The sequence below is a fragment of the Nicotiana tabacum genome, chromosome 8 (genome assembly GCF_000715075.1).
Source record: "Nicotiana tabacum cultivar K326 chromosome 8, ASM71507v2, whole genome shotgun sequence".
Lineage (NCBI taxonomy): Eukaryota > Viridiplantae > Streptophyta > Magnoliopsida > Solanales > Solanaceae > Nicotiana > Nicotiana tabacum.
The window spans coordinates 11,148,773-11,220,861 of NC_134087.1; the positions used below are offsets into that span (position 1 = coordinate 11,148,773).

The 72,089-nt window shown below is 39.1% G+C and overlaps 1 protein-coding gene across 1 annotated transcript; it reads left to right on the forward strand.

Moving 5' to 3' along the window:
- The first annotated feature begins 32,034 nt into the window (after positions 1 to 32,034).
- LOC107802527 (uncharacterized) lies at positions 32,035 to 34,104 on the forward strand. The gene is made up of 2 exons (XM_016626075.2): positions 32,035 to 32,192; positions 33,263 to 34,104. The coding sequence occupies exons 1-2, from the start codon at positions 32,102 to 32,104 to the stop codon at positions 33,811 to 33,813; spliced, it is 642 nt and encodes a 213-aa protein (XP_016481561.1). The 5' UTR covers positions 32,035 to 32,101; the 3' UTR covers positions 33,814 to 34,104.
- Positions 34,105 to 72,089: the final 37,985 nt, after the last annotated feature.

Sequence of the window (72,089 nt, forward strand, 5' to 3'; positions counted from 1 at the left end):
TTGACCACCACTGCTATCATTACCGCACCTAATTGGAGCTTGCCCTTTGAGCTCATGTGTGATGCAAGCAATGTTGTGGTTGGGGCGGTTTTGGGTCAAAGAGTGAACAAAATATTTCATCCGGTGTATTATGCGAGCAAGATAATGAATGATGCTCAAGTGAACTACACGGGGACCGAGAAAGAACTTTTGGCTATTGTGTTCGCAATGGAAAAATTCCGGCCGTATCTTATGGGTGCTAAGGTTATTATTCATACCGACCATACCGCACTCCGATACTTGATGACGAAGAAAGATTCCAAAGCTAGACTGATGCGATGGGTCTTGTTACTTCAAGAGTTTGATTTGGAGATTGTGGATCAGAAGGGTAGTGAGAACCAAGTGGCGGACCACTTGTCCCGCTTGGAGGAGGAGGGGAGGCCTCGTGACAGCCTAGAGATCAATGATTCATTTCTCGACAAACAACTCCTTTTGGTGTGGTTTGCCGATGTTGCTAATTTTCATGTGACTGGTATAATCCCGTGTGAGCTTTCTTCTAACCAAAGAAAGAAGCTCAAGCGGGATAGTTTGGATTTCTATTGGGATGAGCCATACTTGTTCAATATTTGCACAAATGGTGTGATCCGAAGGTGTGTCCCGGAGGAAGAGCAATTGAGTATCTTGGAGGCTTGTCATTCCTATCCCTATGGTGGCCATCATGGCGGGGCGAGGATGGCTTCCAGAGTTCTCAATTGTGGGTTTTATTAGCCAACTTTGTACAAATATGCAAGTGAACTTGTGAAAAGTTGTGATGAATGTCAAAGAGCGGGTGAAATTTTGAAGAAAGATGAGACGCCTCTCAATACCATTCTTGAGGTTGATATTTTTGATGTGTGGGGCATTAATTTTATTGGCCCGTTTGTTAGCTCATGTGGGAACACATACATTCTTGTGGTGGTGGACTATGTTTCAAAGTGGGTTGAAGCCGTGGCTTTACCCAATAATGAGGCCTGGAGTTTGTTGCATTTCTCAAGAAGAGCATCTTTACAAGGTTTGGTACTCCTCGTGCAATCATAAGTGATGGGGGGTCTTATTTTTGCAATAGAGCTTTTGACACTTTGCTTGGAAAGTATGGTGTCAATCACAAAGTTTCTATTTCCTATCATCCTCAAGCAAGTGGTCAAGTGGGAGTCTCCAACGGGAAAATCAAAAGTATATTGTCAAAGACAGTCAATGCTAATAGGACCGATTGGTCAAAGAAGTTGGACGACGCTCTATGGGCTTATAGGACTGCTTACAAGACTCCGATTGGTATGTCTCCGTATCGGTTGGTGTTTGGGAAAGCTTGCCATCTACCGGTCGAGTTAGAGCACAAGGCCATGTGGGCTTTGAGGAAGCTAAATCTTGAATGTGATGTTGCAGCAAATCTTCGTGTGGAGCAGCTTAATGAACTTAATGAATTCCGATTCCATTCCTAGTCTAGTTCATCCTTGTACAAGGACAAGATGAAGTACCTTCATGATAAATATGCTGGTAGCAAGGAGTTCAAAGTTGGTGATTTGGTTCTCTTATTCAACTCTCGGTTACGTCTGTTTTCGGGAAAGCTTAAATCAAATTGGAGTGGACCTTTTGAAGTGGTGTGTGTGACCCTGTTTGGTGCTCTTGATTTAAAGAACAAAAATGGGGAGGTTTTTAGAGTGAATGGGCATAGGGTCAAGCACTACTTGGAAAAAATTGATGACAGCTGCGTGGTGGCACTTCTTCATCTCAAATGATTTGATGGTAACCTGCGTCGTGCCGCGACGTTAAATCAGGCGCTTCTTGGGAGGCAACCCATGTGTTTTCTTCTTGTTTTTATTTGATTTTCATGGCAGTATAGGATTTATTTTTGGACTAACTGGTTGTGAGATGCTACAGGATTGTGTTGATGCAGTGTAGGACATAATGAAAAAAGTGTTTCGGTCTCTGAAGTTCTCAATGCGGAGGCACTACATTTAGTGCGTACCGCACTGATAAAGAATGAAGTGTCCAACTCTCTGAAGTTTGCCACCGTGGCCACATTACATTTTGTGCGGTCTGCGGTGGACCACTGCGGCCGCATGGTATTTTGTGCTGACCGCAGTGGGTTGCCTTCTCAAACTTGAAACATGTTGTGTGGTGTGGACCGCGGTCCATTTTATGCGGTCCGCTCTAGGTTGGTAAGCTGGGCCCCAGGTCCTTTTATATAAATAGGGCCTGAGGCCCTCCTGTTACACTTTTCGATCTCTTTACTCTTAGAACCCCTAAAAACACTATTCATCATCCCTTTTGCTCGTAACTAGCTGCTAGGAATCATTAATCATCACTAAATCTCACATCTGGTAACTTGTCTTCTTTTTTAATTGCTTTAATTTTGTTATTCTCCTTTACTTTTTGTTTTTTCTTGTCTATTATTTTGTTCTTCCCGTATTTTCTTCGATTGGTTAGGTTAGGGTAGTTGACTTCTTGATTAAAGTAAAATTAGGTAGATAAAATCAATGGGCAAACTCTTAGGGACCTTTATTAGGTGTAAAATTGGACTTAAAATCAAAATACATTGAACCCTAAGTTAGTGTTGCTTCTGGGCACGCAATGTGGACTGCGGTCGATTCTGTGTAGTTCGTGGTGCTTTAGTGCAGTCCGCAATGGCATTTTGTGCGGACCGTATTGATGAGTGTTTGTAATCTGATCTTCAGGGACTGCGGCCGCACTACATTTTGTGCAGTTCGCATTGGTCCCTGTGCGGTCGCATTACATTTTGTGTGGTCTGCATTGCATGGATATAGAGAGTGGGTAGTTAGAACCCCACCTCTGTGCGGACCGCATTGCTATTTTCTGCGGTCCGCATTGGCCTCTGTGCGATCGCACTCCATTTTGTGTAGTCCGCACTGTGTCACCTCTGCAACTGTCTGCAACTTTTTCTTTTCTGCAACTCTGATCTTAATTATTTTTACTGATACTAACAAGCATAATGGATAGTGTTTGCAGACAATGGTGAAACAGAGAGGTAAGTGTTCTAAACAAGCTAGTCGAGGTGAATCCTCCCGTGGAGGGAAACAGAAAATGATAAGACGGATTCCTCAAGCCCGACAAAACATTAAAAACATGAGGAAGATGATTAAAGCTACTGATAGGGTTATTGACATGTCTGGGAGTGAGTACGAGCCCTCCGGGAGATATCTTCAGACTCTGTGCCTGAATACATCCCTGACTGACCGGAGAGGAACAGGCTAAGAGACACTCCTCCACCTTCCCCTGCTGCCTAAACGTCAATAAATGTATCTTCTGGGTCGTCTGAGGGCTCAACTGAAGATAGTGGGGATGAATACCTCACCTCTCCCACAACTTCATTATCCGGAGAGGGTGCAGTAGGAGAAGAGGTAGTAGGGGAAGGGGGTAAGCCCCAGGTTGGCGGGGTAGAAGAACTAGAAACCCGAAGGTGTGGCAAGACCGGTTTGTGAGCGAGGTAGCTTATCACAAATTTAGGGAATGGTGGCCGGTGAGGAAGTTGATCTCGGAGAGGAGCTTTGTTGATAGAGACTTATTACCTCACAATCATAATATGAGGAGGCAGTTTAGGGAGAGAGTTGGCTGGGAGTATTTCTTAAACAACTATGAGGATACAAACGAGCACCTGATCAAAGAATTCTATACCAATGTTGCCCACATCAAAAAGGTCACAACAGTGATCAAGGTGCAAAATCTGAAGGTGCTTTTTGACGGGAAAACAATAAATGATTACCTCGGCTTTGATGAGGACGATATGGAACTATATATGGTAAATATGGAATTGGGTGAGGAGGTCCGTCCCTGGTTGGCACATTATCTGGCAATCCCAAGTACCACCCCCGATTGGCTAAATGCGGGAGTGAAAATTTTGAGAAGAAGTCTGAATTTCGAAGCCAAGGGGTGGGAAACATTTGTATGCAGCAGATTGGACCCCACTACTCATGACAACTCCCTCCCTCTTCATCGGGCAGTTTTGGTGGCATCGATCATGCCGGGGTACCCGATTAATGTCGAGAAGGTAATGTATCGGGTAATTACGTAGATGAAGGCAGGACCCGATACCAATGCTGAGGGTTGAGGTTGACAGGATGAAGGCAGATCATCTGCCTTTGGACTTATTGCTACAAGACCCAGTACCAACAGCTCATCCCTAGCCTGAGTAGTTCTAGAGGCCTCCCAAGAGGAAGAGGATGATTCCCCGAGCAGACGATGCAGTCATCCAGTTGGCAGACCCAACGGAGACCTTCTCTAGTCAGCCACAAGATGCACCTCAGGAGCCTATCCAGGTCCAGGTCCCAACAGCAGAGTAGCAGGCCATAGGGAACCAGTTTGAGGTTCCCGAGCATATTGAGGACCCAGGGACCACTCAGAAGCTCATGCAGACAGACAGGCCATAGAGAGTCTCTATATCCTTTTCCCCTTTTCTTTTTGGTGCTTATTTAGTTTAGTTGGCATTGGGGACAATGCCAACTTTCATTTGAGGGGGGAGGCCCTACTTTTATGGATTTGGATTCTTGTTTATATTTACAGTTTTTATGCTTTCTTTATTTTTCATCTTTGGTTTATATATAATTTTAGCATTTCATTACATTTCTCGTACTTTTATTTTACTTTGGGTCTGTATATAAAGTTATGTTACATTGTACATATTCATCCCATCTATTGTATATTCGATTAAATCCCCTCTTGTAAATATTCATTATTCATTTAACTTTCCACATTTTTCTTTTCCGTAGCTTCTTATTCATGTTCGTAGCTTCTTGTTTTGAATGTGTGCAATAAGGCTTTGGTTTTCTTAATGCCACGGTTCTTTCCAAAGGTGGAGTTTGTGTGAATCAAGTGGCTCTTCCCAATGATAGATGGCATGACAACCTTCTTAAGGGTTTGAGTTCGTTTCTTTTTGCTTTTTAATAGTTAGTGGTGAGGGTGACTCAAGGAAAGCTTCACTTGGGCCTAGCACATTTGCCTTTGATCTCATGGTCAAAAATAAATTGTTGTGTTTAGGATGGTGAAAGTCGTGACCTTGAGACTCTTGTGTTGACCGATAATCATCAAATGGTTTTTCGGGACCATTGTGTGCTCAAATCTTATCTAAGGTCGTTGTGGGCACCCAACTCTATGTCTTTAGCAATCTCATAGCTTGTGTGGTGAGAAATTGCATTGCAAGTCCTAATCCCGAGCCATTGGTCTAGAACTTACCCTGAATATTTATTGAGGCGAAATCCTAAGTGAATTTTGACTTGAGACATGATTATAGACTCTCCTTGGTCCAAATGATAGCTTGAACACTTCCATAACCTACCAATGATAAGATCCCTAGTCAACCCTTTTGAACCTTAGACCTTTTTCCTTCAAAGAACCATGATGCAAGCTTTTACCCGTTCTGACTGATACCCTCTCTTGGCACCCGATCTTTTCTTTAGCACTTGGCAAAATTATAAGTTTGGGGGGGGGGAGACAAGGATGGCAACAAAGTGGTAAAAAGGTACAAAATGAAGAAAAGGAAAGGCAATGAAAAAGAAAAAAAAAACAAAAAGACAAAAAGAATGTTCAAAGTAGAATTGAATAAAAAGGGATTCAAGAAAAGCAAAGAATGAAATGTGTGGAAAGTTGAGAAAGGAGAAAAGATTTGAAATGTATAAGAAAGAGTGACAGTGTATCTCTCTAACCCCTTAGAAAGAAGTGAAAAGACTCAAAAAGTCAAATAAATTTGAGCCAAAATGAAATAAAAGAAGTGCTTAAGGGAAGATGGAACCTACTTAGACCAAATATTACCTACCCTAAACCAAAAGCCTTCACTATGTCTCTACAAAAGCCTTATATGATCTTGAGTTGAATGAAACTTACATTAGTGGTGACTCACATAAGGGGCAAGCATATGGTACTTAGAGCCGGAATGACTTTTCCTTGAGAGAGATGAGTGATTTTCTATTAACCTCGTTCTGAGTGCTACTATTCTAAAGGTGAAGTTTGCTTAGGGAGAGCTGAGGATGTGTGAGTTTGGGTTCCACGATGACCAAAGTAATAGAAAGAGTTCTTTGATGTGTTTAGTCAACTCTTGATGCTCTTGTGTTGCACTTAATCCATGGTGTTTAAAGGAGTAAAAGTTGTTAATGATTCATTTGTTGCGAAGGCAATTGTTAGTCCCAATTGAGGTTAGATGAGGCCACTTTAGGACAGCTAAATTTTCTTGGATTTTCTCTTAAGGGATGGGTCTTATTTTGTTTACTTGAGGACAAGCAAAAACTTAGGTTTGGGGGAGTTGATAACTATGGATTTTATACATTTTATACTCCTTCTTGCTTAAGTTTTGATTAGAAATGTGTACAAAATAGTCTCAAAGGCTCACAAGTTGTGCTTGATTGCAGGTTTGATCAACAAGGTAACAAGATGTCAAAGATCAACTCAAAAAGGAATGAAACTTTCACAAGTACCAAGATAAGACAAAGCTCAAGCAAAACAAGGCCAATGCGGCCGCACACCATTCTGTGCGGTCCGTACAAGTGAGGTTCAGAGAGTATGCAATGCAGGCAAAATAGGTAATGTGGCCGCATGGGATTTACTGCGGCCTGCATTGGAGTCACTGCGGTCGCACTCGATTTAGTGCGGTCCGTAGAGCCAAGAATCAGAAAAGTGCCAGTTTGGAGTTTGAAGCCCAATGCGGTCCGCGCTCCATTTCATGCGGACCGCACTAGAAGCCACCGCAGTCGCACTCAATTTTGTGTGGTCCGCATTGCCCGGGTTCAGAGAGCTGAATTTTAAGTCAAGAGCCTTAGTGCGGCTGCACGTGATTTTGTGCGGTCAGCACTAGCCCCATAGGGGTATTTTTGTCCAGATTTTTTAGCTTAGTATAAATAGCTTCTTTTCCCATTTTTAGGTTATCAGATAGTTTTGGTACTGGGTTGCGCTTGTGACTTCGAATATTTTAGCTATTTTGAGTAATTTTAGCTTCATTTCAACATTGAATCTTCTAGTTTATCTTAGCAATTAATATGAGTTTTTCTTCATCTATTTCTTTATTTTCTTCTCTAATTATGAGTAGCTAGACCCAAAATCTAGGGTTGTGGCTCAACCCTAGTGCAGGTAATTGATGGGTCTTGTGTTTTAGGGCTAGATTGACTATGGGTGTTTGATATTTGGGCTAATTTCATGTTTAATTGCTGAATTGGTGGTTGCAAACACTAGTTTGTGTTTAGTTGACTTAGCTCTTCTTGAGAAAGAGAGCCTAAGTCTCTGAAATTGGTCCAACAAGGAATTGGGGCGTACTCAAGAGATTGATAGCCTCAATTAAATGGTTAAACCTAGAGATAGTAATACCCGACTTGAACCTTGATTGCTTGTGCAAATTTGCATACCCAATTGGTCTTGAGAAAGTCAATTCGGGCAAAATCACTCGAACCACCGAGAGGTGTAGAGTGGCTAAAATCATGCAACAGTTATATCATACTCCCCAAATATGTTAATCATGCCTTAGACTCAAGTATCCGTCAATTGACCACCTAGGCGAAAGTCACTACCCTAGTGCCTTTTAACTATTTGAACAACTCGCAATAGTTTACTCTTAGCTTATTCTAGTTTAATTTAGCATTGTAGTTTGATAAAATTAGAAGTAAAACAAAACCCAAAAATGTTTAGAAGTGCAATTTGGAACACATACACAACTCAACTTTAGATAGACAACCGACTCCAACTTCTAGCTCCTTGTGGAAATCGATCCCAACCTTAATCGGGTAAAAGCTACTTTGACCCTCTCTTGCTACTCAATAGTAGTGCAGGGTTGGCCTCGATCAGTTGGCTATATGCATGATGAAAGTGTAAATTGAATTTTGGTTGATGGAGGATCCTCAGTGAACATTTTGCCAATTTATACTGTGAAAGAACTTGGTATTCCTATGAATGAACTCTCAAAAAATCATGTGATAATCCAAGGATTCAACCAAGGGGGGGCAAGAGACATAGGCACAATCTGGCTGGGAATCACTATTAAATATATGCAATCAAGTGCATGGATGCATGTGATCGATGTGAAGACTTCATACAATTCCTTGCTTGGAAGGCCTTGGATACACGAGAATGAAGTAGTTCCATCTACCTACCATCAATATTTAAAATACTACGAGGGTAAAGTCGAGAAAAAGATAGTTACTGATGATGATCCATTCACCGAGGCAGAGTGACACTTCGCCGATGAAAAGTTCTACTTGAAGAACCGCATTGTGAAAGATCTAAAAGTTGATGACGACATAAAAAGCAAGAATGACGAGCCCATAACTAAAAGAACAGAGGTGACTATTGGTAAAGCCAAAGATGTTACTGAGGAGGTATAGGCCAACACGAATAAATCTCATAGAGGGAATATTGCATCTTATGACAAGAAAGTAAGTCCTAAGCTCCAATATGATCCTAAAAGGAAGAAAGACAAGGGCGAATCATCTAATCTCCAAACCAACAAGCTAAAGGAGTTAACTCTTTCGGTAAAATGAATTGAGGCAGTAAAGTTGTCCTCAAAGCCGCTTGTAGTGTTTGTAGCCCAAAATCGTTTGCAGAATGTGGCATTCCCTACAAAGCGAACAGATGAAGGTTTTGATCCTAACGCTTACAAGCTATTTGCAAAAGCTGGATACAATCCCAAATGCGCCGTTAACGTTAGGGAAGATCCCATCAGAAACTGCAACGAGGCAACCACGTGAAGGTTTGGGATACAAGCAACCGTCACCAGTGCGCATCTCAATCAAAAGGGCGAGTAGTAATTATATCACTGTAGAAGACGAATCCGCCGCTTCTAACAGACCTTCTGTCTTTAATCGACTTGGAAAATCAACTGTGAGAACTTTCGTATTTGAGAGATTGGGTCCATTAAAGAAGGGTAATAAGTTCCAGAGAAATTACCAAAATACGAGAACACCCGTTTCGCCCAAAATTCAGGGGATCTCTAAAGATTTCCAAAGTTTGGTTCCTTCCAGAGTGAAGCGACAAACAAAAGTCATGGTTTCGTATGATGAAGTACTGAAGGTGAATCCATACACTATGGTCTACACTAAAGAACGTGATGAAGATGAAGAAAGTATAGGTTCTTCATATCATGTTACTACACAAAGCGAGCGTGGTGTTTTATCTCTAATAGAGGATGATGAGAAATTGGACGATGTTTCACCGTGTTATCACATATATTTCAATAGTGGGGACCCTCAAGAAGATGAAGATGTGAAAGATGCTCCTCCGAAACTTGATGAAGGGGGTGAATACAACGGTTGATGCCTTAAAAGAAGTTAACCTTGGCACTAATGAAGAATCAAGACCCACCTACCTAAGCGCTTTACTAGAAGTTGATAAAGAAAGCACTTATATTGAGTTACTCAAAGAGTTTAGGGTTATATTTGCTTGGAGTTACAAAGAAATGCCTGCCTTGGACAGTAAAGTGGCAGTCTATCACACTGCGGTCAAGAATGGTGCTCATCTTGTTAAGCAAGCTCAAAGGCGCTTTAGGCCGGACTTGGTTCTCTTGATTGAAACCGAAGTTAACAAGCTCATTAAAGCTGGATTTATTCGGGAAGCTAAATACCCAACGTGGGTTTTAAGTATTGTCCCTGTAAGGAAGAAGAATGGCCAAATTCGAGTATGCGTTGACTTCGGAGATCTCAAAAATGCGTGTTCCAAAGATGAATTCCCGCTTCCTATTCTAGAGCTAATGATCGATGCTAATATTGGTTACGAGGCAATGTCTTTCATGGATGGTTTATCGGCTATAACAAAATTCGCATGGTACCAAAAGATGAAGAGCTTACTGTATTCCGCACCCCAAGGGTATTTATTGCTACAAGTAATGCCTTTTGGCTTGAAGAACGCTGGTACTACTTACCAAAGGGCTATGCAAAATATTTTCGACGATCTTCTCCACAAGAATGTCGAATGCTATGTTGACAACTTGGTGGTAAAATCGAGAGAGAAGGGCGACCACTTAAAAGACTTGAGAATGGTATTTGAGTTGCTTCGGTGGTACCAACTTAGGATGAATCCATTGAAATATGCCTTTGGAGTTACTTCTGGAAAGTTCCTTGGTTTCATTGTCCGACATCGAGGGATCGAGATTGATCAAGCCAAAGTGGATGCCATTTTGAAAATTCCTGAGCCTCGGGATATTCATGAATTGAAAAGTCTACAAGGAAGGCTAGCATACCTTAGAAGATTCATCTCGAACCTAGATGGAAGGTGCCAACCATTTAGTTGCCTCGTGAAGAAAGGCGTTCCTTTCAAGTGGGACCAAGCTTGTAGCAATGCCTTTGAAAGTATCAAAACCTACTGGATGAAGCCTTCAGTTTTAGAAGCTCCTATACCTGGAAAGCCATTGATACTATACATTGCGGCGCAAGAAAGGTCTGTTGGAGTATTGTTGGCCAAAGAAAATAGTGAGGGGAAAGAAAACTCTCTTTACTACTTTAGTAGGATGATGACACCAAACGAGCTGAATTATTCACCAATTGAAAAGTTGTGTTTGGCGCTAGTCTTCTCAATTCAAAAGTTGAAGCAATACTTTCAAGCTCATGTTGTTCGTCTTGTTTCCAAAGCAAATCCCATTAAGCTCGTGATGTCAAAACCTGTTCTTAGTGATTGACTAGCGAGATGGTACCTCCAATTTCAACAGTTCGAGATTTTGTACATCCATGAAAAGGTTGTAAAAGGACAAGCATTGGTAGACTTTGTGAGCACGTGATTTTTGCCTCACGAAAACTACTCCAAAATAAATCAAAAATAAAATAAATTTCTTTTAGTGTGCAATTTTTGAATTTGCGTGGTGTTTGTTAAATATTTGTGTTATATCCGTAAATGTTTACTTTGTCATAACAAAATGAATAAAAATAAAAATATATGTTTCATGCATATCTAGGATTTAATTATGCATTTAATAATTGATTCAAAATAAAATCACAAAATATGCATTTGTTCTATTTAAAATATTTCACTATGTGATTAATGTATGGTCTGTGTGTTAAATAATTGTTAAAAGGTAATTAATATCTTTGGAAGGGTAATTTTTGTTTTTATAATTTTAATTAAGATTTTAATGATTAATAATAAAATTAGAAAATAAATAATATAAGTTGTAAAAAGAAAAATCGGACCTGGACCTAAATCCAGGCCCAAACAAAATAAGCCCCATAAGCCCAGTCCAAACAAACCTGTCCGGTCCAATTTAAACGAGCCAAACGACAGCGTTTGGTCACGCTTCATCAAGGACCGTTGGATTGAATCAATCCAACGGCGGAGATCTCACCCCCTTACCCGTAACCCTTTACCCGACCCTTTGACCCGATCCAGCCTAACCCCAACTTTCAACCAAACGACAACGTTTGGTTAAGTGAATTGATCTCAACCGTGCATCTTAATTGATCCAACGGATGAGATCAATCCACCCCACTCGTATATAAATCCAATCCAATCCACACCCCAGCCCCCCAGACTAAACACCCTCTTCCTCTCCTGTTCATCATCGTCTTCAGATGATGCCCCTAACCCTAGCCGCCCTAATTCCCCATCGCCTGAAACCCGGCGGCAACAACGCCGCCGGTCACCACCTTAACACCCTAGAGCCCCCTGAACATCCTCTATCCAGATATGTTAGCCACTTGGCTCGAATCTTCATTTGAAGATTCGAGCCAAACTCAGATCTAAACCAAACAGCCCCTAGTTAACACCATAGAATCCCCTATCCATCCTCATCACGGATCTGTTAGTAGCATGGTTCGAATCTTCATGGAAATACTCGGATCTTCATTTGAAGATTCAAGTGAAACCTAACCCTACTCAGATTCCTTCCAAATTAACACCAAATGACCCCTAGGCTTCCCTCACTCTTGTGTCGTCTTTGGTTCCCTTCGAATCTGCCCGGAAATGTTCGGATTTAAAATCCAAGATCTGAAACCCTAAATTTTCCAATCTTGAATTTTTTTTCAATTCAAACGAAGGATTGAGGTTTAATCGACCTTAGTCAAAGTATTTTCAGTTGAAAATACTTCGACTAAGGTCTATTTGATTTCAAAAAGTCCGAATCCAAGTTGAGTTTGAGTCTGAATAAATTTGAAGATTCAGAGGTATTTTTCTATTTCTTTTGTGTATTCTACGTGTATTTTTGTTTGTTTTAATAACCTGTGTAATTTTTCATATTTTTGTTTGTTTGTTCTATGGATTCTGTCTCCTACCCGTCTACTTAATCCAAATATGAATTGTTTCTGTTGGTTGTGATTATTTACAATGTGTGTAATCGACTCGATTAAGTTCGTCGATTAGTTGTATTATAAATCTTGCTTCTGAAAATGTTGACTGAAACAACCTGTTTTGGATGGATTATTTTGCTATAATCAGTTAATTAGTTATTGTTAATCAGTTGTTTCTTGTTTAATAAATCAGTATATTCAAATGAATGTTGTGTGTATGTTGATTTCTGAACCAGTAAGTTTCCAGGCATTGTCAGTATATTGACAATGCTCCCGTGTTTGCCTGATTCTAGTTCAAAGTTGAAGTTCAGTATAATTTGTTATGTTGAAATTCAGTATAATGTTGTTGAGATGTTAGGTAAATTCAATTTCACAATTGTTGGGTAGATACAACTATGTTAGGAACTTAAGAGAATTGGTATTAGCTGTTTTAAATCAGGTTGATAATTAGGTTTGAACAGATTTTTAAATCTGTTTCATAATAGATCCTGATCTTGTATTAATGGGCAGTAAAAAACAGTAGGTTAGGGGCATTTCTGGGGATGAAACAGTAAAAACAGTGTGTTAGTGCTAGTGTATTATAATGGAATGTTAGTGGCTATAGTTTAAGATAATAATGGGGAACAAGGGATAATGGGGCTGCTGAAAATCAGGATAAGATCACTTAATAGGATTTAAAGTATTCAAAAGCAGATTTTTAATGGAACTTTCTGTTTTTTTTTTAAAAAAGAGAAAAGGGTCCAAGCAGCACTAAAAGAAAAGGGGCAGACCTGTATAAATACAGGATCTGATTCACAGATTAGAGGAGAAAAAAGATCAGTTTTTCAGAGAGAGTTTTTAAGAGAGGAAGAGAGATTTTAGGAGCAGATTTTAAGACAGATTTTAAGGACTGAGATTTGAAAGAAAAGAAGAGAACTCAGATTTTTTTTAAAAAAGGAAAGAGAGGAAGAAAATAGAAAAAGAAATAGAAAAGAGAACATTCACACACACACACACAATCTGAAACATATACAAAAGCAGAAACAGAAAAATCGGAAATAGGAATCCGAAACAGGAAAGAAACTGAAATCTGAAAAATGTTATTCTTCTAGAATCTGTTCGTTGTTTGTTTGTGGATATTGTTCAGTTTGAATCTGAAATTTTTCTCTCAAGTTTCTGTCATTGTTCATCTGGGTTATCGGGTCTTGTTCAGACCTGCTGTGTTGTTGGTATATTCTGCCGGTGTTTTGTTACTGCTGCGACTGCTGAAATTTACTCCTTCTATCTTCATTTCCAGGTACATATCTTTTAAATTCTATATTGGGGAGAGATTCAGCATGACAAATCAATGAAGCTTGAATTGCAATTCTATTTTTTTATTTTGTCTCAGTTCATTATTTTAAATTTCAGACTTGTTTCATGTTTGGTTAATATAGTAGTATGTTTGACATGGTAATTAGCAGTTGATCATTCTCTTTTGAAATTCATATAAGTGTTGTAATAGTATTATCTATTCCAGAATTTCTTTAAAGTATAGTTATGATTGAATTGTCAAGATAGGGAACATGGCATGAAGTTGGCTATTAATTAAGTCTTATGATATTGTTAGTCAGGTATAGAGTATTCTAGGAATATCAAGAAAATGCATGGTTAGCGTATTTCGATTGTTTGGTTGTGGATTAAGGCTAGATGATGTTGGTTGCATTTTGTCCATATATGGCGTAATAGTGATTATGATTATAATCAATAGTCGAAAGTTGCATTAGTATCTTCCGCTATGTTTGCAAATGTCAAAATATGGCGAATAATGTTGTATGCAATATCTTTTTTATTGAGTCAATTAGGTAGATTTGTTCTTTTTCTTAATAACAAATGGCCTAGGAATTTTACAATGCGAAAGTTAGTGTTTAGCAATGGTTCACATAAATTGAGAATCAAATCGGTTTGATTATATATATATATCTTACATTCAACCATAAGCAGAATTAACAAAATAATTAGGCTTATTAGATTAAAAGCAAGTATATGGAAATGAGATGAGATGTACAAGCACAAATTGCAACACTTTATATCAATGGTAATTAGAAATAGAATTTGCACTAAATAAAAATAATGAAAATTCTTCAAAAATATTTCTTCCCTTCATAAATCATTTTTTTTAGTTTCATATGCAATTCATCCTTTGGTATATATATATATATGTTGTATTTGCTAAAAATATTATTAATTATATTTTTATTCTTTGCTTTGAATTTGAATAGTCTGGATGAATATAATTTATACGCGGAAATTATAATCGACGGTCAACATTTAATAAATTGTGAATTCTTTTAAAAGAATTTAAAGGCATCCCTTAAATGTGAATTTCTCAGGATTTTCATATAAAATGTGTAGATATAATAACAATTCGTGGAAAACCCATAATACCATTAAGAATATTTGGCGTAATTAGGGATGCGTTCGCGTAACCTGATTATATTTCTAAAAGCAATTCGAATTATGCGTTCGCGCAACTTCGAGTGAACATTTTAATAAAAGGGATTTCTCCGAGGATGTCAAAATAATTTCATATAACCCGAGATGTGCAGTTCATTGTTTAAATACAAGGGTGACGATGTTCTTAATTTTATTTTAAATTTTGAACATATGAGTTTTATTAAAAAATATAATATGGTCAATTTTATTGTGTACACGTATGCGTGGCACGATCCCCTGTAATTATAAAAGGTATATAATACGAATATACGTACGCGTAATTCGTTTATATAATTGTAAACAATAAGTAAAAGCGGTAATAAAATCATGCAATAAAAACGTATTTAGTAAAATCAAGATAATTAAGCCAAGAATAAAAGCAGTTGAGCGACCGTGCTAGAACCACGGAATTCGGAAATGCCTAATACCTTCTTCCGGATTAACAGAATTCCTTACTCAGGATTTCTGGTTCGCATAATAACAAACAGAGTCATATTCTCCTCGATTCAGGAATTAAAACCGGTGACTTGGGACGCCTTAAAATACGCAGGTGACGACTCTGAAATAATTAAATAAATCCCGTTTCGACTGTCCTTCAATTGGAGAAACTCCCTACGCGCCCCGCAGGCGTGGAAAAAGGAGGTGTGACAGACTTCTTGGCAGATCATCCGATACCTGATGACTGGGAGCTAACTAACGAACTACCTGATGAAGACGGAATGGTTGTTGAATTTTAGCCTCCATGGAAGATGTACTTTGATGGTGCTGTGCACCGTGGGAAAGCTGGTGCGGGTGTAGTATTTGTCACTTCCCAAGGTAAAGTCTTTCCCTACTCCTTCACCTTGACACAACTCTGTTCCAACAATGTTGCTGAGTATCAATCATTAATACTTGGGCTTGAAATGGCGGTTGATATGAAGCAATTGCAATTGCAAGTCTTTGGTGACTCCCAATTAGTGGTCAATCAGCTTTTAGGCAGTTACGAGATCAAGAAGCCTGAACTACGCCCATATCATGATTACGCTAAAAAATTAATGGCGTGGCTCAGTGATGTGAGTATTCAGCATGTTCAAAGAAAAGAAAATAAGAAGGCTGATGCTTTAACTGCCCTAGTTTCAGCGTTAACCCTACCGGATCAAGCGCAAGTTACTGTCTACCAAAAATGGGTAGTACCGCCGCCAAATGAGGCTGAAGGTGAAGAAAATGAACTCAAGCATCTTGTCGCTATTTCTGAAGTTGAGAAAGAAGAATGGCGACAACCCATTATCGACTACTTATGCTATGGGATACTTCCAGAAAATCCGAGGAGAAGGACTGAAATCCGTCGTCATGCACCTCACTTCCTTTATTACAAAGATACTCTATATAGAAGGTCATTCGAGGGAGTACTCTTGCGATACTTAGGGGAAGAAGAAGCACTCCAAGCTTTACAAGAGGCAAATTCTGGGGTATGTGGGTCACACTAGTCTGGACCAAAGCTCCACTTCCATATAAAAAGGATGGGATATTATTGGCCAATGATGGTAAAAGATTGCTTGGACTACGCTCGAAGATACAAGGCTTATCAATTCCATGCGAATTTTATTCATCAACCTCCTGAAGTGTTGCACTCGAATGTTGCATCCTGGCCATTTGACGCTTAGGGATTGTATGTTGTTGGATCACTGCCAAAGTCCTCTAGTGGGCACCTATACATCTTGGCTACAACTGACTACTTCTCAAAATGAGCTGAAACTGTTGCTCTTAAGGAAGTAAAGAAAGAAAATATTGTAAGTTTCATCCTAGTAAACATTATCTATCGCTTTGGTATTCCTCACTACATAATAACAGATAATGGCAAGCCGTTCTACAATAGGTTGATGAACAAAATTTGTGAACTCTTTGGCTTCAAGCAGCGTAACTCTTTATGTACAATGCTGCCGTTAATGGTCTAGCCGAGGCATTCAACAAGACTATATGCAACTTTTTAAAGAAAGTAGTCTCCAAATCCAAACGGGATTGGCATGACCGTATGGAAGTAGCTCTATGGGTATATAGGACAACTCACTGCACGCCAACACAAGTGACCCTTTATGCACTCATTTATAGAGTTGAAGCCGTCTTGTCACTTGAGCGTCAAATACCTTCATTACGATTAGCTATTCAAGAAGGCATCAATAATAAAAAAATGCTCGACTTCGATTAACAGAGTTGAAGGCTCTTGATGAGAAAAGGTTGGAATTTCAACAGAGTCTTGAATGTTATCAAGCTCGATTGTCTCGCGCCTTCAATAAAAGAGTTCGCCCAAGGTCCTTTCAGGTAAGAGATCAAGTCCTTTCCATAAGAAGACCCATTATTACTTCCCATAAACCTGTAAGGAAGTTCACTTCAAAATGGGATGGGCCATATGTCATGTAAGAAGACTATTCAAGTGAGGCTTACAAGCTGGTCGATGTAGATGGCATGAGAATCGACCCTATCAATGCCAAGTTTTTGAAGAAGTATTATCCTTGAAGTTGCAACGCTCCTTGACGCATGAGCCTAAACTGCATGTTCCTATACTCCTAGCCCGCATAAGTCTAAACTGTGTACGACCCACAAAAAAACGTCCGCTAGGTTGAAAACCTCGAAAGAGGCGGCCTAGGCAAAAGTTAGGACATAAAAAAAGAATCTGCTAGGTTGGAAATCTCGAAAGAGGCGGCCTAGGCAAAAGTTAGGACATAAAAAAATTTAATAATTCTACCCATTCTGAACTACTGTATGACTTGATCCTCTTCACCGAGGTATGTAGGCATCTTAGAGTTTTATTCTGAGCTTAGTCGCATAAGTTCAAAAGATACATAATCCCCCAATCGTTGTCCGAATGAAATACGATGGAATGTAATTTATTTAATCAGCATTTGAAAATCAAGCTGAGATACCATTCTTCTGTTAAACTTTGGATCCCATTTGATTTAAAGTGGGTAAGCCGCTATGGTAAATTGGTGTTTACAATGAAATGATTAATATATTTTAGGGGAGGGGGCTTCCAAGCATTTGAATTAAAGTCCGGGGATCCGTTATGCCTTCACGTTCTCCAAACCTTCAAGTTTTTTTGGTCTGCCTTCACGACGTTTCAAATTCAGTGAGACTTGAACCCCTGATATTTGGCGAGAATGAATCTCTTGAATTTTAATTTCTGACAATTAAAAAAGTCTTACAATATCGAGGCTTCCACACTAAGATACAAAATTTTTGGTGAAGTCGTGCTAATTTAGAACTGTCGGCATATCAGAAACCGAAGTCGAATTCGAACTATCATCTAAAACTATCCTTAAGGAATTAGATTTTACATATTGGATATGTTTTAGATTTTGAAATTAGTTTCCAAGAAATCAAGTGGTTCGTGATTTCGATGTTCCCACTTCAACATACAAAACTTTTGGCGAAGTCGCGCAAATCTGAAATTGTCGGTATGTCAGAATTATTATTTACTTTGGAATATTATCTGAATGCATTCTTAAGGCATTAAATCTTGAATTTTTTATATATTATACATTTTGAAGTTATGTTTCCATTAGATCAAACGATTTGTAATTTCGATATTTCTATACTAAGATATAATTTTTTGGGTAAAACTTTGGAATATTATCTGAATGCATTCTTAAGGCATTAAATCTTGAATTTTTTTATATATTATACATTTTGAAGTTATGTTTCCATTAGATCAAACGATTTGTAATTTCGATATTTCTATACTAAGATATAATCTTTTGGGTAAAACTGCACAAATATGAAACTATCAACGTATCGGAATTTAAAGTTAGATTCAAAATAATATCTGGGACGATTCTCAAAGTGTTTGATTCCAAATTCTTATATATCTTAGATCTTGAAGTCTAATTTCCATAAAATTAAACTGTTCGTAATTTCGACATTTCTACACTAAGATATAATATTTTTGGTGAGACTGCACAAATCTGAAACTATCAACGTGTCGAAATTTAAAGTTAGGTTCAAAATAATATCTGGGATGATTTTCAAAGCTTTTGATTCCTAATTTTGGATATGTCTTCGATTTTGAAGTCTAGTTTCTATGAAATTAAATGGTTCATAATTTTAACTTTTCTACTCCAAGATATGTTTTTTTTGGTGAGACTGCGCATATCTAAAATTTTCTACGTGGTGGAATCTAAAGTTGGTTTCAAAATATTGTCTGGGTTGATTCTGAATGTGTTTAATTCTAATTTTTGGATATGTTTTATATATTGAAGTCTAATTTTTAAGACATCAAACGGTTCACTATTTGGACTCTCCCACGACAAGATATGAATCTTTTGTTACAACCGCGTAAAGCTGAAAATTATGCGACTAAGATAAAAGTCAGACAATGTAAAGCAAACGAGAAGCTGAAAGATTTAAGCCCTTGAAGCCTCCAAGTTGAAGTCTTCAAATCCGTCGGTCTTAAGTTGAAGCCTCCAAGTTGAAATCTTCAAGTCCGCCGGTCTTCAAGTTGATATATTTAAGCCCACCAAGTCCCCAAGTTGAAATCTTCAAGTCCGTCGGTTTTCAAGTTGAAATCTTCACGTTCTCCACTCTTCAAGTTGAAATATTTCAGCCCTCCAAATATTCGAGTTGAAGTCTGCAAAGTCTGCCAAATCTTCAAAGTTTTCCAAGTGTTCAAGTCGATGTCATCTTCAAGTTGAAGCTTTATAATTTTCCAATCTTAAGGTGGGCATATGAGTCTTTTTGCACCTTAAGTTGGCCTCTCCGATAATCGGGTCATTTTGAGAGTAATCTCTCCAGTAGTCGGGCCACATTGAGAGTAATCTCTTCGGTGGTCGGGCCATTTTGAGAGTAATCTCTCCGGTAGTCGGGCAACATTGAGAGTAATCTCTCCGGCAGTCGAGCCACATTGAGAGTAATCTTTCCGGTAGTCGAGCCACATTGAGAGTAATCTATCCGGTAGTCAGGTCATTTTGAGAGTAATCTCTCCAGTAATCGGGCCACATTGAGAGTAATCTCTCCGATAATCGGCCATTTTGAGAGTAATCTCTCCGGTAGTCGAGCCACATTGAGAGTAATCTCTCCGATAGTCGGGCCACATTGAGAGTAATCTCTCCGATAATTGGGCCATGAGAGTAATCTCTCCGATATCCGGGCAGAGATGAGTAACCATCCCCTCACACTCCAAGATTGTATTCTTCATGCATGGATCATCTCGTTAAACAAGAACACACCTTTTTTGTTTGACCTACAAAAAAAAAGGAAAAAATAGACAACAAAGACAAAAGCACAAGAAAAGAAGAAGAAATTATCTTTGCGTCAATGCTTCCCATAGTCGGGCCACATTGAGAGTAATCTCTCCGAATTGGGCCATGAGAGTAGTCTCTCCGATATTCGGGCAGGGATGAGTACCCATCCCCTCACACTACAAGATTGTCTTCTTCATGCATGGATCATCTCATTAAACAAGAACATACTTTTTTTGTTTGACCTACAAAAAAAAAGGAAAAAACAGACAACAAAGAAGAAAACACAAGAAAAGAAGAAGAAATTACCTTCGCATCAATGCTTCCAAGTTGTGAAAAGTGAACTCAAAGTGGTTTGCAAACGTTGAAAGGGATAGCTAATAGAATGAAGAGTATACCATAGTTATAAATGTCAAAAGACGATGGTTGGGAGAGAAGTGTCGATGTGGGATCAGTTATGAGGCAGCAGAAATTGCAATTCGAGTTGAAATCGAATTGCAATTCGAGTTGTAATCTGCCAACGATGGTTCATAGTGCAATTACCCTCGAAAACTGATTAAGAATGGATGTTGGACATCAAACTTAGACAACTTGATATTTGATACTAGAATGAATATTTTATAAAGAAGCAAAAGCTGCTTATAAACATGCCACGTGAGAATAAAGGCAAGTATACAAATTTGTCATTGTAGAGATCAATGTGGCAGTAAAGGCAACATGACACGTGAGATACTTCTAGCCTTGTCTTTGATAAACAAAATATATACTGTGACAAGTCTTAAAGTAGGGGCATTTGTAGGTAACGAAAATTTTATTAGATTTAAATCTATAACAAATTTGGATTTAATCTAAATTTTAAATATATTTTGGTCCAAATAAATATTATGGGCTAATATAATTGGATTAATTATGTAAGTCCAATACATAGAGATTAAATAGATAAATCCAAATTCATTGAGCTAGCTTATTTAATTGGGCTAAAGTGATGATCCCACCTCATTAAGCCCAAGATGTCATCTTCCTAGAGGCTCAGTTTGGTGCCACGTGTTAATTGACGTGGCACGCCACGTCAAATGGAAGAGGCAATAGGACCATGACACGTGTCAAAATAACAAGACATGCCAAATCAAATTAAAGGGCCAATGAAACCGCGCCACATGTGCAAGTGACATGTTTTGGCCAATCAAATGCAGCCTTGTCATACTTCAATTTGATTGGTCGGAAAGAGTTTGTTCTCATCATAACACTTCCCTCCCACAACTATAAATATGGGTCTTCATAATGCAGAAAAGACACCAGAAGTTATAACAAGAAGCAAGAAAGAGCTCGTGGATCAAACGGTGCAAATTCCTCCACAAGTTTCAAGCTTCAAGCAGTCAAATTCAAATTCAAGAAATCAAGATCAAGCTAAAAAACGAAGAACGAATCAAGTTCAAGTTTAAGAACGAAGAACAAATCAAGCTCAAGCTCAAGAACGAAGACCAAATCAAGATTCAAGGAGTACGAGTTCAAATCAAAGTTCGTGCTAGTTGAATTCAAGATCATCGTTCGTGGCAACAATATAGATTCAAGATCAAGCTCGAAGGCCCTTGAATTTATTTTCTATTGGAAAGAAGAATCAGAGGAATCATAGAGATTGTAACACTCAAATATTCGAAATAAAATACTACGATTGATGCAATATTTTCTGATCTTGATTTTATTTTCTTGATGCAATTTATTGTCTACAACAGGTATTGTTGTTTTTAAACTATATAATTTTCTTTTGTTGCTATTATTTTGTTTATCTTTTTGTTTTCTTTTTCTTTTTTATTTTTTTCTTCTTTTTATTCTACTCTTAATTCCTTTCACCCAACTGATTCTTCAATTTTTTTTTCACTTTTACATTTCTCTCCTCCCCGTCCTCGTCCTCGTCCTCGTCCTCCTCCTCCTCCTCCTCCTTCTTCTTCTTCTTCTTCTTCTTCTTCTTCTTCCATCTCAACAATTTTGTTACGTAATCATAAATATTTAGCATGTAGGAGTTGAAAATAAGACGTTTTGATCATTTTACGCTTAAAATCGACCGGCCCAAAGTTGTCAATTTGTGAACGACTGTGTGTTCCGAATATAAAAACCCAATTTCCACGCTTGAAAGAAGAGTCACCGGAAAAAAAGTTTTCCGACCAAATTTTTCATAATTTCCGATAAAAAATATGAAAAGAATAAGATATGGGTTAAGATTTAAAATAAAATAAAAGAAAGTTGAAACTGATATCCTCCTAATTCAAAGCTTGAAAGCTTTGACTACCCAATGTGCGGCAATGGAGGATCCCGATCGAAGTTACAGAGAGATGTGGAGATGCTGAAATGGGTATAGAGTTATAGGGAAAAGAAAACAAGAAAGAGAAAGAAAAGGAAAAAAGACAAAAAAATGATATTTGTGGGTTCAAATATCATGGACTACAATTAAAAGTTACCTAATTGGTATTGAAGGTTTGACTATGGGGAAGTTGAGTGTCACGGCCCTAAAACAGATCCGGTCGGGATGGTGCCTATAGTGAAACTAGGCCAGCCGACACAAACCCCAAAACCAACCATTAGTCATTTAAAAGTCATTAGTAAGTTAAAATCCCAAAATGTAAGGTAGCATAGAACAATGCGGAAATAAAACATGGCCCGACATCGGGGTGTCACCAGTCATGAGCAACTACAACTCTTCTAGGAATATGAAAAGACAACATAGTCTGAAACAAAGCTAATACAAAGCTGAATAAAGATAGGAAGGAGAGGCACTGGGCTGCGAACGCCAAACAGCTACCTAGTCAACTCCGTAAGCCTGCTGGAAGACAAATCAGCCCTCGCTAGCGCGACTCGAGACTTCTGGATCTGAACACAGCGTGCAGGGAGTAATGTGTGTACGCCAACTCAGTAAGTAATAAAAGTAAAGGCAGTTGAGCTGTAAGAAAACAGTAAACTACAGCATAGCCCTACAACAAAACAGTATAAGTCTAGAACAATGCAGTAAAACTCGTAAAAACATCTTAGTTCAGTAAAACCATTTTAAAACATTTTACAATAGTTTCAAACGAGTGATGAAATTAGTGAGTAAAAGTATAGAAACGTAAAAGTGCCCCCCGGGCAAAACAAGCACCACAACTGCCCCTCGGGCAAAATATCAACAGATCCAGCCCCTCGGGCTACCTCACAATCACTCGTAATCAGCCCCTTGGGCAATATCATGAAACAATAACAGCCCCTCGGGCAAATGTTGTGCCCCCTTTTTTCCTTTCCATCGGAGAGGAGTTCGGGTTTTGACATTTATGGGTGTAATGACTCATTTCCTTTTTTTGGGAATTGGGTATTTTGAAGAGTCGTCACCTAATGATTTTAAGGTGCGTTAGGGCACCTATAGGGTTTGGCTACAATTATATTTGATAACCAGAGATAGGATAAGGGCTTGAAATTATCCCAAGGGGAAGGTGTTAGACACCCCTTAGGATCCACTAGTGTGGTTCCCGACCAGATAGTTTTTTTGTGAATTTGTGCAATTAGTAAGTAATCAAATAAGGCTCAAGTAAGAGGAGGTTTAAGTTAAACACACAAGTGCAAATAATTATTGAAACACAGAGTTTTGAAATGAGTTATAATCTAGACATGCTTGTGAATGTAAAAGGGGTCCTAGGTTTGTTTGTAATATGGATCACCTCAATGAAATACCCGGTATGACACTCCTTAGAAGAGGGATACATGTGGCATTAGCGCACCGGTCATCATATCCATATCTACCCTTCCCACCCCATGAAGGTATTAAAGCGCGGATTAGTCTTGACCTCTATTGCATGTTATTACCCGTCCTATTCCTATCAAACCCAAAGGAATTTAGGACTACTATTCCTATAAGGGGGAGGTTTCAGACTGACTCTTAGGTTTAAAGGTAAAAAGGCTAAGGTGACATACAAAAACAGGTAGGACTGCATTTAAAGGGGAAATATGTAAGCAATTAGAAGTCTCATGTAAACCTCCGCAAATAATGCATATAATAGCACGACTTGAACACAGTTAAGGCCTGAATTTTAAAATCCTAAAGCAGGGTTTGAGTCAGAACCAGATTCATTATATAACTCAGAAAAGAAGTCTGAATCAGGCCTGCCTGCTGGTTGTAGCAGTTGATAATTAACAAAGGCATTTAATTTTTTTTTTCTAATTATTACCTAAGGCTTGCCTAGGCGTAATAGTGATGTCCTATGAGCATGATATCTATATTGATTAGGAATGCAGTAGAGCAGTGATTAATTTTAAACGAACAACTTGAGATCATATAGACATGCTTTCTAACGATGTTAATTCAAGGCAGTGTTTGAAAACTTATTAAAGAAGCGACAGATTAATTAACTAATCCAATTCAGAATAAACAACGTGAACTAAACGACTTCACCAACTAAACTGGTTTTAAGTTCTATAGGTATGATTTCTATTACAACCATTTAGATCATATATACATGGTATCTAAGTATTAAAAGCTGACTTTGGACTTATAGGCATGATTTCTAGGGAGATGAATCTGAATACATGTTGTAATGAATTGAACTTCAATTACTTTGCACCCTATAGGCATGATATCTAATTTTAAAACTGATTTTAACTCTATAGGCATGATCTCTATTATTAAAACCATTTAGACCCTATAGACATGTTATCTAATAGACCATATTTGGGATCAAAATAGACCCTATAGGCATGTTATCTACCCAATTTACTCACAATATACAACTACCCACCTTTTTTTTACTAATCACCCCGATATTGTTTACAAATTATTACAGACTCAATGATTGAATTACAGAAAAAAGTTAAAAAAATAAGGAGTTACAACCATATGAAGCCTGATTTTGACTTCCTCTCTGAGGTATGTAATAAACCACCTCAAAAGCAAATAGTGTTCCAAATACTTTCTCATACCTGGGTGTGTGAGAGTTCCCTAAGGACCTCAAGGGATTCGGGGCAGTGCTCACACCCAGATTTGCATAACCAAATAGAATGAGTGCAGTGTGGAAGGGCCAACTCTTATGTATCCAAGTTCAGAGGGAGCACAAGGGTCCCAAGGCAAGGCTCACACAAGAGGTGCAGAACCTAGATTCTAAGAGTAGGTGAGAGTGCTTGACATAGTTTGAAAAAGATTTATTTAAAAAAGCTTGACTGGCAGGTCCATTTTGAAAGTAATCACCAACAGAGGTAATTGAAAGTAGTTGTAGTAGTAAGAAAAACCCAAACACACAGAATCAGTAGTCATTCAAAGGATCAAGAGGGTTTGGGACACACATACATTTGAATGTAAACACATAACCCCATTAAGGGTCTTAGGACTAGTTGGACATGCACAGCAATGGCTGATACTGGCATGATCACAGGCTAGTTAGAAAGAACATAAGCACATTGAGGGGATAGGGACTTGGAATGGCAAGTACACAATAAGTGACTGATAAAGCATGCTTCAAACACACATAGGGGAAGCATTAATCTAAGGGGGGAGGGATACATTACAACATGCTGCTAGTGTAAACTTGACTGCAGAACCACAAACATAAGTAGACTAGAATGAGAGAACTGAAAGAATTAAAGAAGCCTGTTGTTGTTGAGACTTTAAAAATTAACTAGGACATACCAGTAGAGAAACAAAGGGCAGAAAGGAAAAGTAAGAAGGATTCCACAGTCTAGCCTTGGTTTTCAGCCGGATAGACAAAGCAGTAGTACAAGTAGTAGTAGAGAAAGAGAGAGTTTTGAGTGTAAGTGTGTGTTTTGAACTCAGTTGTTCGTGTTTTTTAAAGAAAAGAGGGTAGGGTATTTATAGCTTTGAAAAAGAGTAGAGAATTAAGGTAACAATTAAAGTTTCAACACAAACATGAGAATAATCACAATCAGAATCAATCAACACAAGTACTTCTCTTTAATCAAGGGATTACTGCTCAAACGGATACTAACAGGGTTAATTAAGGAAAGAAATCAGTTTGAGACAGATTGATTCTTACCATATAAGGGGGTAGTAAAAGTATAAGGTAAATATTTGAGTCTAAGTACAAAGATATACTTAATTTTGGGAAAGAATTCAAGGCAAAACATTACAGTAATTAAAGGAAGAGAATCAATCAATTAAAACAAATGAGTAAAAACTAGGGTTTATAAGGGAACCTTTTGCAATTAGTCGTAACATTGAGGAAATCAAGATCAATCACGAAAGAAACATGATTCTGCATTTTGCCATATAAATAGAGAAGGATGAACAAGAGTGTCAGACATGCAAGGCCAATCATATTGCCAAAAGAAGCAACACAAACATACAGTAGTAGCAGGAGTAAGCTAGGATTCAGTAGTAAAAGAGATCTACACGAAGCACAGTAGTCAACAAAGTCAAGTAGTCACATAGAATCAAAAGTGAAGAAAATGGGTAAATGAGATCAACACACAGAAACAAGCAAAGTCTTTAAACTCATAGCAATAAGTGAGGAAAACCCTTTTAAGAAATTAGGGTTTTTAACAACAGTCGAGTTAAAAAATGGTAAGAACTCTGAATCAACAAAGAAGAGGATCCAAACATAAAGAACTCAATCGAAACAAGCATGCGTATAAAATAAACAAAGAGAGTTTTAGAACCCCAAGTAGAACCAAAACACTTAGGGTTTTCAACACGATAAACCAGGTAGCAGAAAACATGGAAAACTGTTTAAACATAGTAAAACCATAAAACAACTGAAAATCGGAGAAAAGATCTTTTGAAAAGAGTCTAAAAAACCCTAATTTGAAAACGAAGAGTCACTTTGAAAGAAAATCAAAAACCCTTTTGGAAAACATTAAGAAGTTCATAACATGCACAGATCTAAGACAGATCTGCAAGAAAATATCAAAAATCTCTTAAAGCTAGGGTTTCAGAGAACCCAGAGAAAGTGAGAAAGACTTTGAAAAGTTACCGATCTAGCCGGAAAAAGTCAAGGATCTGACTTGAACAGCCATGGATGGCCAGTAAAAGGTCATAGATAGAAGTTGAACCAAGACTGGACTAGATCCCTTTGATATGTGTTCATGGAATCACGAAAATAGGTAACCAGTAGACATAGGAGACGAGTACACGCCTCAAACCTCCATGGGAGTCCATGGATTAGGTGGGGATTGAAGGGAATTAGGGTAGATTTGGGTGGTGGTGGCTAGGGTTTAGGCAAAGTTGTAGAGTGAGTTTGAGAGGAAGGGATTCAAGGGCGGCAGGTGGTGAGAAATGAAGTAGGTTAAAGGGGTCGTTCAGGTTTATTTTAGGTAGGGGAAACGGTAGCCGTTGATCTTCAGATCAACGACCTAGATTTAAAGGGGTAGGTGGGGATCCGAGTTTGGGTAAGATTAATTGGGTTAGGGTCGGGTTAATTAAAATTGGGCTGGAGAAATTGGGTTAGATTTGGGGTTAAATTTAAAACCAATTTGGGCTAAAAATTAAATAGCCACTTTTTTCCTTCTTAATTTATAAAAAATAGTAAATAGCTTCTGAAAATAAATTAAAAATACTATAATAATTTATAACACATAAATAATAATTAAAAATACAAGACTTGATTTTATGAATATAAAATGTAATTAAACCTTAAAATGACTAATATTACAATTATCTGCAATTAGCTTTAAAAAATACTAAATAAAATGATAAAAATATGTAAAAATTACATTAGTCATATTTTGGAATAAATATAAAAATTTAATAAATTAATCATCAAAAATAATAATTTTGGACATAATTATTGGGATTTTATGGATGAAAAAGAGGAAATAAATCAATTTAAAAACCTTTAAAATCATGGAAAAATAATAAAACGCTTGTACATGCTTATATATGCATAGATATGCTATTTTGAAAGTATTTTGCATATTGAAAATATATAGGGGAAAATTGGGTATCAACAGCAAATATCACATCTCACACTGGGTTCCCGCGCTCACTGTTCAGACTCCGGAGGGGCTCCTACAACCCAAGCGCTATCACAAACCATCTCATGGCATAACAAAATCAGGCCCTCGGCCTCTCGTATATCACAATCAGTACACATGCTGTAGCACGCAGCCCGATCCCATGATATCCTAACAATACAGGCCCTCGGCCTCACTCAATCGGAAATCTCTCAAGCCCCTCGGGCAACAGTAAAACATGATGCTCAGCCCAAAATACCATTTAAAATATCAACAAAGCATAAATATGGTTGATTTATGAAAACAGTAGAATACAGCATGACTGAGTACAATTATGAAGTCAACACAGTAAGGAATAGTAGTAAAAAGCCCCCAAGGGTCCAAAATAGTTGGCACAAGGCTCAAATATGGCATTCAGCCCAAAACATGATAATACTTTCCAAAGCACAATGATATCAAGTAGTGTTAAATCAAATACGCGACTTAACAGTCATACGGGACGGACTAAGTCACGATTCCTAAGGGTGCACGACCCCACGCTCATCATCTTGTGTGTGCGTCACCTCAAAGCAGCACAACGGTGTGAAATCCGGGGTTTCATACCCTCAGGACAACATTTACAATCATTACTTACCTCGATCCGGTCCAAACTCTAGCCCGCGATGCCTTTGCCTCTCGACGGCCTCCAGATGCTCCAAATCTAACCAAAAATAGATTTATACCATCAAAATATGCTAAGGGAACAAATCCCACTCGAAAATAACCAATTTACATAAAAAAATTCCGAAATTGGCCAAACCCGACCCCCGAGCCCACATGTCGAATTTCGATAAAATCACAAAATTAGAATCCTTACACTCTCACGAGTTCATACATACCAAATATATCAAAATCCGACCACAAACAACCCAGTCAAATCAAGGTCTCCGATACCAAGCCCTAATCCTCCAATTTTAACCCTTAATTTCCATTAATTTCAAGCTTAATAAGTGAAATAATGCCATATAAACGAGTTTTAGTTCCACGAAATTTACTTCCACGAAGTTCCCTTGAATTCCCTCTTCAAAATCTCCCAAAATGCCTCAATCCAGGATAAAAATATTGGAAAACAACTCCAATTTTGCGAAGGAGGACTTATATACTTTCTGATCCAAGGATTCTGCACCTGCAGCCCTTTTTACCGCTTCTACGGTCAACCAACCGCTTCTTCGGTTTTCACTTAAGTCCCTTAGGGCCGCATCTGCGTCCAGGAACCGCACCTGTGGTCCCGCAGATGCGCCCAATGCATCGCATCTGCGGCCAAGCTCTAGCTGACCCAAATCTGCTTCTGTGACCTCCTCTACGCATCTGCAGCGACAGGAGCAGAAAATTCTGCAGCTGCTCCAAAACTCCACACTCTCTGTCAACCATCCAAATCCATCTCGAGGCCCTCGGGACCTCAACCAAATATGCCAACAAGTCACATACAACTATTCCAACTTAATCGAGTCCTCAAATGACTCAAAACAACACTAATACATCAAAACACCATCGGATTCAAGCCTAAAAGTTTCAAAACTTCCAAATTTTGCTTTCGATCAAAAAGTCTATCAAACCTCGTCCGAATAACCTTAAATTTTGCACACATGTCACAAATGGCACAACAGACCTACTCCAACTTCCGGAATTCCATTACGACCCATATATCAAAATCTCCCCTTTTAACCGGAAAACGCCAAAAATTCCAATTTCGCCAATTCAAGCCTAAATCTACTCCGGACCTTCAAAACACACCCGATCACGCTCCTAAGTCCCAAATCACTTCACGAAGCTATCCGAATCATAAAAACCAAATTCCAAAACTGTTTTCTCACAGGTCAACTTCCGGTTGACTTTTTCAACTAAAAAGCCAACTTAAGAGTCTAAGTGTCTCATTTCTCTAAAAAAAATCACTCCGAACCCAAACTAACCAACACGATGCGATGAAATACAACTGAACAACATATAAAGAAGCAGAAATGGAGAAAACGGAGCGGTAACTCATAAAACGACTGACCGAGTCCTTACATTGAGGTGAGGCACTGGCAGGAAAAAAGTAGAATGTCAAAAAAGGAGAAGAAAAGAAATAAGAAAAAAAGAAGAAGGGAGAGAACAAAAGAATAAAAAAAGAAGAAAGAGAAAAATGAAAAAATGTAAAAAAAAAAATAATGATATTTTGGCGCTTCACGCGCAGTCAGTCTAGAAATGTGCCGCATCAGCTCAAAATGTAGTATTAATTACATTTTGAACAAATATAAGTGGGTCATAGGACCCCCCACAAAGTATAAGGGTGCATCTGGTAAAAGGAGACAACCCCAAGAAGTAATCAGGGACGGACCCACCTTATAGTGAGGGGGTTCAATTGAACTCGCTTCGTCAAAAAAAACTAATTATATTCCCCCGTTAATTTCTTCAGAAAATCATGAAAGCAGGCAATATAATAAAAGATGAACCCACTTAACACAAATAGAAACTGTGGAGTAGCGGTAAATAGGGCTCAAGTGAGGGGTGGAAGTTGTGAGTTCAAATCTCTATTGGAACAAAAACGCTCTCTTACTTTCTTTTTTGTTTGTGAATTCTTATTATGTTAAATTTCTCACAACCATAAGTTTTTTTAAGTTGGTTAAATATTTTTTTTGTTAAAATTACTAAATTTGTTAATACATATAAATAAAATTCTAAAAATTAAAATTAATTAGTTTTTAAAAAAAATTCCCAACTTTGATTAAAAAAGAGCATTAGTGACTTTATCTTGGGATCACAAGATGAACAAAACTGAGTAGTGAGCAAATTCTATTTACCGGTACCGCTTATACAAGTTACTACTATGCTTTTTAACTGAACCCGCTTGTATAAAATTTTAGGTCCACCATTGAGGTAATTATGTATTATCCCTGAGATTTTTGACTTTTTTCTTTTAAAGAAATATACTACTATATTTTAAAGTTGCCTCACCAAGGCCCACTGTATAGATTCATGACCTTCAATAAAATTTACTCCCTCTGTTTCAGTTTATGTGAACCTATTTACTTTTTGGTCCGTTCCAAAAAGAATGAACCTTTTCTAGATTTGGTAACAATTTAGCTTAAACTTACAACTCTACCCTTAATGAGAAGCTTTTATAACCACACAAATACTCTGAGCCCTATTTGGACTTGTTTAGGATCACAAATTTCAAAATTTTTTATTTTTTTCTTAAACTCCGTATCCATTCAAACATGTTCACATAAATTAGAACGAAAAGAGTACCAATTATATTGCTTTTCAGAAGATAGGTCGATTGAATTAGACCTAACATAGGCGTAATGAGAGAAAATCGAGAGACATTGTACGGATGTTCTAAATCACCTAAAGTGGTCGAGATTAATTATTGATAAACAACAGTGAATATTTGTACGGATGTTTTAATTCACCTAAAGTGCTCGAGATTAATTATTGATAAACAACAGTGAATCACAGGGTAAAAATCAAGTAATTTTCACGTGCTAATTGACTCGAATGGTGGCTGTTTTCATGCATTGCTCGTACACTATATTCAGTCACAACTCAAAAACGAGTGAGGAAGACCGACGACCAATGAGTCTGTGACCACTAATGAATTTAACTTTAGTGCGCTGACAATGTTTACGGTTAAATGCTTATATATTAGTCTAAAAATACAATAAATAACTTGTTATATATCTAGTTAAATTTTCATATAAAAATTCTTTACACGATTAATATAAAAGTTAAATTCTTGTTAGAAATAAAAAGAAAGAGAACAAAAAAGAGAATTGATTGCACACTAGCCTTTATCCTAACTTATTACTCCCTTCTTATCACTAATATGTTCCAAAAAGAATATCATATTCATATATTTGTTTAATAAGAAATTTTTACAGTCACACAAATATTATGATATGTTTAACATTATAAGTTTTAAAAATGTATATAGTCATAGAAATGTTATGGTATAATCCATATACTATATTTATTTGATTAATATAACGAGTTTCAAAAATCAATTTTTTTTTATTAAATTATATGGCAAGTTAAACTATGACAAATAAGGTGAAACACATGATGAAGTATATACGCAATAGAACTAATTAAAAATGTGTTTTTTCTGCAGAATTAGATCCTATCATAGATTGTTCAATATAAAAGTATTATCCTAGTTAACGACAGTTAACATCAGTTCAGAAAAGAAAGTTTGGTGCTAATGCACTGCCCACTTGAGCTTTTCTCCTTTTTGTCTATAAATGTAGACTTGAAAGAGGTCTGTTTAAGCAACAAATAACGATGAGAACTAAAATGATTCTCTTTAGCAGAGCTAATTTCTTTCTCATTTACTACCTCGTTTTTATAGGATCTGAAGCAAGAACTTTATTGGGTACTAATCTTTTTTTTTTTTTTTATTTTTTTTTATGGCTAGTTATTTCGTTGTTTATACAACAATATCCCTGCCAAAATATTTTGTACGTAACACACCAATGGAAACTGCAGCTCTACTCCTTTTTTCACCTAACATTAGTATTATTTCTTCGGTTAATCCACATGAAGATATCAATATAACATTACTGATAGCATGCTACTCTATATTTTTATTTATAGTATTGTATTTCTTTGTGGCGCTGGCCTGTCTTCTTGTTCTTTTTCTCAGTTTTCTATTTAATTCCTTGGTGCTTTGCAACATAGGAGTATTTATTTAGAAACGTGGTGGAATAAAGCCTATTCAAGCTATCTGGAGGAGCTGATGTAATATATATAGCAGAGATTGTTCTTTTCCTCCTTTTTGTGATTATCCTTGTTAGGGACAGAGAATTTAAAATTTAGAATTGTTGGGTTCAGAATAGTTGTTATTGATTACATATATACATTTAAAATTATTTTTACATATGTATACATAATTTAAGCCAAGAGCAGAGATGAGTTTATTAACCCTTTGGCCAGCTTTAAATCTACCTGTATATATAATACATGGGTGGGTGTGGAAGAAATCTCAACCTCTTACAGAGTTGATTTTCCTCTAAACCATCTATGGTGTTTATAACTGCAGTGGCAAAATTAGGAACTTAGGTAGTTAAGAGTGTTCAAGAATTAGTACATATTTGATCTATATACGCAGTATATTCCGGAGGCGTTCCTAACTAATAATTATTGGGTGTGCGAACAAAGTCTCATATTGATAACAGAAAAGATTGGGAGTTTACATATAAGGTGTAAGGATCTCTTAATGGTGTGAGACATTTTGGGGAAAATCGGGCGGGCTTGGCCCAAACCGATCAATATCATACTATATTAAGAGTGTGTTTGGCTGGTTGAGCCCAACAGTAATTAACCCCAGAAGTTATGAATCTTGCTTTATTTCCTTATTCTGCACGCACTTGATTCATGGGCTTGTCTAGTTATATATAAGCGAATCACATACGTAGACTAACTTTATGTTTGGTGGTGCTACAGAAAAGCAACATGAGCAGAAGGTGGTAAAATCTGGTTATGGAAGGCCAGCTCCACTACCTCCATCCCCACAATCTGCTTCACCAAGTATCCCACAAAGACTTAAGAGGCACGCTCATCTTCCACCTCCTGCGCCCAAACATGGTCCGAAAACCGATCAAGTCACAACCAGCAGACATGGTAGCGAAAGAAATGAGCTGTTATTGACAATTACAAGCAATGTTATTAGTGATAATGAGCTGCTAATTATGCTTCCGAGTAGTTCATCAGACCACCAAGAAAGATTTGGGAAGCACGGTATACCACCACCACCACCACCACCAAAACCAGCTGATGAACAGCGTCAGATAATTGTCACTTCCTCTAATTATCAAGATGGAAGTAACTATAGTGGACAAGAGGAACAAAAACTACCACCTCCCTCACCCCACCATAAAGCACCAATCGGTCAACTCTCAAGCAGCAAGCATGGACGTGGCCAAGGACTTAAACCTCACAAATCTCTAATTTCTTCACACTACCCTGCCTTATTACCTCTTCAGGCTTCCTATTAAATAGTTTTAAGCTACTAGCTCTAGATTGGAACTTTATTAAGTGGCCATAATAAGTAGTGTAATTTTTGGTTTAGTACTTGATTATATAACCTGGCTTTAGTTCAGCTATATTGTCAAATATGATAAGAAGATCTAATATATAACGTGAGTTAGCTCGCTAGCTAGCCTTCTGGAAGACCTATATCAGCTTGTAAGTTGTAACTTAGTGTTATCCTATATATCCTAATAGTCTTGTGTAATATAACTATGTACGTAGTAATTAATGAATTCGATGAGTGATGGTTTTCAATGCATTTGTTATCAATCCAAAAATAATGGAGCCATTGACAAAGGAAACATCTATATATCAAGAACAACTTCATTAATTAATTATAATGACATGCATTTTTATGTGTATACTCGCCTCCAATGTTTACACAACCCAATAATAACACGATATGTTCTATTTAATTTTAAATTATCGAAATATCATTTCAAATTCGAAAAAGATATGAATATGAAATAATAAAGAGATTGACGCATTTCACTAACACTTGATAAGAAAGTGATCAATCCATTATTTAAAGTTAATAAATATGGAGCACTTCATATTTAACAAAATATTACATCCCATAAGAGAATCACAAATATTTCTAGATATTTTTTAAAGAAAATTCTATAAAAAGTCTTAAAAGAATATATAAAAATTATATATTTATATGTAGGCTTGGTTCAATTTTTTTTTTTTACTCAATACCAAATCTAATCGGGTATTTTAGTTGATTTGTTTTTACGGCAGTTTCTGGTTTGGTTTGTACAGCTCTAGCTAACACAGTGCATATGAGAGTGGCTCGATATAGTTGGGCTTTTCTCTATTTTTAGCCCAAAACTACTATAAGATCAAGACTAATAGCATGTTTGACCAAGCTTCTAAAATCAGCTTATTTTGAGAAATGTTTTTCTTAAAAGTACTTTTAAAAAAGTGTTTTTGATGAAAAACAGTTTGTGTTTGGCTAATTAATTTGAAAAACACATTTGAGCAGTAATTTGTGTTTGGCCAAACTTTTGAAAATTGCTTCTAAGTGTATTTTTCTCAAAAGTGCTTCTCAGAAAAGTATTTTTGGAGATAAACTACTTTTTTCTGCTTCACAAAAACTGTTTCTGCTTCTCCTCAAAAACACTTTTTTTCTTCTTCCAAAAGCTTGATCAAACACCTCAATTTTTGGCTAAAACTGCTTTTGGCACAAAAAAGCTTGCCAAACAGGCTATAAATAGTCCAATAAGAGCCCAAACTCGGTTCTTCTTTCTTTGCTCATTCGCATTTCCGTTTTAAAGGCAGGAATAGCTAAGGGCAATTTATGCATTTGGCCAGTCAATCAAAAAAAAATATTTTCTAACCAAATATACAAAATATACAAAATATGTATATTGTATATTTACCAATATTATTATAAAATCATGAATAAAATATTGTTTTATAGAAATAATTATCTTTTAATATTAAACATAATAACTCACAATAAAAGGACATAACTTAAATTCTACACATTAGTCTTGTAATCCTATTAGTTTTAGGACATAATACTGCACGTTAGGAATCCTACATGATTACCTTTAAAAATTCTATTAGTATAATTATTTTTAGGCATCGATATATAATACTACATGTTATCATATAAACCTAATACCTTTAGGAACATGTTAGATTCCCTAATAGTATAACTACTTTAGAGATATGAACATATTTTTAGTCGTAATCCTATTATATTTAGGATATGTTTCTTAAAGAAATTCTATTACTAATTTAATTTGAAAACATATTATATCATCCAATACATTTAGAAATAGGAGAGCCTATTTTAATATAAAGGCACGTATACAATATTGATAGATCAAAATATCCATAAAATATTAAATAGAAGAACTCGTAGAGAAATGACATAACTGTAATAACTTATTTTTGGACTGCAATAACTTCTATAATAATTTTTTTAATATTTAAAATTTTAAAATTAATACAATATTGCCTATTGAATTCTTACTAAAAATATATAGGAAGGATTAATAAAATTAATTTTATAAAAATTCTCCATATTGTTAATGTAACGACCCTACCGGTCGTTTTATGAATTTCAGCCCCGTTTTCCCCTATTTATGCTTCTTTATGTCTTATTCAGCTGTATTATATAGTATCGGGTTGGTTGGTTCGGGTTCGGAGTGGTTTTGGAGAGGTATGAGACACTTTTGAATAAGCTTTAGTTGGAAAAAGTCTAACGGAAGTTGACTTGTGAGTAAATGGTCTCAGAACTTGGTTTTTATGGTTCAGATAGCTTCGTGAGATGATTTGGGACTTAGGAGCATGATCAGAATGTATTTTAGAGGTCCGGGGTAGATTTAAATTTGAATTGGCAAAATTGAAATTTTGGCGTTTTCCGGTTGGTAGTGAAAATTTTGATATCGGGGTCGGAATGGAATTATGAAAATTGAAATAGGTCCGTTGTATAATTTTTGACACGTATGCAAAATTTCAGGTCATTCGGGTGAGGTTTGATAGACTTTTTGATTGTTTGCGGAATTCAGAGGTTTTAGAATCCTTAGTCTTGAATCCGAGGGCGATTTGGCGTTTCGGCATTGTTCTGAGTGTTCTGAGGTTTGGTATAAGTTTGAATAGTGGTATGTGACTTGTTCGTATTTTTGGATGAGATCCCGGAAGCCTCGGGGTGATTTCGGATGGTTATTGGAAAGTTTGGAAGTTGGAGAATGCAACTGAAGCTGCTGGTTCTATCATAACCGCACCTGCGGTTAGGGGACCGCAGGTGCGATGACCGCAGAAGCAAGGAAAGGCCGCAAATGCGGTTGGGAAGCGCAGAAAGGGGAGTTGAGGTGCACCTGCAAGTCCGCAGGTGCGGTGGATTGACCATAGGTACGGATGAAGGCTTTTAAGTGAACATCCACAGAAGCAGAGATTTGTCCGCTAGTGCAGACGGCAGATGCGAAAATGTCCGAAGGTGCAGAAATGCCTGGGCAGAAACTATATAAACCTGCCTTCCTGAATTTCAGCTTTGTTCCACCATTTTTGAAATGTATAGAGAGCTTTTTGAGTGGATTTGAAGAGGGATTCAAGGGATAACGCTTGGAAGTAAGATTTTTGAACCCAATACTCGATTCTATGACATTATCTTACTGATTAGGCTTAAAGTTATCGGAAATTAAGGGTTAAAATTGGAGAATTAGGACTTGGTATTGGAGAGTTTCTCCGATTTTGATGTTCTTGGTATGTATATAGTCGTGGGAGGATAAGAATTCTTATGATGTGATTTTTATCGAATTTCGGGACGTGAGCTCAGGGGTCAGGTTTGGCCAATTTCGGAATTTTTGAGTTAAATTGATAATTTTTGTATGGGTTTCATTCCTTTAGCGTATATTAATGATAATATACTGATTTTGATTAGATTTGGGGCATTTGAAGGCCGAATCGATAGGCAAGGGCATCACGAGCTAGAGTTTGGCTTGGTTTAAGGTAAGTAACGCTTCGAAACTTGGTTCTGAGGGTTCAAAACCCCGAACTATATGTTCTATAATTACTATTAAGGTGACGCAAATGCCAAGTGAAGGACATGTGGGCGTGCACCGTGAGAATCGCGGCCTGGATCATTCCATGGCACCGCTTAGTGACTCTTTCTTGCTGATATTTGTGTTATAATTGTGTGATTAAGTTAATGAGCTGTAAATCATGCTAATTATCATGTTAGGGCTTCACACCAATACTGTTGAGGCTCGAGAGGTCGTTTCTTGCTGTCATATCATTAGCTTCATTGATGTTTTGTACTCAGTCATGTTCATGTATATTATATCATGCCTCAGTCTCGATTATTGTTATTTGGCACATTATATCATTATTCGGGCTAGTATCATGACATTTTGAGCCCGTGTGTGTGAGACTGGAGAGTGATGACTGAGTGAGGCCGAGAGTCTGATATTGAGTGACAGTATGGGATCGGGCTGCACGCCGCAACGAGATATTGATTATGCCTTCATTGGCTTGTTATAACGCTTGGACTGAAAGGAGACCCTCCGGAGTCTTTACACCCCCAGTGAATGCAGATGATGATATTGATGGATGGATCTTCCCTGGACATGGATCTTGTCCGAAGTATTTATACCTGGAGATGGATCTTCTCCATCGGGATAGAATGGCCTTCCTTGGTACTGGATGACTGCGGTCAGTGATGTGTATATATTCCGGGATGGATCTCCACTGCGTCGAATGGCCATATACAGTTTGAGCACTTGTGAGAGGAGGTACACGGAACATTGATCATGCTATCTGTGCATTGGTGCATAGAGATTTCCTGAGCTTTATACTCCGTACTGTTCAAACTGTCTTTATTTACTGTTGAGTTTTTACTTGAACTGCAAGCATGTCTACTTTTCTGTACAGTTTAATTGCATTACCTGTTGAGGTTTGGTTCGTCACTACCTGTCAGTCCATAGTTTGGACTTGTTACTTACTGAGTTGGTGTACTCAAGTTGCCCCCTGCACTTTGTGTGCATATCCAGGTATCTCGGGCCACGGTAGTGATACCTTGGTCACAGTAGTAGTTGCTGATCATTTCAGTCATGGGCTTTCATTGGAGATAGCGAGGTAGCTGTCTGGATCGCAGTCCCGCCTTTCTCCTTCCTTATCTTTCTCTTAGTGTATTTTTTAGTTATTCTCAGACTCTGTTAGTCTCGTTTTATTTCGAACAGTTGTAGTATTTTGCTCATGACTTAGTGACACCCTAGTTTGGGCTTGTATTATTTTCTATCTTGTTAAACTTGATTTTATATCTTTATTGGATTTTTGTTGAAAAATGGGTTTCTTAAGTTTTAAATGAAAAATGTGGTTTGTTTTGGAAGTGAGTTGGCTGGCCTAGTTTCACGATAGGCGCTATCATGACCGGGTCGATTTTGGGGTCATGACAAGTTGGTATCAGATCCTAGATTACATAGGTCTTACGGGCCATGAGCAGGTTATGTAGAGTCTCGTGGATTGGTACAGAGACGTCTGTACTTATCCTTGGGAGGATGTAGAACCTTTAGGAAAAACTTCACATTCTTGAATTTTTGTCATGCGAATCTGTTGATTCTGGTACTAAACTTTGTTATTCTATTCTCTCACAGATGGTGAGGACACGTGCTATCGGTTAGGACGGAATACCACCAGTACCACTAGTTGGGGCCGCTAGAGGCCTATGACATGGTCGAGGTCGTGGTAGGGGCAGGGGTGTAGCCCGCACAACAGCTAGGGCAGCACCTGCGGATCCACCAGCCACCCCAGTTCATGATTAGGCTCCAGCGGGGGAGGCTCCAGCAGTACCAGCTCAGACGCCGGCTGTTCCTATTGTTATTCTGGGTCTTCAAGAGACCTTGGCTCAGATCTTGACCATGTGCACTAGACTTACTCAGACAGTCACAGTTTCTACCATATGAGCTACTTCTCAGGCCGGGGAAGGCACTTAGAATCCCACTACCCCTACACCCGAGTAGGTTGTTCAGGGACTGTAGACACCGGAGGCACCACCAACCCAGTCAGTTGCACCTGCTCAGGATTATGTGGGTCCAGTTATGCCTGATGACGAGCAACGTCAATTCGAGAGATTTGGTAAACTTCAGCCTCTGACTTTTAGTGGTGCAGAGGGCAAGGATGCTCAGGGTTTCTTGGACAAGTGTCAGGGGATTATACGTACAGCGGGTATTCTAGAGATTAGTGGGGTCTCATTTACTACTTTCCAGTTTTCTGGAGCTACCTTCACTTGGTGGGAGGCTTATGAGAGGTGTAGGCCTGTTGGTGCAGTGCCCCTTACCTGGCATCAGTTCTCTATTCTCTTCCTAGAGAAGTATGTACTACATTCTCGTAGAGAGGAGTTGCGCATGCAGTTTGAGCAACTACGTCAGAGGATATGACCGTGATGCAGTATGAGATGTGATTCTTCAAGTTGGACCGTCATGCTATCTGGCTAGTTCCCATGGATAGGGAGAGGATTAGAAGGTTCGTTGATGGCCTCACTTATCAGCTACAGATTTTTCTGACTAGAGAGAAAGAGAGAGTATCTGGCGCTTCTTTTGAGGAGGTGGTTGACATTGCCAGAGAGATAGAGTCAGTTTGCCACTAGGAGCGAGATGAGAGGGAGGCCAAGAGGTCTCAGGGATTTGGTAGTTTTGGTGGTGTTCCTTCGGGAGGTCAGTTTCAGCACGGTAGAGGTCGTCCATTCAGACATGCTCGGCTAGCCCATTCAGGTTATCATGGTAGATCATCTGGCCACGGTTCTCACAATTCACATCAGGGTCACTTATCTCTCAGTGCCCTTCTAGCTCAGAGTTCGACTCATGCACCATCAGTTCAGGGTTCGTCTGTGCCTGGTTTTTCTAGTGGTTATCCCGATGCTCGGGGCTCTCTTCAGTCCCCACCGCTATTTGCCGGGAGAGGTTGCTTTGAGTGTGGAGATTTGAGTCATATTAAGAGGTTTTTTCCCCGTCATACAAAAGGTTCATCTCAGCTGAGGAGTCAGCCTTCGACTTCAGCACCAGTTACTTCCTCACCCACTCAGTCATCTTGGAGTGGAGGCTAGTTAGTTATGGGTCGCCCTAGAGTGGGAGGTCGATCAGGTGGTGGTTAGGCCCGTTTCTATGCACTACTAGCTAGATCAGATGCTATTGCTTCAGATGCTGTGATTACAGGTATTGTCTCCGTATGCCACTGAAATGCCTATGTATTATTTGACCCCGATTCTACTTTTTCATATGTGTCATCATATTTTGCTCATTATTTGGATACGCCCCATGAGTCTCTTGTTTCATCCGTTCGTGTATCTATTTCGGTGGGCGATACTATTGTTGTGGACCATGTATATCGGTCGTGTGTGGTAACTATTGGGGGCTTGGATGCCCGAGTGGATCTCTTATTGCTTAGTATGGTTGATTTTGATGTGATATTGGTCATGGATTGGTTATCTCCATGTCGTGCTATTTTGAAATGTCATGCTAAAATAATGACATTGGCTGTTAGAACATATTATCCATATTTAACAGTTGAAATAAAAACGAGAGATAACTGGAACAACTGAAATATTAATGCAGAAGATAAAACTGCTAAACGTCTATTACAATCCCTGAATTTGGTGTCACAAGTGCATGAGCTGCTAGAATACTACATACAAAGGTCTGAAATAACATAAAGCTGTCCGAAAAGAAGATACACAGCTAAATAAGAATAGGAAGGGGACTTCAAGAGCTGCGAGCGCTGAGCAACTGTACCTCAAGTCTCCGTAAGTTGTTTGATCCGAGCTCTCTCGTAGTCGCCCCAGGACCGACTCCAAAATTTGCACAATGTACATAGTGTAGTATCAGTACAACCAACCCCATGTACTGGTAAGTGTCGAGCCTAACCTCGACGATGTAGTGACGAGGCTAAGGAGGGTCACCTACATTATAACCTGTACGCAGTATATAATAATAGAACAACGGAAATACCAAACACAATTTAAACAGCCAACAGAAAATGATAACTACAACCTCGAAAATAAACCAGTGTCGTCCAAAATTGCCAATCTTTACCAGTTCAAATAATAATACCGGGAAACAATGCAGCTTAGAAAATGGAAACATATAGGTTGTTGCAGCGCGTAACCCTATCGCACCAGACAACACATAATCCTCCCTTATTCCACCGTAACAATATCAATAACAGTAAATAATATAGATTTATTGTGGCGCGCAACCTGATCCCACCATATATCAGTATCAATATCATAATTCACCCTTCGTTTCACCACATCAATCCACCATTATTTCACCTGTTGCGGCGTGCAACCCTGACCCACCGTATAAACATATTCACCTTTATTCCACCATATCAATATACCCTTATTACACTCGTTGTGGCGTGCAATCGGATCCCATCATATCAGTATCAAACACTCAATGTACACAATCAAATCAACAGTGGAAGCTACAAAGCCTTTACGAGCAATAAATACCAAACTGAACCAAAAAGGGAAACCTTGTTCAATATAGAATCTACATAAATAATACTACATAGCGAGACCAATCCAACAATTTACAATTATAAAGTGAAAACAAGTCAAGTTAAGCAAATAGCAGGGATTCATGAAATTGTGAAAAGAGCTAACATCATTAATGGGAGAAGATATTGATTAACAGGTAGCAGTTAAGCATAGAAAGCATGTAGAGCATATAACAGTTAAGGCATGAAGGGAAACAATTAAGGAAAAGCGGTAAATCAAGGAAAACAGATAATTTGGCGGTGTATAAGCACTCGTCACCTCGCATAGACGCCGTACATTTGAGAATCACATAGCAAATAGTCCGAGGGTTTCTAATTCCCTCAAGTCAAGATTAGATACAACACCTACCTCGCTCCAAGGACCACTCAAAGCTCAACCACGGCTTTGCCTTTCAAACTAGCCTCCGAACATACAATACCTAGAAAGTTACCAACCAAACGATTCAAGCCTTAGGAATCACCCACGAAAGCAGAAATTAAATTTAGGTCATTATTGAAAAAGTCAACAAAAGTCAACACCCGGGCTCGTTTGGTCCAAACGAAAAATTCGGACCAAAATCCGATTACCCATTCACCCTCGAGCCTGGATATATAATTGGCTTTGTCCGACCTCAATTGAGGTCTAAATCTCCAAATTTCGATATCCCTAGTCTTTCCCAAAAAATCCCCAATTTCTTCATGTAAACATTAGATTTTAGGTTGAAATCTTGTAAAATGAAGTGAAAGAATGAAAGACACTAGTTTAGAATCACTTACGAATATTTTGGGGGAAGAAATGGTCTTTGGAAAATTGCCTCTTGTATTTTAGGTTTCAAAAATTTGAAGAATGGGAGAAAAATCCGGTCCAAAAATCATTTTGATCAGTTGCAGGTGTCGCATTTGCGACCTGGTGTTTGCAAATGTGAACCCCGCAAATGCGAAGAACCTAACTCAATTGCGAAGGTCTCCCCATTCCTTCTTACATCGCAAATGCAAAGAAAACCCCGCAAATATGAGCCTGACTCTTTCCGTAAATGCGACCATATGATCGCAAATGCGATCACTGGTTCCCCGTCCCAGTTCGCAAATGCGAATGATGGCCTCCACTCTTGGCAAATGTGATGAGTGGATCACAAATGCGAACCCAACAGTGGTCGCAAATGCTATGCTTGACCTGACATTTGCGAGGTCTTAGGCCTGCAACAAAAATCTGATGCACCAGCAGTGTTCTAAGTTCTATTTTCACTCCGTAGCCTATCCGAAACTCACCCAAGCCCTCAGGGCTCCAAAACAAACATGCACACAAGTCTTAAAATATCATACAAACTTGCTCGCGCGATCAAATCGCCAAAATAATACCTAGAACTATGAATTTAACACCAAATCGAATTGAAATTCTCAAGAACACTTTAAATTCTATTTTCACAACCAGATGGTCGAATCACGTCAAACCAACTCTATTTCTCACCAAATTTTACAAACAAGTCTTAAATAGCGTACTGGACCTATACCGAGTTCCGGAACCAAATTACGGACCCGATATCCAAAAAGTCAAACCTTGGTCAAACACTTCCATTTTATTAAGCCTTTAACTTTCAAATTTCAACAAAGTCCGATATCTAGAGCTAAGGACTTTCAATTTCGATTCTGGGCATACGCTCAAGTCCCAATTCACGATACAGACCCACCGAGACCGTCAAATCACCAATTCGGGTCTGTTTACCAAAAATATTGACCGAAGTCAACTCAAATGAAGTTTTTAGGCAAAATTTCTTATTTTTAATAATTTTTAACATAAAAGCTTTTCGGAAATAGGCCAAGACTACGCACGCAAATCGAGGAGGGTAAACATGAGATTTTAAGGCTTAAAAACGCAGAATTGAGTTGTAAAACATAAGATGACCTTTTGGGTCATCACATTCTCCACCTCTAAAACAATCATTCGTCCTCGAACAGACATAGAAAAGCACCCGAGCTGGTGAAAAGGTGGGGATATCTACTCCGCATATCAGACTCGCACTCCCAGGTAGCTGTCTCAACAAGCTGACCTCTCTACTACACTTGAACTGAAGGATAACTCTTCGATCTCAACTGACAAGCCTGCCGATCTAGAATAGCTACCGGCTCCTCCTCGTAGGTCAAATCGTTGTCTGGCTGGACAGGGCTGAAGTGTAACACGTGGGATGGATCGCCGTGATACTTCCGAAGCATGGACACATGGAACACTAGATGCACCGCTAATAAACCAGGTGGCAACGCAAGTCTGTAAGCCACCTCTCCCACTCGCTTAAGAATCTCAAAAGGCCCGATGTACCTAGGGCTCAACTTGCCCTTCTTTCCAAACCTCATTACACCGTTCATGGGTGACGCATAGAGCAACACTCTCTCTCCATCCATGAATGCAACATCACGAACCTTACGGTCGGCATAACTCTTCTACTTGGACTGAGCTGCACAAAGTCTATCCTGAATGATCTTAACCTTATCCAAGGCATCCTGTACCAAATCTGTACCCAATTATTGAGCCTCTCCTGGATCAAACCATCCAACCAGCGATTGATACCGTCTACTATATAATGCCTCATAAGGAGCCATCTAGATGCTTGATTGATAGCTGTTGTTGTAGGAAAACTCCGCTAGTGGCAAGAACTGATCCCACGAACCTCCAAAGTCAATAACACATACGCGAAGCATATCCTCCAATATCTGAATAGTGCTCTCGGACTATCCGTCCATCTGAGGATGAAATGTTGTGCTCAGCTCAACCTGTGTGCCCAACTCATACTGCTCTGCCCTCCAAAATTACGAGGTAAACTGCGTACCTCAGCCAGAAATGATAGACACAGGCACGCCGTGAAGACGAACGATCTCGCGGATATAAATCTCTGCCAACTGCTTTGAAGAATAGGTAACCGCCATAAGAATGAAATGGGCTGGCTTGGTCAGTCTATCCACAATTACCCAAACTGCATCGAACTTCCTCTGAGTCTGTGGGAGTTCAACAACAAAATCCATACTGATACGCTCCCACTTCCACTCAGGAATCTCTATTTTCTGAAGCAAACCACCAGGTCTCCGAGCCACATATGCCACTATATATTTCTTCATTCTCCTCCACCAATAATGCTGCTGCAAGTTCTGATACATCTTGGTGGCGCCCGGATGAATAAAATAACGGGAACTATAGGCCTCCTTTAGAATCAACTCACGAAGTCCATCCACATTACGCATGCAAACACGACCCTTCAAACTCAAAACTCCATCATCTTCAACCGTAAATAGCTTGGCATCACCATGCCGCACTGTATCCGTAAGGACAAGTAAATGAGGGTCATCATACTTCCGCTCCCTGATGCGCTCAAACAATGAAGACCGAGCGACTGTACAAGATAGAACACGACTAGGCTTAGAAACATCCAACCTTATAAACTAATTGGACAAGGCATGAACATCTAATGCAAGCTGTCTCTCACCGACTGGAATGTACGCAAGACTGCCCATACTCACTGACTTCCTACTCAAAGCATCGGCCACCACATTGGCCTTCCCCGAATGATACAAGATGGTGATATCATAGTCCTTCAATAGCTATAACCACCTTCTTTGCCTCAAATTGAACAATACTACAAACTCCAATGATCCGTGAACACTTCACATGACACGCCATAAAGATAGTGCCTCTAGATCTTCAGCACGTGAACAATGGCTGCCAGCTCTAAGTCATTGACATGATAATTCTTCTCGTGAACCTTCAACTACCGTGAAGCATATGCAATTACCTTGCCGCCCTGCATTAATACCATACCAAGTCCAATATGACATGCGTCACAATATACTATATAAGGCACTGAACCTGTGGGCAACACCAACACCGACACCGTAGTCAAACAACAGTCTTGAGCTTCTGAAAGCTCGCCTCACACTCGTCTGACCATCTGAATGGGGCACCCTTCTGGGTCAACCTGGTTAACGGGGCTGCTATAGATGAGAACCCATCCACAAACCGACGGTAATAACCCGTCAAACCCAAGAAACTCTGGATCTCTGTGGCTGAAGTAGGTCTAGGCTAGTTCTTGGTTGTCTCAATCTTCTTAGGATCCACCTGAATACCCTATGCTAATATAATGTTCCCCAAGAAGGCGATTGATCTCAACCAACATTTTGAAAACTTAGCATATAACTGGCTGTCTCTCAGAGTCTGAAGAACGATCCGAAGGTGCTGCTCATGCTCCTCCTAGATGCGAGAGTAGATCAAGATATCATCAATAAAAACAATCACAAAGGAATCTAGATAGGGCTTGAACACCCGATTCATCAAATCCATGAATGTTGATGGGCATTCGTCAGCCCAAATGACATTACTAGAAACTCATAATGCCCATACCGAGTCTGAAAGCTATCTTAGGGACATCATATGCCCTAATCCTCAACTGATGATAGCTAGACCTTAAATCAATCTTAACACATTGGCACCCTGAAACTGATCGAATAAGTCATCATTCCTTGGCAATAGATACTTGTTCTAGATGGTGACTTTGTTCAACTGCCAATAATCTATGCACATCCTCATTGATCCATCCTTCTTCTTTACAAACAACACAGGCGCACGTCAGGGCGAGACACTAGGTCTAATAAAGCCCTTATCAAGCAAGTCTTGCAACTACTTCTTCAATTCCTTCAACTCTGGCATCGACATACGGTATAGCAAAATAGAAATGGGCTGAGTGCCCAGAGCCAAATCTATATAGAAGTCAATATCTCTGTCGGGTGGCATCCCCGGAAGGTCTGCAGGAAACACCTCTGGGAATTCACAAATGACTGGTACTGAATCCATGGAAGGAGTCTCCGCACTAGAATCGCGAACATAATCCAAATAAGCTAAACAACCCTTCTTGACCATATGCCTAGCCTTCGCATAAGAGATAACCCTACTGGTGGAATGACCAGGAGTCCTTCTCCACTCAAATTGAGGTGACCCCAGTAAGGCCAAGGTCACTATCTTGGCGAGACAATCCAATACAGCATGATAAAGTGACAGCCAATCCATCCCCAAAATGACATCAAAATTGACCATATCGAGAAGTAGGAGATCTACACGAATCTCAAGACTCCCAATGGTAACCACATATGAATTATAAACGTGATATACAATAATAGCATCTCCCACAAGGGTGGACACATACACGAGAGCACTCAAAGAATCACGAGGCACAACCAAATATGAAGCAAAATAAGATGACACGTAGGAATAAATAGAACTCGAATGAAATAGAATTGAGGCATCTCTACTATAAGCTGAAACCATTCCTCTGATAACCGTGTCAGATGACTCAGCCTCAAGCCTCACTAGAAAGCAATTGCATCAGGTCTGGGCCCCATCAGTCTAAACCATATCTCTAGGACAACCTCCTACTGGCTGGCCTCCACCTCTAGCGGCCTGGCCTCCACATCTAATGGCCTGACCTCTACCTCTAGCTCTCTAACCCCTACCTCTACCGGCTGAGTGGGTGGTGATACAATCGCTGTTGGAAACATGGCACGAGAAGTATGCTATGGTATACCGCACAATAATCTCAGACAGGAGATCCTGATGCAACCATCACACTTAAAACATCCATCCTGGTGTCGTGGCTACTGAAGCTGAGATTGACCCGGACGAGCCGAATGACCACAGTAATAACTCTGAATATGTGATGACCCAAAAGGTCATCTTTTGTTTTAGAATCTGTTTTCGTGTTCTTAGGCCTTGAAAACCTCCTTTTATCTCTCTTTGATTTGTGTGCACAGTCTAGGCGCGATACTTGAAACCTTTTGTGTGAAAGAAATTTAAGAAAAAAGTAATTTTTGGCTTAAAAGATGGTTTTAGTTGACTTCGGTCAACATTTTGGGTAAACGGACCCGGACCCGAACCCTGTTCCGACGGTCCCAGAAGGTCCGTAGTAAAATATGGGACTTGGACATATGCCCAGAATTGAATTCCGAGGTCCCTAGCCCGAGAAATGATTTTTTGAAGAAAATTATTTAACCGAAAATATAATGGTTTTTGGAAATTTAAATAGATTTGATCTTGTTGGTATCGGACCCATATTTTGGTTTCGGATCTTGGCACAGGTCCGTTATGCTATTTAATCCTTATCTGTGAAATTTGGTGGAAAACGGAGGTGATTTGACGTGATTCAGACATTTGGTTGAAAAGTTAGTAATTTTGAACTATCTTGAAAATTTCGTGAGTTTTGATGTTGAATTCATAGTTCTAGATGTTATTTTGGCGATTTAATCGTACGAGAAAATTCGTAGGATGTTTTAAGACTTGTGTGCATATTTGGTTTGGAGCCCGAGGGCTCGGGTGAGTTTTGGATAGGCTACGGAGTGTTTTGAAACTTAAGGAATTTGCTGTTGTGTTGCAGATCTGCAAACTTCACAATTGCGAAGAATGGCTCACAAATGTGAGCATCGAATTTGCAGTTCCATCACATTTGCGATCAGAAGGCAGGGAGAGGGACATTCGCATTTGCGAAATTCATCATCGCAATTGCGACTCAAACAGTTACCGCATTTGCGAACAATTGTTCGCATTTGTGCAGGCAGCAGGTCAGGTCAAGCTTCGCAATTGTGATGCATTGGTCGCATTTGCGAGATCGCATTTGGGAACCTATGATCGCAAATGCAATATCTATGACTGGGTAAATCATAACTTAGCCAGGATTTTCACCCATTTTCAATTCTCTCAAACCCTAAAACTCCCTAGGCGATTTTCCAAAGATCCAAACTTCTCCAAATCATAGGTAAGTGATTCTAACTCAACTCTTCCAATCTATCTCTTCTTTTTGCAATATTTCATCACAAAATCTAGGGATTTTCATGGGAAATTGGGTGTTTTTGGGTGAAATTTGGGAATTTCGAACATTCGGGAGTTAGACCTCAAATTGAGGTCGGATTCCAAAATCAATTGCATATCCGGGCTCGGAGGTGAATGAGTAATCGGGTTTTGGTCCGAACTTTGTGTTTGACCAAGCGGGCCCGGGGTCGATTTTTGACTTTTAGGGAAAGTGTTAGGAAATCTATGATTATGCATTGGAATTATTTTCTTAGCATTTATTGATGTTATTAAATTAATTATGACTAGATACGACTGAATTGATGATGGAATTGAGATGTAAAGCGGTGATTGAGTGTTGAATTACCCGTTGGCTTGAGGTAAGTATTTGGTCTAACTTTGACTTGAGGTAATAGGAATCCCCGACTTAATTGCTATGTGAAATTCCATGTGTGCGGTGTATAGGTGTGGTGACGAGTACCTACGCGCCACCATATTTTCATTTTTAGCTTGTTACCTTCCCCGTTTCCTATTATACTATTTCTTGCATTAATTGCTACTTGCTCATAATTGCTTCCATGTCTTAATTGCTACTTGATCATATGTGTTTCCATGTCTAATCTCTTCATATTAACTGTTGTTCTCTTTACTGAAGTATTTAATTATTTCATGGTATCATTTTATTACATTGTTGGCTTATATTGGCTTGTTGGTGCCTCATGGTACACCTTGGTTGGTATCATTGAGTAGTTTACACTGGTGAAGTTTCCTAATCGTAGTGATATTTCATTATGTGGATCGCGGTATAAGTATATTGGAGGATTTGAATTAACCTGTGAAATACTTGTCTTTATTCATTTGTGATTGGTGTTGATATATATATTGGGATCAGGTTGTATGCCGCAAACAGGATGAATAAGGGTGAAGTTTGATTGTCTGGTGAGATCAGTATACATGCCGCAACAAGGAGTAATAAGGGTGGACATGTGGGATCGGATTGCGCGCCGCAACATGATGAATAAGGGTGATATGTGTTGAGGGGTAACAAGGGTGGACATGAGGGATCAGGTTGCACGCCGCAATAACGAGGAATAAGGGTAAATATTGATACCGTTGTTGTTTACATGATAGGATCAGGATGCGCGCCATATCAGTTGTTGTTATGTGTTCATATCTGTTGAGGTCCATTATTGTGATGTTGAAACACCCTTAAGTATTGGTTATAGCTGAATACTAGTAGAACAATTGGGTTCCAGATTTATTTAATGCCAGTTATTGCTTTATTACATTCTGTATTTCCTTTCTGTTTAGTATAAACTGTTGTAGGTTGTATATGTTGTATGCCCCACCGTAGCCTCGTCACTACTTCATCAAGGTTAGGCTCGGCACTTACCAGTACATGGGGTCGATTGTACTGATACTGCACTCTGCACTTCTTGTGCAGATTTTGGAGCTAGTGGCTGATCGAGAGGTTGTTGGCTGTTGCTATATTTTGGAGACCCAACGTAGTCCTGTAGGCGTCCGCAGGCCCTGGCGTCCCGTTCTATCCTATTTTATTTTTGTTTTATCTACTTTAAAGACAGATGTAAACATTTCGTTCAGACTATTATTTGTAGTATTCCTAGATAGTTCGTGAGTTGTGACACCAGTTCTTAGTGGATTTTATTTCAGTTTTTGTTATTGCATAAAGTTAAGCTTTTAAGTTGTTTCCTCCACACTTATTTCCACTGGTTTATTTTGTTAAGTCTAAAATATTTGAAAGATAAAGGAAAAAGATAAGATATTTTGAAACGTTGTCATGCCTAGCGAGTACATTGTTAGGCGCCATCACTATCCCAATGGTGGGAAATTTGGATCGTGACAAGTTGGTATTAGAGCTCTAGGTTGCTTAAGTCTCACAATTCATGAACAAGCTTAGTAGAGTCAGAGGGATCGGTACATAGACGTCTGTCCTTATCCCCTAGAGGCTAAAGAGTTAGGAACAATTTCACTTCTACTCATCTCTGTTGTGCAGTTTGATCTCTCAATACTATTTGAACTCTCTACTCTATTCTTCCGCAGATGGCGAGAACACATACCGTTTCAACAACTGATCAGCAGCCCGAGCCCCTAGTGGCAGCTCCTACACGGGGAAGAGGACGAGGTCGAAGCCATGCTAGAGGCCGAGGCAAGGGCAAGGCTCAGCCCAGAGATTGAGCAGCAGCACCAACGGTGGAGCCTCAGGTAGAGTTTGATGATGAGGTTCTGGCATAGACCATTCCAATAGGGCCAGCTCAGGTTCTACAGGGGTTCATAGCTACCCCGGTACTTCAGGATGCTTTGGTCTGTCTAGTGGGCTTTATAGAGAGTGTTACTCAGGTCAGCATACTTCCTATAGCATTAGCTGCCTCTTGAGCTAGGCTAGGACCACAGACTCCCACTACTCGCACTCCGGAGCAAATGGCTCCTCAGCTTCAGACTCTAGCAGCTCAGCCAGTTAGGGTAGTTCCGCCAAGTGTTATAGCTCAGACTAGTGATGGAGTAGCTATGTCTTCTGATGCTTTGTGGAGATTGGACTGGTTCACCAAGCTTTTTACTACTACCTATGGCGGTACATCTTCAGAGGATCCCCAAGACTATTTGTACAACTGTCATAAGGTTCTACGAAATATGGGGATAATGGAGACCAATGTGGTAGACTTTGCTGCTTTTTGTTTGTCAGGTTCCGCCAAGAATTGATGGAGGGATTATTGTTTGGCCAGTCCAGCTGGGTCGCCTACTTTGACTTGGGACCAGTTTTCTCAGCTATTTTTGGAGAATTTCCTTCCTATCACTCAGAAGGAGGACTATCGAAGGCAGTTTGAGCGTCTCCAACAGGGTTCTATGATCGTCACTCAGTATGAGACCAAATTTATTGACTTGGCCCATCATGCTCTTCTTATACTTCCCACCGAGAGAGAGAGAGAGAGAGAGAGAGAGAGAGAGAGAGGGTGATGAGGTTTATTGAGGGACTAGCTTAGCCTATCAGATTGCAGATGGCTAAGGAGACAGAGAGTGAGATTTCTTTCCAGGATGCAGCCAATGTGGCCAGGCGAGTTGAGATGGTTCTATCATAGGGGAGTGGTCAGAGGTCGGACAAGAGGCCACGTCATTCCGGTGGATTCAGTGGGACCTCATCTGGAGGTCGAGGTATTTTTGGTAGGGGCCATCCTCCCAGGCCATTTCATTCAGCACTCCAGATATCCCATGGAGCTTCAGGGGGTCGTGGTCCTTATGTACCTCCTTCGGGCCAACCAACCTATAGTGCAGCGCCAGCTCTTTCAGAGTTATTATCGCGGTCAGCTGGCCCGTTAGGGTCAGTCTCAATTTTCTCAGCTGTAGTATTCAAATAGATGTTTTGAGTGTGGTGAGTATGGTCATATCCGGAGGGATTATCCAATATTAGTGGGTGTTCAGTCGCAACAGCAGAGTTCTCGTGCCATAATTCAGGCATCGCCTACCCAAACAGCTAGAGGTAGGGGTCATCCCACTAGAGGTGGAGGTCAGGCCGTTAGAGATGGAGGCCAGCCAACTAGAGCCCGTCCTAGGGATGTAGTTCAGAGTGATGGGGCCCAACCCTGATGTTATGCTTTCCCAGCCAGGCTTGAGGCTGAGTCATCAGACGTTATTATCACAGGTATTGTTCCAGTTTGCCATAGATATGCTTTAATTCTATTTGATCCAGGGTCTACATACTACTATGTGTCTTTTTATTTTGCTTCATATTTGGTTGTGCCTCGTGATTCTTTGAGTGCTCCCGTATATGTATGTCCGCCGGTAGGTAATTTTATTGTGATAGATCGTGTCTATCATTCTTGCATGGTTGGTATTGGGGGTCTTGAGACTAGTTTAGATCTCCTACTTCTTGATATGTTGGATTTCGATGTCATTTTGGGGATGGATTGGCTGTCACCTTATCATGCTATATTAGGTTGTCACGCCAAGATCGTGACCTTACCCTTATCGGGGTTGCCTCGATTGGAGTGGAGGGGGACTCCTTGTCATTCTACTAGCAGGGTTATCTCTTATATGGAGGCTAAACGTATGGTCAATAAAGGGGTGTTTGGCTTATTTCGCTTATGTTCGTGATTCTAGTGCCGAGGTTCCTTCTATGGATTATGTGCCAATTGTTCTGGAGTTTCCCGAGGTATTTCTTGCAGACCTACCGGGGATGCCACCCGACAGGGATATCGATTTCTGCATTGATATAGCTCTGGGCATTCAGCCCATTTCTATTCCTCCGTACCATATGGCCCTGCGAGAGTTGAAAGAGTTGAAGGAGTAGTTGCAGGATTTGCCTGATAAGGGCTTTATTAGACCTAGTGTCTCGCCCTGGGGTGCGCCGGTGTTGTTTTTTAAGAAGAAGGATAGATCAATGAGGAATTGTTAGAAAGCTATTTCAAAGTTCTACAACTTTCATGTTTTGCATTTTCCTAAATTCCTTACACATGTTCAGTAAAACCTGCTGGAAGATAGACCTTCTGCAAACTTGTCGATTTTGTCAAATCTTATGCACCTTACTTTCCATCTTGATTTTGAAACAACTATTTTCACCCATAATCATCCTGATGGGACTTCACATATTCAAAATATAACCTTACTACTCCTTTAACTTATTCATACCTAAGCCGAATTTACGGGGTGTTACATTATCTCCCCCTTGGAATCATTCGTCCTCGAATGATTGTCCTGACTGTATGGTGGAAACATGAAATTTCATTAACACTTGAATACTAAACCAAATGGATACATGATTACTGAACTGTTGAGCTAATGAACTGAATGACTACTACATTGACTGAATATTAGTCTGTCATGAACGCGTGAATACTGAACTAACATAGTTATATGAATATTGAACTGGCAGGAAATTTGAGAATGGAACTAACGTCAATATCAGAGTACTAAGCTGGCATGAATATCTAAGTATTAGGCTGACATGAGTAGTTGAATATTAAACTGACATGAGTATCTGAGTATTGAACTAACATGAGTATCTGAGTACTGGAAACATGAATGTTATAACATGACACGTGAAGCGGTGACACGCGAACCGATTCTTCGCAAGATTCTATATGGCCCAATATAGCAGGGACTATGCTTCCCCTTCTTCCCAAATCTCATAACCCCTTTCATAGTTGAAACTTTTAGAAACACCCAATCATCAACTTGAAACTCTAGGTCTCTATGTCGCACGTTCGAATAGGACTTTTGGCTGCTCAGAGTCGTTTTCAAATGCTCTTGAATCAACTTAACTTTCTCTATAGTCCGATAGACCAAATTTGGTCCCAACAATTCCTCTTTACCAACTTTGAACAAACCAATTGGCGATCTACACCTTCGCCCATACAGAGTCTCGTACGGTGCCATCTTGATACTATAATGGTAGGTTATTATTAGAAAACTCAATGAGAGGTATGTGGTCATCCCAATTACATTTAAAATCAAGGACATATCCTCAAGTATTTGAACAATGCGCTCTGCCTGGCCATCTTTCTGAGAATGAAAAACTTGTGCCTAATCCTTTCGGAAAAGTCTTCTAAAAGTTCATTTTAAAATGAGCACCACCATCCGAAATGACGCACAACACAGTCCCATGCAATCAGACAATTTCCTGAATGTACAACCAGGTATAATCTTCTACTGAATTTGTAATTTTTACTGGAAAGAAATGTGCTCACTTGGTAAGTCGATTTACAATCATCCAATCAAATCATGCTTTTAAAATGAGCAAGATAATCATGTTATAAATTTCATACTTACATCTCCACTCAACATATGTGTATTCTGTGATAAAAACACTAGGCTTTCTACTGTTCGACTTTCACTTGCTGACAATTCGGATAATTGGACAAAAAGTCTGCGCGTTCTTTTTCATGTCGTTCAACTAATAAATCTCCTTGGTCATGATACATATTTGGGGAACCTGGATGGAAAGAATACCTGGAATTATGGGCTTCTAACACGACCTTCCTTTTTTAAGTCCATCTATGTCTGGAACACACAATCTATCTTGGTACCTCAAAGTACCATCATCTCCCCCTTATTCAAAAGCCATCGTCTTATACTTGTGAATCTACTCTTTCAACTGCAACACGTAGGGATCATCAAAACGGTTCTTCTTCACTTCAACTACTAAGGAAGAACAAATTTTGTTCTGGACAATAATTCCACCATCTTCAGAATCTGAAAGCCAAATTCTTTGCTTGGCTAAGCGGTGAACTTATTTCACCATAGTTATCATGTCTATCTCAATCATGAGCTACACTTCCCATACTTGATTATCATTCTAAGCACTTCATGAAAACACTTATAGCATTGTTGCGATCTAAGACTTTGACTTATACTCCAAAATTAGAGTCTCGTGCAATGGCACTACCCTCATAACACATAAATAAGCATGAATTTATAGCTTTTCTGCGATCACTTTATCATCAATAACTAAGCTCGGTGATCATTCTACTCATTTTGTGTTTCTTACACATGCTCGACATATTCCCTGTGGTAATTATACAACTTTCCCTCATTACCGAACTGATTTTCTTTTTCATATACCATGCTAATTATTCGGGTTTCAAATTACTAATTGGACTTACTAAAAACTTTCACATCACCCCTTAGACCAAAGGTCTTATACTTGCAGATCCTTCTCATTTTGTTGGGATCCAAATAACTTTCCTTATTTCTACAATTCTTTGCACTCTATGTCAATGACGACTCATCTTCCAACTTACTTCTGAGAAATCTTTCTTACTAGGAAAAACTAAATTATTCACTTAATGAAAAGCTAATGTATTCACAACTATCATACACAATCTTAATAATTTAACTCTATTCACACTGTCCATCCCGGAGAAACCACATTACGATAATTCCTAAATGCTATTTTCTATAGTTTGTGCTCTCGCTGCTAGCTGATTTTTTTTCCACTGCTACTGTACTTTAGATTTAACTTAGACTCTTTAGGTTCTAACACATGTTCGGTATTTCAAATTGTCATCCACTCACTATAGTTAACCTGGCTAAGTGGATCAAATTTTACTCCTACTAACTCTACTAAAATTGCTAATTTGTTATATCTACTCAAAACTTACTCACTATCCTTTTACTAATACCTTCTAACATCATATTTTCTTCTCCTGCTTTGTATAACTAAAGTGAAACAGAAGAGTATTCCTAAAACCCCTTACTATCCGACCCTATTCTACGGTCGCATACTATCCTTTTTTATAAACTATGTGCATAGATCACACTTAGGGAATTCATCTGTCTTAAACAAAATTAGAATATCTAACCCTAACTTTCTATTTAATACCAAATCATATCATACTATAAACATCCATGGTAATCACTTTGTCACACAAACCTAAGGGGGAACTGCCATATCTTTTATCTTACATCAATAGATGTTTCTTATAGTAGCTTACTAGAGTGTTACTTCTAGTTCTGATTTGAATAAATCAAACAACTTAAAATCATTCTCTGAATTCAATATTGGCTGCTCTTGGTTCTCATTCCATACATCATATCTTCTAGTCATTTGCATGAGTTGTACGAAATCACATATTTGGTAATAAGAAACGTTTCTGACTCCTAGGTATTTTGCCCTTAGGCTCTTTTCTGTCCAAAACTTTAATGACCAATATTAGGGTCTGACATCTCAACTATCATCATCCAACTTGTGGCTCCATTTCCAAAAATTAAAAGAAATTGTTCTCTGAGGTAAAACACATACGATTACCATACACAAACTTATCCTTCAGAGTATACCATTATCTGATAAATCACTTACTGCACCATCCAGCGATTCTTGGGTCTTAATCCGGACCTAAAATATGCGAAGATTTAACTATAACCACTCTTACTTATATTTTCTTTTAGCACCCATAGGCATCACTGTATTACTCACCCGTCACCAGAATTTTGATACGCTGAAAATTGGATATTTGTTAAACATATAATTGAATACTGGCATACTAAATAACCATAAATTTTCTAACTGAAAGATCGTATAACTGGTAACTGAGGTAAACTTATAGCCATAAGACATGATAACTGCTTTTGTACTTTCTGATAAGGTTATGCTCGAATTTGTACTATTATACATTGCATCCCACTTTAACATCCTCATAAGTCTCATATTTACCAACCTGTACTCCATAATTATACCTAGTGGGCAGTTATCCTCTCTAGGACCTTAGGTTTCTCCTACGCGTCGCTTGGGCATCCAATACGTTTGGAATTCGATAGGAAGAGAAGGTTAACTATGGCTCTAAGTTTCATGGCACGATCTAGAGTAGAAAGAAATGAGACAATCTTGGATGTCTTGATAGTTAACCGTTTATATGAGTGACCGGCACACACATATAAAGGAAACTCCACTGGACACGGCTTCATAGACTCCCTAGGACTCTTGAACCTAGTGCTCTGATACCAAGCTATGTCACGCCCCGAACCTGGGCCTGGACGTAACATGGCACTCGGTGCCTAACTACATATGACCGAGCGAACCAACTGGCTGGCTGAATCAACATGTGATATCGTAACATACTAAATGCGAAAGATAAACTAACACATGTTGATATACTGAAAGTCCGAATGATACAAATCAAAGTACTGAAATACTAATACAAGTCTGAAACATAGTTGTAGCTAACATTGCTTAACACAAAAAACTTGTGACTCTGTCTAATTGATAATCTAGTCTATGAAGCCTCTAATTTGTACTGAAAACACTGACTCTTTGAAAATGCTGAAGATTGTAGTAATGATAATGCCCCGAAAGAACTGGGGATCACCAAATAGCTGGTATGAGAATCCTAGCGCTCTGAATCATGAACCTGTAAAATCATTACCTGCATTGTGAGATGCGGGCCCCGGGCAAAAGGGACGTCAGTACATTTGAATTGCACTGGTATGTAAAGCAACTGAAAGAAAGAATTATAAATGCTGAAACTGAGCTGATAACTGAGAATTGATAATTAATAACTGAATTGATAACTATTGAAACTGAAATGATAACTGATAGATGATAACTGAACTGAACTGATAACTAAATAATGAAATGATAAAGGAAGTAAGGATATGAATACTCCCTCTTCTAAAAGATGAACAACGTATTTGTCTAATTAAGCTACGGCCTCGGGCCCAATATATATGTGCACAAGCTACGGCCTCAGGCCCAAGTATATGTATACATAACTACGGCTCTCAGGCCCAAAAATGCATAAAGCATAAACTACGACCTCGGGCCCAAACATGCATAAAACATAAACTACGGCCTCAGGCCCAAGTATGCATAAATTATATAAACTACGGCCTCAGGCCTAAATACAAGTGTTCAACATTCAGGAATTTAAACTCTGAAACTGAGAATCATATCACAATACACGTTAGTAAAATACTGAATCACATTGAGTTACATGATACTGGACTACTGGATCATACTAGGTTTACATAATATTGGAATATTGAATGGGACTAGACTGAGACATGTGTTCTTGAACTGATTGTGAATATTGAAATTTCAACTATATATGGCATACTGAGTAATCTATACTAAGACTCGGGAGGCATCAAACCCAAGTCTATATTGAAGACGCACTGAGCTCACAACGTTCAGAATGAAAGTCATGAGCGAGTTATGAAGCTAGGGAATAGAAGTTCTACAACTATTCAAGGAACTAGGCTTAACTATATTTTTGAGGCAATTAGTAATGTCATAAAAGAAACGTAGTGTAGGGAGAATCATTAACATTCCCAAATATAGAGAGTTAGCCTCACATACCTTAACTTCCTACTCTTAAGCGTAATACAACATTCGCCAACCCTTTCAACTTTAATCTATATCAATACAAGTCAAAGAGATTCTATATTAGCAATAATTCTCATGTTTTGTTCACTTAAGCATTTTCTCAAACACTTGGTGACATAAAGCTTCATAGTCCTTATCAATGGTGTCTCTACACTCAATAACCCATTCTCTTGCTCCTATATAAATTCTAAAGTCTTAAATGGTTATAATCAACATCATTATTTATCACCCATAAGGTAAACAAAACCCTTAATCAATAATCAACAACCAACAACCCAAACCTATAATCGTTCACACTTTTCTATCAAACCCATCAACTCATATCTCATGAACTTGTAGTCCACAATCATTAATCCAACACTATAACCAATTAAAGGGTGAAGATATTACCTTTTTGAAGTTCAATCCCCTTGAATTCGAGTTCTAGGATTCCTTCTCCCAACAACGATGTCCCAATCAAATATCTAATGATATGGAGGATTTACCCATGTTAATAAGATGTTAGAAAATTGAAATTAACTTACAATCACCATTAGAACTTACCTTGGATGGTGGAAGGACCCTTAAGGAGTTAGGTTTTTGAGAGTTCCTCTTTCTAGAGCAAGTTTTTATATTTTGGGGTTGTGGGGAACAAAATATAGCTTTAAAACGACCCCCCACGAGCGTTCCCGCGCACCTGGAGACCTGCCCGTGCTACTGACCGCGCAAAACGGCAGTAGCACTGCCTCAAAATTAGCGCGGTCACGCTATGGGCGCGCTACCGGGCGAGCATATCGCATACTCTTCTGTAAAACGCGCATAACCTTTTTCACAGAGATCCGTTCGAGCTCCATAATATATCGTTGGAAAGCTATTTCAAAGGCCTTCAATTTTTGTATTTTGCGTTTTCCTAAATACCTTACAAATGTCACTAAAACTTGCTGGAAGACAGACCTTCTACAAACTTAGTTGATTTTGTCAAATCTTATGCACCTTACTTTCCATCTTGATTTTGAAACAACTATTTTCACCCATAATCAACCTGATGGGACTTCACATGTTCAAAATATAGCCTTACTACTCCTTTAACTCATTCATACCTAAGCCGAATTTACTGGGTGTTACAAAAGTAGTGACGAAGCTATAGCGAGGATACAACATATACAACCTACAATACAACAACAACAACAACAACAACAACAACAACAACAACAACAACGACCCAGTATAATCCCACAAGTGGGGTCTGGGGAGGATAATATGTACGCAGACCTTACCCCTACCCCGAAGGGTAGAGAGGCTGTTTCCAGGAGACCCTCGGCTTAAAAAGCAATAGGAGCCGATATATTAGTACCATAAAAATGCATAATAAAATAACATCAATACAAGAGATATGAAATACAGAATACGAAATACGAAAAAGATGGCTGGTATAGTAAAACTAGCAAGTAAAGCCCTGCATCAATAGACGACCAATGACATTCTTAGTCTAACTCCTAACTGGCTAGTCTCACTCTATTGTGCTGTAGAAATATTCACAACTCTCCCCTAACCTACAACCTTAATAGTCGACCTCCATAATTCCCTGTCAAGGGCCATGTCCTCAGTAATGCGCCATGTCCTGTCTGATCACCTCTCCCCAATACTTCTTAGGTAGTTCTCTACCTCTCCGCGTGCCCACTACAGCCAGTCACTCACACCTCCTCACCGGTGCATCAGTGCTCCTCCTCTGAATGTGCCCGAACCATCTAAGTCTTACTTCCCGCATCTTGTCCTCCATGGGAGCCACGCCCACCTTCTCTCGAATATCTTCATTCCTAATCTTATCCATCCTTGTATGCCCGCACATCCACCTCAAAATCCTCATCTCTGCTACTTTCATCTTCTGGATGTGTGAGTTCTTTACCGGCCAACATTCAGTTCCATATAACATGGCAGGCCCAACCACTGCTCTATAAAACTTACCTTTTAGTAACGGTGGCACTTTCTTGTCGCACAAGACTCCTGACGCTAACCTCCACTTCATCCACCCCACCCCTATACGGTGTGTGACATCCTCGTCAATCTCCCCGATCCCCTGAATAACCGATCCAAGGTACTTGAAACTACCCCTCTTGGGAATGACTTGAGAGTCAAGCCTCACTTTAACTCCCGCTTCCGTCGGCTCAACTTCAAATTTGCACTCGAGGTATTCCGTCTTCGTCCTGCTCAACTTGAAACCTTTAGACTCAAGAGCATGTCTCCAAATCTCTAGCCTCTCGTTGACGCCTCCTCGTGTCTTGTCAATTAGTTTATACTAAATAGAATGGAAAATATAGAATGTAATAAAGCAATAACTGGCATTACATAAATCCGGAACCCAACTGTTCTACTAGTATTCAGCTATAACCAATCCTTAAGGGTGTTTCAACATCACAATAATGGACCTCAACAGATATGACACAACAACTGATGCGGCGCAAATCCCGATCCCATCATGTAAACAACAATGATATCAATATTCACCCTTATTCCTCCTTGTTGCGCCGTGCAACCCGATCCCACCAGACAATCACATTTGACCCTTATTCCTCCTGTTGTGGCATGCAACTCGATCCCAATATATATATCAACACCAGTCACAAATGAATAAAGATAAGTGTTTCACAGGTTAATTCAAATCTTCCAATATACTTATACTGCGATCCATACAATGAAATATCACTATGATTAGGAAACTTCACCAGTGTAAACTACTTAGCGAGACCAACCAAGGTATACCATAAGGCACCAACAAGCCAATATAAGCCAACAGTGTAATAAAACGAAACCATGAAACAATTAAATACTTTAATAAAGAGAACAACAGTTAATATGAAGCGATTCGACATGGAAACATATATGGCAATTATCAATTAAGACATGGAAATAATTATGAGCAAGTAGCAATTAAGGCAAGAAATAGTATAATAGAAAACAGGGAAGGGAACAAGCTAAAAATGGAAATTTGGTGGCGCATAGGTACTTGTCACCACACCTATACGCCACACACATGGAATTTCACATAGAAAATAAGTCGGGGATTCCTATTCCCTCAAGTCAAAGTTAGACCAAACACTTACCTCAAGCCAACGGGTAATTCAACACTCAATCACCGCTTTACCTCTCGATTCCACCACCAATTCACTCGTATCTAGTCATAATCAATTTAATAACATCAATAAATGCTAAATGAAACAATTCCAACGCATAATCATAGATTTTTTAACACTTTCCCCAAAAAGTCAAAAATTGACACCGAGCCCGCTTTGTCAAACCCGAAGTTCGGACCAAACCGGATTACCCACCCACGAGCCCGGATATGCAATTGGTTTTTAATTCGACCTCAATTTGAGGTCTAATTTTCCAAATTTAGAAATGCCCAAATTTCACCCAAAACACCCAATTTCCCATGAAAATCCCTAGATTTTATGATGAAATCTTGCAAAAAGATTAGATAGATTGAAAGCGTTGAGTTAGAAATCACGTACCTATGATTTGGAGAAGTTTGGGTCTTTGGAAAATCGCCTAGGGAGGTTTAGGGTTTGAGAGAATTGAAAAATGGGTGAAAATACTAGCTAGGTTATGATTTACAGAGTCGCAGATATCGCATTTGCGATCACAGGTTCGCAAATGCAACCAATGCATCGCAATTGCGAAGCTTGGCCTGACCTGCTACCTTCACAAATGTGAACAATTGTTCGAAAATGATGTCACTGTTAGAATCGCAATTGCAATGATGAACTTCGCAAATGCGAAGGTCCCCGTCCTCGCCTTCTGATCGCAAATGCGATTCTCGCACTTAGGCCCTCGGGCTCTAAATTAAACATGCACACAAGTCTTAAAACATCCTATGAACTTGCTCGCGTGATCAAATCGCCAAAATAACATCTAAAACTATGAATTCAACATCAAAACTCATGAAATTTTCAAGATAGTTCAAAATTTCTAACTTTTCAACCAAAGGTCCGAATCACGTCAAATCACCTCCATTTTCCACCAAATTTCACAGATAGGGTCTAAATACCATAACAGACCTGAACCGGGCTCCAGAACCAAAATAAAGGCTCGATACCAACAAGATCAAATCTATTAAATTTCCAAAACTATTATATTTTCAATCAAACAATTTTCTTGAAAAGTTAATTTCTCGGGCTAGGGACCTCAAAATTCGATTCCGGGCATATGCCCAAGTCCCATATTTTGCTACGGACCCTCCGGGACCGTCGAAACACGGGTCCGGGTCCGTTTACCCAAAATATTGACCGAAGTCAACTAAAATTATCTTTTTAAGCCAAAATCATTTTTTTCTTAAATTCTTTTCACACTAAAGCTTTTTGGTATCGCGCCCGGACTATGCACGCAAATCGAGGAGAGATAAAAAGAGGTTTTTAAGGCCTATGAACACCAAAACGAATTCTAAAACAAAAGATGACCTTTTGAGTCATCACATTCTCCACCTCTAAAATAACCGTTTGTCCTCGAACGAACATAGAAAAGTACCTTAGTCGGTGAAAAGATAGGGATATAGGCTCCGCATATCGGACTCAGACTCCCAAGTAGCTGTCTCAACAGGCTGACTTCTCCATTGCACACGAACCGAAGGATAACTCTTCGATCTCAACTGATGAACCTGCCGGTCTAGAATAGCTACTGGCTCCTCCTCGTAGGTCAAATCCTTGTCCAACTAGACAATGCTGAAGTCTAACACGTGGGATGGATCGGCGTGATACTTCTGAAGCATGGACACATGAAACACTAGATGCACTGCTGATAAACCTGGTGGCAACGCAAGCTCGTAAGCCAACTCCCCCACTCTCCGAAGAATCTCAAAAGGCCCAATGAACCTAAGCCTTAACTTGCCCTTCTTCCCAAATCTCATCACGCCCTTCATGGGCGACACCCGAAGTAACACTCGCTCTCCGACCATGAGTGCCACATCATGAACCTTACGGTAGGCATAACTCTTTGCCAGGACTGAGCTGTACGAAGTCTATCTTGAATGATCTTAACCTTATCCAAGGCATCATGTACCAAATCTGTACCCAACAACCGAGCTTCCCCTGGCTCAAACCACCCCACCAGGAATCGACACCGTCTACCATATAATGCCTCATAAGGAGCCATCTGGATGCTCGACTGATAGTTGTTGTTGTAGACAAACTCTGCTAATGGCAAGAACTGATCCCAAGAACATCCAAAGTCAATAACGTAGGCGTGGAGCATATCTTCCAGGATCTGAATAGTGCGCTCGTACTGTCCGTTCATCTGAAGATGAAATGATGTGCTTAACTCGACCCGCGTACCCAACTCACATTGTACTACCCTCCAGAAATGCGAGGTAGGCTACGTACCCCGATCAGAAATGATAGACACGGGCACACTAGGAAGACGAACAATCTATCAGATGTAGATCTCACCTAACCGCTCTGAAGAATAGGAAACTGCCACAAGAATGAAATGCGCTGACTTAGTCAGCCTACCCACAATAACCCATACTGTATCAAACTTCCTCTGAGTCCGTGGGAGCCCAATAATGAAATCCATAGTGATACTCTCCCATTTCCACTCAAGAATCTCAATCTTCTGAAGCAAATCACCAGGTCTCTAATGCTCGTACTTTACCTGCTAACAATTCAAGCACCAAGCTACATATGCAACAATATCCTTCTTCCTCCTACTCCACCAATAATGTAGCCGCAAGTCCTGATACATCTTAGCGGTGCCCGGATGGATAGAATACCAGGAACTATGGGCCTCCGCTAGAATCAACGCACGAAGTCTATCCATATTAGGTACACAAACACAACCCTGCATCCTCAAAACCCCATTATCTCCAAAAGTAACCTGCTTGGCACCACCGTGCTGCACTGTGCCCCTAAGGACCAGCAAAAGAGGGTCATCATACTGCCGATCTTTGATACACTCAAATAATGAAGACCGAGCGATTGTACAAGCTAAAACATGGCTGGGTTCAGAAATATCCAACCTCACGAACTAATTGGCTAAAGCCTGAACATCCAAAGTAAGCGGTCTCTCACCGACTGGAATATACGCAAGGCTGGACATACTGCCTAACTTCCTACTCAAAGCATCGGCCACCATATTGGCCTTCCTGGGATGATATAAGATGGTAATATCATAATCTTTCAATAGCTCCAACCACCTCCTCTGCCTCAAATTTTGCTCCTTCTTCTTGAACAAATACTAAGAACTATTATGATCCGTGAACACCTCACATGACACGCCATATAAATAATGCCTCCAAAGCTTCAACGCATGAACAATGGATGCTAGCTCCAAATCATGAACTGGATAATTCTTCTCGTGGATCTTTAACATACACGAAGCATATGCAATAACCTTGTCGTTCTGCATCAACATCGCACCAAGCCCAATATGAGATGCATCACAATATACCGTATATGGCCCTGGACCTGTGGGCAATACCAACATCGGCGCTATAGTCAAAGCTATCTTGAGCTTCTAAAAGCTCATCTCACACTTGTCTGACCATCTGAGCGGGGCACCCTTCTGGGTCAACCTGGTCAATGGGGCTTCTATAGATGAAAACCCCTCCACAAATCGACGGTAATAACCCGCCAAACCCAAGAAGCTCCGGATCTCTGTAGCTGATGTGTGTCTAGGCCAGTCCTTGATTGCCTCAATCTTCTTAGGATCCACCTAAATACCCTCTGTTGATACAACATGACCCAAGAATGCAACTGAACTTAATCAAAACTCGTATTTCGAAAACTTAGCATATAATTGGTTGTCTCTCAGAGTCTGGAGAACGACTCGAAGATGTTGCTCATGCTCCTCTCAGCTGCGAGAGTAGATCAGGATATCATCAATGAAAATGATCACAAAGGAATCCAGGTAAGGCTTGAACACTCGGTTCATCAAATCCATAAATGCTGCTTGAGCATTTGTCAACCCAAGTGACATCACTAGGAACTCATAATGCCCATATCTAGTCCGAAAAGTTGTCTTAGGGATATCGAATGCCCTAATACTCAACTGATGGTAGCCAGATCTCAAATCAATCTTCAAAAATACTTTGGCACCCTGAAGCTGATCAAATAAATCATCAATCCTCGGCAATGGATACTTGTTCTTGATGGTGACTTTTTTCAACTGCCGATAATCTATAATGGAGCTTAAAGGGATCTCTGTACAAAATGTATATGCATTTTACAGAAGAGTATGCGATATGCGCGCCCGGTAGCGTGCCCATAGCACGACCGCGCTAATTTTGAGGTAGTGTTACTGCCGTTTTGCATGGCCAGTAGCGCAGGCAGGTCTCCAGGTGCACGGGCATGCTTGTGGGGGGCCATTTTAAAGCAATATTTCATACCTACAACCCCAAAACATAAAAACTTGCTCTAGAAAGGGGAACTCTCAAAAACCTAACTCCTTAAGTGTCCTTCCACCACCCAAGGTAAGTTCTAATGGTGATTCTAAGTTAATTTCAATTTCACAACATCTTATTAATATGGGTAAACCCTCAATATCATTAGATATTTTATTGGGATATCGTTGTTGGGAGAAGGAACCCTAGAACTCGAATTCAAGAGGATTGAACTTCAAAAAGGTAATATCTTCACCCTCTAATTGAGTATAGCGTTGGATTAATGATTGTAGACTACAAGTTCATGAGATATGAGTTGATGGGTTTGATAGAAAAGCATGAACAATTATAGGTTTGGGTTGTTGGTTGTTGATTATTGATTAAGGATGTTGTTTACCTTATGGGTTAAAGAATGATGTTGATTATAACCATTTGAGACATTAGAATTTATCTAGGAGCAAGAGAATGGGTTATTGGGTGTAGAGATACCATTGATAAGGACTATGAAGCTTTATGTCACCAAGTGTTTGAGAAAATGCTTAAGTGACCAAAACATGAGAATTATTGCTAATATGGAATCTCTTTGACTTGTATTGATATAGATTAAAGTTGAAAGGGTTGGCAAATGTTGTATTACGCTCAAGAGCAGGAAGTTAAGGTATGTAGGCTAACTCTCTATATTTGGGAATGTTAATGATTCTCCCTACACTACGTTTCTTTTATGACGTTACTAACTGCCTCAAAAATATAGTTAAGCCTAGTTCCTTAAATAGTTGTAGAACTTCTATTCCCTAGCTTCATAACTCGCTCATGACTTTCATTCTGAACGTTGTGAGCTCAGTGCGTATTCATAATCAGTTCAAGAACACGTGTCTTAGTCTAGTCCCATTCAGTATTCCAGTATTATGTAACCCAGTATGATCCTGTATTCCAGTATCATGTAACTTAATGTGATTCAGTATTTCACTATCATGTATTGCAGTATGATTCTCAGTTTCTGATTTTAAATTTCTGAATGTTGAACACTTGTATTTGGGCCTGAGGTCGTAGTTTATATGCTTTATGCATACTTGGGCCTGAGGCCGTAGTTTATGCTTTATACATGTTTGGGCCTGAGGCCGTAGTTTATGCTTTATGCATTTTTGGGCCTGAGGTCGTAGTTATTTATACGTATACTTGGGCCTGAGGTCGTACCTTGTGCACATATATATTGGGCCCGAGGCCGTAGCTTATTCAGATAAATAAGTTGTTCATCATTCAGAAGCGGGAGTATTCATATCCTTACTTCCTTTATCATTTCAGGTGCCAGTTATCAGTTTAGTTACCAGTTATCAGTTATTAGTTTAATTATCAGCTATCAGTTATCATTTCAGTTTCAGTTTCAATAGTTACAATTCTGTTATCAATTATCAATTATCAGTTATCAGCTTAGTTTCAGTTTCAGCATTTATAATTCTTTCTTTCAGCTGCTTTACATACCAGTACAATTCAAATGTACTGACGTCCCTTTTGCCCGGGGCCTACATCTCACAATGCAGGTAATGATTTTACAGGTTCATGATTCAGAGCGCTAGGATTCTCGTACCAGCTATTTGGTGATCCCTAGTTCTTTTGGGGCATTATCATTACTACAGTCTTCAGCATTTTCAGACAGTCAGTGTTTTCAGTACAAATTAGAGGCTTCATAGACTAGAGTATCAATTAGAGAGAGTCACAAGCTTTTTGTGTTAAGCAATGTTAGCTACAGACATGTTTCAGACTTTTATTAGTATTTCCGTACTTTGATTTGTATCATTCAGACTTCCAGTATATCAACATATGTTAGTTTATGTTCCGCATTTAGTATGTTATGATATCACATGTTGATTCAGCTAGCCAGTTGGTTCGCTCGGTCACATGTAGTCAGGCACCGAGTGTCGTGTTACGTCCAGGCCTAGGTTCAGGGTGTGACAACTTCGTCGAGGTTAGGCTCGACACTTACAAGTACATGGGGTCGGTTGTACTGATACTGCACTCTGCACTTCTTGTGCAAATTTTGGAGCTAGTGGCTGATTGAGAGGTTGGTTGCTCTTGTTGCATTTTGGAGACCCAAGGTAGTCCTGCAGGCGTTCGCAGGCCCTGGCGTCCCCTTCTATCCTATTTCATTTCTGTTTTATCTACTTTCGAGATAGATGTAAACATTTCGTTCAGACCATTATTTGTAGTATTCGTAGATAGTTCGTGAGTTGTGACACTAGTTCTGGGTGGATTTTATTTCGGTTTTCGTTATTGCATAAAGTTAAGCTTTTAAACTATTTTCTCCCGCACTTATTTCCGTTGGTTTATTTTGTTAAGTCTTAAATATTTGAAAGATAAAGGAAAAAGGTAAGATATTCTGAAACATTTGCTTGCCTAGCGAGTACAATGTTAGGTGCCATCACAATCCCGACGGTGGAAAAATCGGGTTGTGACAGAATATGAGGTGCACTGATAGGAGCTTGCGGTGCACTGTAGGCTGGCTGCCCAGAATGAGGCACATAATGACTATGACTCCCTGAAGCACTGTGGGATGTCTGAAGCACTGAATTATATAACCGGGAGGATGGCCCCTACCAAAATTAACCTTGCCTCCAGACGAGGTACAACTAAAACCACCTGAATGATGAGGTCTCTTGTCAGATCCCTGACCACTCCTCTGAACTAGAACCATTTCAAATCGCCTGGCAACATTGGCAGCTGCCTGAAAAGAAATCTCACTCCCAGACTCCTTAGCCATCTGCAATCTGATAGGCTGAGCAAGTCCCTCAATAAGCCTCCCCACCCTCTATCGGTAGGAAGTAGAAGAATAGCATGGCAGGCCAAATCCACAAATTGAGTCTCGTACTGAGTGACAACCATAGAACCCTGCTACAGTTGCTTGAACTGCCTACGATAGTCCTCTCTCTGAGTGATCGGAAGGAACTTCTCAAGAAATAGCTGAGAGAATTAGTTCCAAGTTAGAGCAAACGACCCAGCTGGTCTGGGCAACATATAATCCCTCCACCATTTCTTGGCGGAACCCTACAAATGAAATGCAGAAAAGTCAACCCCATTGGTCTCCATTATCCCCATATTCCGTAGCACCTCATGACACCTGTCCAAATAGTCCTGGGGATCCTTTGATGATGCACCGCTGAAGTGAACTGGGAAAAGCTTGGTAAACCTATCCAATCTCCACAAAGCCTCAGAAGACATAGCAGATTCATCACCGGTCTATGCCACAACACCCGGCTGAACTACCCCAACGGGCTAAGCTGCTGGAGTCTGAAACTGAGGAGCCATCTGCTCTGGAGTGTGAGTAGCGAGAGTTTGTGCTCCTCCCCCAGCCTAAGAGACTGTTGGTGCTACAAGAAGTGTGCCGGTCTAGGCCACACTCTCCATGAGGCCCACTAGACGGACCAAATCATCTTGGAGTACCGGGTTAGCCCACTAAGTCCTATTTTCACTCCGTAGCCTATTCGGAACTCACCCGAGCTCTCGGAGCTCCAAACCAAACATGCACATAAGTGTTAAAACATCATACGAACTTGCTCGCATGAACAAATCGCTAAAATAACACCTAGAACTACGAATTTAGCACCAAATCAAATGTAATTCTCAAGAACACTTTAAAATTTCTATTTTCACAACCGGACGTCCGAATCACGTCAAACCAACTCTGTTTCTCACCAAATTTCACAGACAAGTCATAAATAAGGTATTGGACCTATACCAGGTTTTGAAACCAAAATACGGACCCGATATCCAAAAAGTCAAACCTTGGTCAAACACTTCCATTTCATTGAGCCTTTAGGTTTCAAATTTCAACAAAGTCCGATATCTCAGGTTAGGGAGTTTCATTTTCGATTTCCCAATCCCAAATAATGATAAGGACCCACTAGGACCTTCAAATCACAAATTCGGGTCCATTTACCAAAAATATTGACCGAAGTCAACTCAAATGAAGTTTTTAGGCAATGTTTCTTATTTTTATCAACTTTTAACATAAAACTTTCCGGAAATATGTCCGGACTGCGCATGCAAATCAAGGAGGGTAAAAAATGAGATTTTAAGTCTTAAAAGCGCAGAATTGAGTTGTAAAACACAAGATGACCTTTTGGGTCATCACACCGGTCGGGTCATTCATATTATATTTTTGAGAGCGACTATACTGTATAGATTTTCCAATAGCAGTAAAAAGTTGGTGAATTCGCCCATTGAAGAAATATAAGCTTTTATTTTGCTCTTGGCACGTTTGTGTTCATTTAGAGCTTTTATTTCCCATATTCTTTCCTTTTACATTTCAACATTGATACTGTGTACATAGTTACTCTTTCCTAGAAAATATTAGAAACTGAACTATGAGTTGTACCTATAAGTATAGCTTATTCCTCAAATCATACAAGAAATTAAATTTCTCCATAGGATCAGTTGGAGATCGGAGAATAATAGGTGGAAAAACTGTTATAATTTTTGACATTGGTTGAAAAAATAAATTGTTTGTCTTCTTAAATGATCTAACTGTAATCTTCGCTTTGTGAGCTAGCTTTCAGATTAAGTAGGCTGGATGCTCATTTTCTTTTCAACATAGTATCGGAATAAATTAGATCAATCTCTATTCTTGATTTACAAATATTGGACTCTTATCTTATATTGTTCATGTTACTAAGCTTTAAACAAGTGCTCACATGCATCAATTGAGAAAGCTCACGATCATATATTATCTCCTTATATGATAATTAGGCAATTCTTATCTCATATGGTTAACCTTTGGAATTGAGTTAGATGTAAGATCCAAATTTTCTTAACACTTGTACATATATCTCATTTGGGGAGACAACCAGGAAACAATTTAACAATTAAACTCGAAAAGAACCTAAAATGAGGAAGCTTAATTAGGAGTTGATACTGCTAACACTACTACAAAATAGCCTAAAACCGTCCAGAAATACTGACCGAAATCGGTTGGAAAATTGGAAAAATCGATCAAAAAAAAAATCAACCGAAGTCGGTCGGTATTTTCCAACTGAAGTCATTCGGTATTTTTAATTATACAATTAAAAAATACACCGTCTAGGAATCGAACCGGGTTCTGTATTGTGGGCAGGATATTATACCACCACCAAACTATTGGTACATTTTGGTTTAAGACTTTTATTTTATTTGTACTCTTTAATTGTCTTTTAGCGTGAAAATAATCAACTCATTTTGGTCGATTTTATTAAAAATATAAATTACCGACCGAAGTCGGTTGGTTTTATAAAACGACCGACTAATAACCGATCGATTTCAGTCGATTTTTTTAATATTACTTTTAATTTATTTTACATGAAAAACCGACCAAAGTTGGTCGGTTTCTTAAAAAATAAATTTTGTGGTATGCCAAAAAAATTTTCCGCATTTTTGCACCAAACAAGCCGATCGAAGTTTGTCGATTTTGTAAAAAAAAGTGAAAAGTAAAATATTTTAAAAAATAGACTCACTTTGTTGTCACAACCATAATTTTCCCTCCTTAGGATGTCGTGATGACATCTAATCTCTAAGACTAGGTAAGCCTAACAAATGAGAGATATTGACTGAAATAAAGGTTAAAACATGACATAAACTAACAATTATCGTAAATATCTCGATAACTGAAATACAACTATAATGCTCCCAAAACTCGGTGAGACAGAGTCATAAGCTTTTACAGAATATTCCAAAACACCTACTACAACACTGTCTAATAAAGGAAACGACAATACTATAAGGAAAACGAAAGGTGACTCCGAGGCCTATAGATGCCGAGTAAGTATACCTTGAAGTCTCCGGCAAATAGGTACAATCAACACTAATGTCCAGCACGAGCAGATGTACCTGGATCTGCACAAAAGATGTGCAGAAGTATAGTATGAGTACACCACAATGGTATCCAGTAAGTATCAAGCCTAACGTCGGTAGAGTATTGATGAGATCAGGTCAAGACACCTACTAGGACATAATAAGCAGAATGATAACATAATAACGAGAAGTAATACAATATGGAGAAGCAACTGATATGAAAAAAAGTTAATAACGTACTAATGTCGAAATTTTAAGCATAGAGATAACATAAAGGAAACATTTAACTAGAACCACCATAGTCATATAGGGATCCAAACTGAAAGATAAGGAAGAACAAAAAGCAACAAGAAGTCTTTCACCAATAACTCTAAACAACATGGGATAAACAACAAGAATCACAAACGAGGTACCACATCGTATATAACAAGAACCACAA

What these genes read in the sequence shown, in the direction of transcription:
- LOC107802527 (XM_016626075.2), top strand. Translation starts at nt 32,102, where the DNA reads ATGAGAACTAAAATGATTCTCTTTAGCAGAGCTAATTTCTTTCTCATT. An exon ending in TGAAGCAAGAACTTTATTGG is followed by an intron (nt 32,193 to 33,262) that starts GTACTAATCTTT and finishes GTGGTGCTACAG; the next exon opens with AAAAGCAACATGAGCAGAAG.